This window comes from Aegilops tauschii, chromosome 5 (assembly GCF_002575655.3).
Source record: "Aegilops tauschii subsp. strangulata cultivar AL8/78 chromosome 5, Aet v6.0, whole genome shotgun sequence".
Lineage (NCBI taxonomy): Eukaryota > Viridiplantae > Streptophyta > Magnoliopsida > Poales > Poaceae > Aegilops > Aegilops tauschii.
Window position 1 is genome coordinate 528,452,913 of NC_053039.3, and position 71,606 is coordinate 528,524,518.

At 46.7% G+C, this 71,606-nt stretch overlaps 4 protein-coding genes and 1 long non-coding RNA gene across 5 annotated transcripts; 4 read left to right on the top strand and 1 right to left on the bottom strand.

Annotated features, from left to right (window-relative positions):
- Positions 1 to 15,904: 15,904 nt before the first annotated feature.
- On the bottom strand, positions 15,905 to 17,832 carry LOC109782625 (uncharacterized). Its single transcript, XM_020341248.4, has 5 exons — positions 17,677 to 17,832; positions 17,413 to 17,544; positions 17,185 to 17,319; positions 16,629 to 16,890; positions 15,905 to 16,522 (listed from the first exon to the last, which is right to left on the bottom strand). The coding sequence occupies exons 1-5, from the start codon at positions 17,751 to 17,753 to the stop codon at positions 16,370 to 16,372; spliced, it is 759 nt and encodes a 252-aa protein (XP_020196837.1). The 5' UTR covers positions 17,754 to 17,832; the 3' UTR covers positions 15,905 to 16,369.
- Positions 17,833 to 29,677: 11,845 nt separating this feature from the next.
- Positions 29,678 to 31,191, top strand: LOC120965384 (uncharacterized). Its single transcript, XR_005758250.3, has 2 exons — positions 29,678 to 30,375; positions 30,462 to 31,191. It is a non-coding gene; the product is annotated as an uncharacterized lncRNA (long non-coding RNA).
- A 2,815-nt stretch (positions 31,192 to 34,006) lies between these two features.
- Positions 34,007 to 34,660, top strand: LOC109782623 (uncharacterized). Its single transcript, XM_020341246.1, has one exon. The coding sequence runs from the start codon at positions 34,007 to 34,009 to the stop codon at positions 34,658 to 34,660; it is 654 nt and encodes a 217-aa protein (XP_020196835.1).
- Positions 34,661 to 34,774: 114 nt separating this feature from the next.
- LOC109782622 (uncharacterized) lies at positions 34,775 to 35,347 on the top strand. The gene is made up of 2 exons (XM_020341245.1): positions 34,775 to 35,155; positions 35,246 to 35,347. Exons 1-2 carry the CDS (start codon positions 34,775 to 34,777, stop codon positions 35,345 to 35,347), a joined length of 483 nt encoding a protein of 160 aa, XP_020196834.1.
- Positions 35,348 to 36,108: 761 nt separating this feature from the next.
- On the top strand, positions 36,109 to 38,562 carry LOC109782626 (blue copper protein). Its single transcript, XM_020341250.4, has 2 exons — positions 36,109 to 36,397; positions 37,775 to 38,562. Exons 1-2 carry the CDS (start codon positions 36,223 to 36,225, stop codon positions 38,230 to 38,232), a joined length of 633 nt encoding a protein of 210 aa, XP_020196839.1. The 5' UTR covers positions 36,109 to 36,222; the 3' UTR covers positions 38,233 to 38,562.
- Positions 38,563 to 71,606: the final 33,044 nt, after the last annotated feature.

Below are 71,606 nucleotides of genomic sequence, written 5' to 3' on the forward strand. Positions count from 1 at the left end.
GTACGTACAGCGGCCAGGGTGCAAGAAAGAAAATACGGCCACGTATGTGTACATACGGGCGGGGTCTCGAACGCCTACTCGCGCATACGTACGGCCAGGGCTCGTGTACATGGCTGGGTCGGAACGGAGAAACAGCGTCGTCGTCGTGTTCATGGGGAGGCAATGGAATGCGTCGTGTTCATGGGGAGGCAACGGAATGCGTCGTGTTCATGGGGAGGGGTGTGGCGTACCGCAAAACGGAGGAAACGGACCTCCTACGGTCGAAACGGGGGTCCTGTTGATCGGGAGGAGTGTGGCGTACCGCAAAACGGAGGAAACGGACCTCCTACGGTCGAAACGGGGGTCCTGTTGATCGGGAGGGGTTTGGCGTACCACAAAACGGAGGAAACGGAGCTCCTACGGTCGAAACGGGGGTCCTGTTGATCGGGAGGGGTGTGGCGTACCGCAAAACGGACGAAACGGACCTCCTACGGTCGAAACGGGGGTCCTGTTCATCGGGAGGGGTGTGGCGTACCGCAAAACGGGACTCCACGGGATACTATTCATCTCCACCGTCGACCTCCTCCAGCCTCCACGGGCCCCTGTTCATCCAGCCTCCACCGCGCGCTACTCCACCGGCTACTGTTCAACCACCCCTCCACGGGCACCCTTCCACCGTCTACTGTTCATCCAGCCCTCCACACCACGGGGTCATGTTCAACCACCCCTCCACGGGCACCCCTCCACCGTCTACTGTTCATCCAACCCTCCACCACACCACGGGGTTCTGTTCATCCAGAGGCAACGCCACCACTCACTGTTCATCCAAACGCCCCCCCCCCCCCCCCCGCAACGCACACTGTTCATCCCAGAGGCAGCATCGATCGGCTTCAGTTAGCAGCAGTAGCGAAGGAATCGCTCGATCGGGTTCAGTTAACAGCCATCGATCGATCGCTCGGGTTCAGTAACACGTACCATGCAGTGCAATCGCTCGGGTTCAGTTAGAGCCCAACGCCTCGCTCGGGTTCAGTTAGAGCCAACGCCTCGAACACACGCGCGTACGTGTATGAGAGAAACGCGCATCGCTCGGCCCCCGACCTCCCACCGTAACCGGGAACTCCCCGAAATTTTCCTCGCCCTCGCTTCTACCATGGTTTTTTCCGTCATGGACGGCCCAAAGAATGTCATGCAGCTGCGTCTCCGGCCCGCCCAGGATGAAAAGCCCATTTTCTGTCATGATTTTTTGTCATAGAAGTAGGAGCCCACCACATCTATGATGATACCGGGTTTTGTCACAATTATCGTCATAGAAGTGTCATATATGACAGAAAAAAATTCGTTCGGCCCAAAATGTCACGGATGTGTCTTTTTTTTGTAGTGGGATGAGGCAGTTTGCTCGCTCGACTTGGCCGTTTGACTGCGGGTGGGCTACGGACGCTAAGTCCAGTCGGATGCTCTGTGTCGCACAGAAACGTGCCAGTGCTCCTTTGGCAAAATTCGTGACATTGTCGGTGATGATGCTGTGTGGTACGCCATACCGGGTGGTGATATCTGCGATGAATGTCACGGCAGTCGGCCCGTTCAGCTTCTTGATTGGCTTCGCTTCAATCCACTTGGTGAATTTGTCCATGGCGACAAGCAGATGTGTCAAGCCGCCGCGCGCCGTCTTGAATGGGCCCACCATGTCCAGTCCCCAGACGGCAAAGGGCCAGGTGAGGGGGATGGTCTTGAGTGCAGAAGCCGGCACGTGTTGCTTGGAGCTGAAGACTTGGCACCCTTTGCAGTATTTGACTAATTCCTTGGTGTCTTCCAAAGCAGTCGGCCAGAAGAACCCATGGCGGAAAGCTTTGGCGACAAGTGATCTTGAGGCCGCGTGGTGGCCGCATTCGCCTTGGTGGATGTCCTTGAGGATTGCTATGCCCTTCTCTGGCTCGACGCAGTGCTGGAAGACTCCAGTGACGCTGCGCCTAACGAGTTCTCTGTTTACTATTGTGTATGCTCCGGCTCGGCGTTGAACTTGTCTTGCCGAGATCTCGTCAGTCGGCAGCTCTCTGTTTACCAGGAAGTTGAGGATGGGTTGGGCCCATGATGGAGCTGTGACTTCTTCTATTGCCAATACGGCTACTGCGACCAGGGTGGGTGGGTTGGGTGGTGAAGAGTTGGAGTCGGCCACCGCCTGTTGTGTCGTTGCAGTCCCCGGGCCGACTGCCGTAGTCCCCGGGCCGGGTTCTGAAGTCCCCGAGCCGGGTGCGACTACGGCAGTCCCCGAGCCGCCTGTCGAAGTCCCTGAGCCGCCTGCTGGGTTCCCCAAGTCGGATCCGACTGCATCAGGGTCAGGCGGTACGAAGATGGAGTCTGATTCTGGAGACGGCTTGACAGACGGTTTGAGGAGGCGTTGGAGAGAGACGCCGGTTGGGATAGCTTATCGGGTGGAACCGATTCGTGCCAGGGCATCTGCTTGCTCGTTGTCGGCCCGTGGCACGTGGAGGAACTCGCATCCTTCAAAGTATCCGCTGATTTGCTGAACGAGGAATCGGTAGCTCGCCATGTTTGCGTCCTTGGCGTCCCAGTCGCCAGATGATTGTTGGACTACCAAATCCGAGTCCCCATAGCACAGGATCCGGCGGATGCCGAGCTCTTTGGCTAGCCGGAGCCCATGTATGAGCGCCTCATACTCGGCCACGTTGTTGGAGGCGGCAAAATGAATTTGCAATGTGTATCTGAGTTTGTCGCCCTTGGGAGAGGTGAGGACGATGCCGGCTCCCAAGCCGGTGCGCATCTTGGATCCATCAAAGTGCATCCGCCAATGAGTGGAGTCGGGAGCCGGCGGTAGGTACTGGGTCTCGGCCCAGTCGACAAGGAAGTCGGCCAATGCTTGGGACTTGATGGCGGTGCGAGGCTGGTAGAAGATCGTGTAAGGAGCCAGCGCAATGGCCCACTTGGCCACCCGGCCAGATGCATCCCGGCTGCCTATGATCTCGGCAAGCGGGGCAGTACATACGACCGTGATGGGGTGCTCTTGAAAGTAGGGCTTCAGCTTCTTGGAGGCGAAGTATACTCCATAGCACATCTTCTGGTAGTGCGGGTAGTTTTGCTTCGAGGTGGACAGTACTTCGCTCAAATAATACACCGGCCTTTGGACTAACTGAGCCCGGCCTTCTTCTGGGCGTTGGACCACAATAACTGTGCTGACCACTCGGCTAGTCGCGGCAGTGTAAAGGAGCATGGGCTCTTTCTCAGTTGGCGCCGCCAAGACAGGTGCCGTGGTCAGCATCTTCTTCAGCTCGTGAAAATCTTGGTCTGCTTGGTCGTTCCACTCGAAGTGGGTGGACTTTTTCATGAGTCGGTACAGGGGGAGAGCCTTCTCTCCTAGCCGGCTGATGAAGCGGTTCAGGGAGGCCAGGCACCCGGTAAACTTTTGGACGTCTCGCAGCTTGGTAGGAATCTCTATTCTCTCTATGGCCTTGATCTTCACTGGGTTGCACTCGATGCCGCGTTCGGAGACCAAGAAGCCTAGAAGCTAGCCGGCTGGTACTCCGAACACGCATTTCGCAGGGTTGAGCTTGATCTGAAACCGGTGCAAGTTGTCGAATGTTTCTCTGAGGTCTTCCAGTAGGGTGCCGCGCTTCTCCGTCTTCACCACAATATCGTCTACATAGACGTGGGCGTTTCTGCCGAGTTGCTTGAGGAGGCATTTCTGCATGCAACGCTGAAAAGTGGCACCGGCATTTCTCAAGCCGAATGTCATAGTCAGGTAGCAGAAAGCTCCGAATGGTGTGATGAAGGCGGTCTTCAGGCGGTCGGCTGGATCCAACTTGATCTGATGGTAGCCTGAGTAAGCATCCAAGAAACTCAACAGCTCGCATCCAGCTGTGGAGTCTATCACTTGATCGATTCGAGGTAAGGCAAACGGATCTTTGGGGCGGGCTTTGTTGAGGCTGGTATAATCTATACACATGCGCCATTTATTGTTTTTCTTCAATACAAGGACCGGGTTGGCAAGCCATTCTGGAAAAAACACCTCCATAATGAAGCCGGCTGCCAGAAGCCGGGCTATCTCTTCTCCTACAATCCTTCTCTTTTCCTCCGACAGTCGGCGGAGAGGTTGTTTGACTGGTTTTGCATCTGCTCAGACATGTATCTTGTGCTCGGCGAAATCCTTCGGAACACCCGGCATGTCCTTTGGGGACCATGCAAAGATGTCCCGATTCTCACGGAGGAAATCGACGAGCTCGCCTTCCTATTTGCTGTCCAGGTTTCCTCCAATGACGGCAAACCTCTCCGGGTTCTCTGGGTCCAGAGGTATCTTCTTTGCTTCCTTGGCCGGCTGGAAGGAGCCTTGAGCATCATATTCCTTGGGGTCAGGGGACAGGGCCGGCTGCTTGCCGGACATGGCCACGACTCGGTCCAGCATCTTTTTTTCTTCGGCAATCACGAGGGACTCGGCCAGCCGGCTGCTGGCTGCAGCACACTCAGAGGATTTCTTGTAGTCTCCGGCTATGGTGATGATCCCCTTTGAACTAGGCATCTTCATCTTGAGGTAGGCGTAGTGGGGCACAACCATGAACTTGGCCAGGGCAGGTCGGCCAAGCAACGCATGGTAAGGGCTCTCTAGATCCACCACTTCAAACCAGACTGCTTCTCGGCGGAAGTGATCCTTGTCTCCGAAGAGAACATCTATCTTGATCTTGCCGATTGGTGAGCAGGACAGGCCGGGTATGATTCCATGGAACACAGTCCGGCTTGGCATGAGTTGCTTCGTCTTGATGTTCAGCTTCTCCATGGTGTCACGGTACAGTATGTTGATGCTGCTCCCACCGTCAATCAGTACTCGGGAGAAACAGGCAGCTCGCCTTTCTGTCGCGAGGGTGGCGTCCAACACCAATGCATAAGAGCCGGGAGACGGCATCACCTCTGGGTGATCGGCCCGGCTCCAGCTGATAGGCTTCTCAGACCAATGCATAAACTCTGGGTTGTTAGAGGCGACCGCGTTGACTTCTTGGTGTTGTCGGCGCCGACTGCGTCTGTCTTCAGTTTGGCTTGTAAAGACGACGTAGGCGGCATGCTCGTCCGGGAACTCGTCTTGAATGGCTCCGACTACTGGTCGAGCAGCCGGCTGCTGAGGGGCTGGAGGTGGCTGGCCAGCAGGTGGAGGCGGCACCAGCCCTTCGCCTTTGGAGATTCGCGTGAGCCAATGACACTTCCGAGTCGTGTGGTTGGACGGCTTCGCGCCGCTGTGGAACTTGCAGGGGGCATCAAGGGTTTGCTCGTAGGAGAAAGTCGGCTGCCAAGCCGGCCTGCCACCCTTCTGCTTCTTGGGCATGGGCCGCCCTTCAGGTTGTTCGTCTTCGACTGTGGCTACATGCCGACTGGTGGAAGGCGGCATAGGGGCCTTGCGCTTGTTGTCGTTTGGGTACGGGCGTCGATTGGAGTCACCGGCCGGTGTCTTGGGAGCCGGAGCGAGCACCTTTCCAGAGGCATCCACTCGAAGCTCAGTCTTCATTGAAGAGTCTGCCGTGGCGTACTTGTCTGCTATGATCAGGAGCTCGTCGAGGGTAGTCGGCTCGTCGCAGAGGAGCCGGTGCTTGAGGAGGGTGCCCTCTCGGCACCCGGCGGTGAAGTATTCTATGGCTTGAACCTCGTGCACCCCTTCGCAGGAGTTGCGGAGCTCGGCCCAATGCATGAGGTAGTCGCGAGTTGATTCACTGGGCCCTTGGACACACAATGAAAGCTGGCGGGGCTTGGGAGGCCGCTTGTATGTGCTGGTGAAATTGCGGATGAAGACTTCTGTGAAGTCTAGCCAGCTGTTGACGCTGTAGGGCTTGAGGCTATTCAACCAGGTGCGTGCCGTGCCTTGAAGCATGAGCGGGACGTACTTCATGGCAACGCGCCTGTTGTCGTTTGCTATGCGGACTGCGGTGGAGTAATCGATCAACCAGTCTTCCGGCTTCACGGAGCCGTTGTATTTTGGCGTGTCTCTTGGGAGTGAGAACCCTTTGGGGAAGGGCTCGTCGCGGATGCGGGGGCCAAAGCAAGGCGGGCCGACATCATCTTCTTCTTCTAGCGCCAGGGATCGCGCTAGGCGGTCGATCCGGTGGCGGGCGTCATTCTCGCCGACTCCTTCGCAGTGGCCTAGTCGGTTGCCGAGAGTCGGATGCGTAATAGGCGGCGGGGTGGGATATCTCTCCCCACGAGGCGGGGGAGGAGGCGGATTGCCTCGTCGTTCCACAGCTCGGGGGCGGCCTTCTGCGTCGCGCTCGATGGTGAGCCGAGTCCGACTGCGGCTAGCAGCCGGCTCCTTGTCTTTTCTCACGCGGGCGCCGCTTGCAGGGGATGTCGCGCTGTGCTCTCGGCGTGGGGGAGGACTTTCAGCGCGGGCGCTGGCTTCATGCCGCTCTGCGGCCACGTCGATCAGCTGCTGGATGCGTCTAGTCATGTAGGGGAGCTCGTCGGCCTCCAGCCCGTTCAGCTCGTCTACGGCCGCCTTAGCGGCACGCAGGTTCTCGAGTGGCGTGGCGTAGACTGGGCGGTTTGCTCCCAGCATGCTGGCGATGGCCGTGCCGCGCTTCTTGACGATGCCGGCTCGGCTCGGCCCGCCAGGAGGCGGCGTACCAAAGGCGGCGCGGTCGACTTCGCGCTGGTGAGCCTCAGTGAGGCGTCTCATGGATGCTATCTTCTGGCCCTCCGCGATGAGGGCGAGGCGGCGTGCCTCCAGTGTCTCGGCGTCGGCGTCGGCCGGGATGGGGGCGGACAGGTCGTGTAGCGCCGCTTGTAGGGCGTCGTGGGCGTTCTCACCTGAGGCGGCGCCATGGCTGATGACCAGCACCTCAGTGACAGTGCTGCCGCCACTGTCGGCTCGAGGAAGAGGGTCGTCGATGATCACCACGTTGGTGGGGAAGGCTTCAAGAGATGCCGTGTCGGAGTCGACAAACATCGGGTCGGTGGAGCCGACCGACTCCAAATCCACAGCAGGCTCGCTGGAGACGTGAAGCTGATCGAGGAGGCTGACGAGGCGGCTCTTGGGGCAGTCTGTGCCCGCGTCGGACGCAGGCTCGTCGGAGATGCGAGCCTCGCCAAGAAGATCGGCGAGACAGCTCGCCGCGCAGGCGTCTTCGATGCCTTGCAGCGCGTCGGGGCAAGCGCCATCGGGCGTGCCGGGCTGGCTACGCTCGCTGGGAAGGAAATGGGTTCCCGTCCAGAACAGGTCTCCGGACGACGGTGCACCTGGCCCCACGGTGGGCGCCAAATGTCGGGTGGTAGGTGCGACATATGCCAACGGGTGGCTTATCATTGTGGGAGCCAGTAAGACATCGCCGGTGCCTGGAAACAGGATAAGGCGAAGACATGCACGCCGACGAATCTTACCCAGGTTCGGGGCTCTCCGTGGAGATAACACCCCTAGTCCTGCTCTGCGGGGTCTCCGCATGATCACTAGATCAACACAAGTGGCTACAAGTGGCTCCTTGAGTTGTTCTGCTAGAGGAAGAAGAAGGGCAAGGCTAGCTCTCCTCTTCTCTCTATGTGGTGTCTAAAACTCTAAGAGATCAACCCTTTGCATGGGTGCCCTGGGGGGTTTATATAGGCCTACCCCCCCAGGGGTACAATGGTAATCCGGCTGGATGCGGGTCCCGGCCGTCAGTGCCTGTATCCGCCGGCTTCTCCGCTGGCCGCTGGGGCCCACCGACTGGTGGGTCCCGCCGGCTGCCGGCCTCTTGGCCGACAGGCCGGCCCTACCGCCTGGGGGTCTTGCCGGCGGCTGGTTACTGTAGCCTCGCCCCTGATGACGAGGGCTTTGCCGAGGTAAGCATGGCTACAGTGTCGCCGTCTGGCGGGCTCTCAATGTAGTCTTACCTCGTCTTGTCTCCTTAATGATGCACATACTTCGAGGGAGTGAGGTAGCCGGCTATTGGGAGCCGGCTACACCCCAGGCCGACTAGGGGGCCTTGGCTGCCTTCGAGCGTCTCTCTGGCTGAAGGGGCCCGCCGCCCGCGGGCCGTACTGACAGCCTGTCGTGGGTGGCGTCATGGTCAACATGGCAACAGTGCCGCGCCGAACGGGGGATGGCCGACCCGTACGGCGCACTGTGGCCATGCGTGCTCCGGGATTCGGGGGTGGCAGGCTTTACTGTAGCCACGCCCCGTCTCATCACCGTTATGTGGGTGCAGTCCTTGAGGGTGCAATCTTGGCCGCTTGCCGGGAGCCGGCCCTCTTGTGGCCGGCATCGTGGAGTCGGTCTTCTTGTGGCCGGCTTCTTGGAGTCGGCCTTCTTGTGGCCGGCTTCTTTGAGTCGGCCTTCTTGTGGCTTTCTTCGGGAGGGTTTTAGCGCCAGGCCGCCTTCCAGTAGTCGGCCTGTGAGATAGCCGGCCAGGGGAAGGCGGCCCTGTGCTTTGGGTGCTTGAAGGCTCGATCGGCCCGATAATTTTTGAAGAGCCAGGGGGAGCCGGTTAGGCTACCCGTGGTCATTTACTCCGACAGTCGGCATTTTGATTGTTTCATTCTCAACTTCCTTTCTTCTTGGCTCTCTGCCCCGTAGTAGAACATCCCCTCATCCCTCACTACCTAGCGATTGATTATATTTGTGAGCACCCTCTGAAGGCACCCATGCTCTGTCCAATAGTGAGCTAGCTTAACTTTCTTCTCATTCTCTTTAGACCATTCCTGCAACATGAATGACTTCTCAATAGTGGTTCTGCATGCACATAGTTATCCATGAGGACCATGGCATAGTAGCCAGACTTATGCATGATTTTGTCTTTCGGTTTTTGCTGGCAAAAGAAACTGGTGTAAAATTTATAGTGTGGATACAACATGTTCTTACGGTCAGACTTATGACACATCAAAAGAGCAACATTGAGGACTCTCTTCAGATCAGTCCACAGCTTGTTAGGGTCTCTCCTGGAATCAAAGAAATAAGCTCAGCCATCCCGGGGAATTAGTGCAATGACGATCTAGTGTTCATTGTTGCACAAAACAAATGAACAATGTGCAACATGAATGAGATTGACATCGAAGTAGTCAGGTATATGACGATCTAGGGTCCCTCTGTCTACCTTGCCAGTTGCCATAGTGCGGCCGGCCTACCGCTCCTCGCTTCGCTAGCGGAATCAAGCCGTTGCAGCAAGGACAGAGCAAAACATCATTAGCACAAAAGGGGATGATGCGCAAAAATGAAGCAAAGCATATGCAGACTCACCCAAATGACAAGGAGAGTCGGCCGCCGCCACGAGGCATGCAAGCGCCCATAGGAAGGCGGCCGCTGCGGAGGAGGACACGCAGGCCATCGCATCGGCGTGGAAGGGAAGGGGAGGGGGACGCGACGAAGATCGGGATCGGAGGGGGGGAAGGGGGCGACACAGCGATCGAAACCCTAGTAGCCACGTGAGGGGACGTGTGTGAGCAGTAGAAGCCGCGAGATGTGGATCTTCTTGGCGGAAAGGGAGCAGCGGAGGCAGGGGAGCTCGGATCGGGCGGTGAGGGATGGTGGAACTCGCCGGAATCGAGGCGGGAGAGAGCTGGAGGGGCGGCTGGGGGTAGGAGGGGATAGGGCGGCGGGGTCGATCTGAATCGGGGGGAAGATGAGAGAGGATCGATGGGAGATAGGGTTTGGGGTAGGTGGGCTGCGGGTGGGGTATTCTTTTTCTTTTTTCTCCTTTTTTTCTTTAGATAAATCGAATGGATTGATGCATGAGTGCCATGTCATCGATCCATGGCACAAACATTTAAACTAATGAGAACAAAGCTTATGTACTTGTGTTTTTTCTTTTTCCTTCGCTTGTATTTTTTGCATAGGGGTGCATATTGGAATGGCATATTTTGTTCAAGTGATATCAATTTTTGTGCATCTTGGAATGGCAAACAATGTTGGCTAAGAAAGTTTTTCATTTTCTTTGCATGGAAATTTTATTTTCCATTTTTTGAGTGACCAAAATGAGTTTTTTTGTGAAGAACCTACCAAATAATTGTTGCAAAATTGGACCAAATCAATTTTCTAAAATACTAGGCCATATTTAATGTACAATGGACCAAATGGTTGGGCGCCGAAAGTTTTGATCCACCTCTCGTGAAAAAGACAAATTTTTGTCGATTCAGTTGGAAGCGGGTAAAATTTGAACTACAACTGCCCTATAGTTTGCTCTTTATTTTTTTCCAAACATCCTTTTTATGTACCAAAGTATCTCTTTAATCAGAGATACATCAAAAGTTTCAATGATTCAACCACTAGCTAGGAACGGTCATGCCAGCCGTTTTGACCACATTTTGAAACAGGCATAAAAAATAAAAAAATAAAAAAGTTGGAAAACCTTCGCATTGTGTCATTATATGTGACCGAGTTACCAGGAAAAATAAAAAAGTGTAATACAGTAATTATTTAAAAAAATTGTTCTCAGAAACGAGCTATCATGTATGAAGATCAATGGCTTTCAAGCTAAATGATCAATCTTATGGCCACATTCATGGCATAGTCTGTTTAAATGATCTCATATTCTACATAAGGGTGCATCTTGAAATGAAAAACTATGTTGCCTAAGGAAGTTTTCATTTTCTTTGAACGAACTTTTTCCATTTTTCGACTGCCCAAAATAAGTCTTTTTGTGAATGACCTACCATATATTTGTTGCAAAATTGGACCAAATCAATTTTATAAAATACTAGGCCATATTTAATGCACAATTGACCAAATGGTTAGATGTCAAGAGCTTTGATCCACCTCTCATGAAAAAGACAAATTTCCACCGATTCAGTAGGAAGCGCGTCAAATTTGAACTGCAACTGCCTCATAGTTTGCTCATGATTTTTTCCAAAAATTATTTGTAGGTACAAACATATCTATTTAATCAGAGATACACCAAAAAAATTCCAAGATTCAACCACTAGCTAGGAACGGTCATGCCCGCCATTTTGACCGCATTTTGAAACGGGCATAAAAAATTAAAAAAATTAAAAAATTGGAAAACCTTCGCATTGTGTCATTATATGTGACCAATACAGAAATTTAAAAAAAATGACTTCTTAGAAATGAGCTATCATGTGTGAAGATTTATGGCTTTCAAGCCAAATGATCAATCTTATGGCCACATTCATGGCATAGTTTGTTCAAATGATCTAATAATGTGCACAAGGGTGCATCTTGGAATGGCAAACAATGTTGTCTAAGGAAGTTTTCATTTTCTTTGGACGGAAATTTCATTTTCCATTTTTCGAGTGCCCAAAATGAGTTTTTTTATGAAGGTCCTACCATATATTTGTTGCAAAATTGTACCAAATCAATTTTCTAAAATACTAGGACATTAATGCACAATTGACCAAATGGTTGGGTGTCCAAAGTTTTGGTCCACCTCTCATGAAAAAGACAAATTTTCGTCGATTCAGTAGGAAGCGGGTCAAATTTGAACTGCACCTGCCTTATAGTTTGCTCTTTATTTTTTCAAAAATCATTTCTAGGTACATAAGTATCTATTTAATCAGAAATACATGGTTTGGTGGCGATACGTCAAGGTTTGGATGGTGGTCGAGGGCCCCAACTCCAGAGCGCGTAAACTCGCATGCCCGTCGCGTGGTCACCGCATGACCGTGGCGTTCCCATGCGTTCTGGGCCGCCTAGGCATGTCTAGTGGGTTGGGCACTCCCCCGTTAGGTGTTAGGAAGAATAAGCCAATAGAAGAATCTCAGGAGGAGACTGAACTAAGATCATACATGAATTAGCAGCCAAGTGTTTGATTAGTGGTGGGGAAAATGCACATTGCCAATGGGCCTGAGTTTTGGCCGAGGATGATCATCTACTACGGACACTGTCTTGGAAAAATTGCATCTCAAATAGAGGAGCCTAGGTGTCACTTGCTTTGCAAAGTACCACACTGGATAGAAATATGAATTTTGAAGCTGGACTCAAATGAAAGAATGGGTTGATCTGCAATTTGGAGGAGGATGATAATTTGGGCATATGAAGGCACTGTAAAAATTGCATACAGTTTGGATAAATGAAAATGGTACTTCCTTCACAGTGCTCTCCACTGAATAGAAAATTGGGAAAGATGTTGAGGGAAATTGGCTAGCTAGATTAAATGAGCTAAAATTTGGTGGAGGGAGGTTCTATGGGCAGGGTCATGTCGTGGTAAATTTTCAGCAATTATAAATTAACATAAAATATAGTTGCTTCACAAGCTGAAAATATTATCAGAAACAAAGATTGGATGGTGAGCTCACATGGATCGTTAGATGGGGCTCAAATTTTATCGAGATTTATGATTTGGGAATATAGAAGATGTGTCAAAAATTTAGCTCATTAGAATATGCCTAGCTAGTACTTCTTTCACAACGGTTCTAGTTGAACAGAAACTTTGGAAATTTGCCGAGGAAGATTTACTAGGCAAATGGAACTGAATTTTGTCATGAGGCAATGGTTTGGATAGTAAAGAATGCCCAATTTTTGTTGGGGAATTTTGGGAATGACAGAAATATAGGCTGCTTCACAACCTAGGACAAAAATTGACACATGGACATGACACATAGGCAAAACTGATGAGGTAGCGCCTAGTCATAGCAATGCACCACAATTTACAAGGCTATGACCATCTATATTGGTCGTGATCAGGTAGAACTAAGGCAGCAGACCAGTGCTGTTTGCTTTACCACCATTTCGTGTAATGAAATTACGACCTTTTTGACAAAAATGGTCATTATGGTTTAGGGTTTGGAGCCCCCGAATAGCTTATGACCAATTGGTCTCAAATGGTCGTAGATTTACGACCAATTCTTCCAGTGTCACTGACAGAAGGTCACAAGTTGACTCATTTCTTGTAGTGATAGTTTATGTTGATGTAGGGATGTAGTTATGTAGCTGGTGATGTCGACTCAGAGTAGAACTTGTGATTCTTTTGGGTATATGAATCATTAATGCTTATGTTCCATGTGTTCTTCTCAGCTTGTGTTGGTTGTTGAAATCATGTACATATTTCTTTGTAGATGAAGTGTTATGTGGTGAGATATACAGAGTCTATGATTCATGGCTGACATGCCATGAACAAGTGTTTGGTTAGTAGAGAGGAGACAGAGGATGATTACTCCAAGTATGCGATCAAATAGAAAGGGATCATGAAGTAGGTAAGAGTGCATGTCAGATCGGGTTAAGTGGGCTGAAGAACTTGATAATCTTTGTCCACTTTGTCCTAACTGTGGTGTGACTTTTATCATATGATCTTACGTAAAATGAATTGGCCACATTGGGGTTAAGTGACTAGCGGTGACTTGTTATAATGCTTATGTGGACCATATATGATGCTTTGTGATATTGATGGAATGTATGTGATTTTAGCCATAATGTGGTAGTGCTTGTGATATGTGGACAATGATATAATTGCTATATACTCCCTCTGTTCCTAAATATAAGTCTTTTTAGGGATTCCAATATGGGCTACATATGAAGAAAAATGAGTGAATCTACACTCTAAATTATGTCTATATACATCCATATGTAGTTCATGTTGAAATATCTAAAAAGACTTGTATTTAGAAACGGAGGAGTATTTTTATTGCAGGGCCTACTGAGTAATTATAAAAAACTAATAACAGATGCTTTGCCGAGTGCAGAATTTAGCAAAATACATTGCCAAGAGCCGATATCATAATGATGTCATGTGTTGCTTTCTAGTCACTCACGAGATGCTTTGCTGAGTATCTAGAAACAACTGTCGGCAAATGAGAGCCGGGGGCACGGCAGTCGACTCTACACCGCGTACCAGCTCTTGGCAAACGTACACAACAGACTTTGTTAGCCGAGAACCATACGCAAGAGCTCGATGAAGATGGGAGGTCACGTCGAGCCCTCGTGTGCATTGGACTTTGCTGAGTAGCAAGTTGATGGAGGTCGGTCAATCCATGTGGCCCTCGGCAATGTGTTTGTCGAGTCCCCGACAGACGAAATTTGGTAACGGAAGAGTATCAGGTGATACCACCTTCTAAATGCTCCCATGATATCATTTGAAAAAGTTTAATTTTAAATGTTTCAAAAAATTCTGAAAATAATTATAGATGTTCACATCACATGAATGTACGGCCCATAAAAGTTACAGGTCCAAATTCTAAATACACATTGAGAAATAAAAAAGATAAATATGGATGTGAATAGTGGCGTTTTAATTTTTGTCTTTTTTGACACTATTGATGCTGGATTTGTCCTTTTTGTTTCTCAATGTATATTTTGAATTTGGATCTGAAATTTTTAGAGATTGTACATCCATGTGACATGAACATTCATAATTTTTTCAGAATTTTTTGAAACATTTAAAATTGAATTTTTTGAAATGGTATCATGGTATCACCTAAGAGGTGGTATCATGTGATATTTTTTCCATTTGGTAACTGGCCTTTTCCTAAAGAGTGTAAGCCGAGTACCCTATGCCAAGAGCTAAACTCGACAAAGTGTTTGCCAAGTATTAATTGCCCTTTGCCGAGTTTTCTGACCACTCAGCAAAGACGATAATTCCAATAGCGATATGAAGAGGAGAGTAGGAGCGCCTCATGAAAACACCACATCTCCATGGAGTTGTGTGGCGCCAATGAGGGACGCTATCAAATTTCTAGAAAGGGATTTTACCCAGCGATGGCCCCTTCCACCTCCACTTCGGAACAAGCCGATCACACCACCGATGCAGCTGCACAAGAAACAACTATGTGGATGGGCCACCATGAACGTAACTGGTGCGATGCAGCGAGGCCTATGTCTGGTGCAGCGCTACGGTAGTGAGGAAGGAGAGAGAAGTGCAGCCCTACGGTTCAGGCTGCTCGCCAGCCGTACCATGGGCTAGCTCGAGATATTTTAAGCATGCTATTAACCTAATAACATAGAAGGAGTGAACTGAGTGTAGCTCAGATGGCTAGGTTCTTTATGGTGAAACCAACCTATCAAGATTCAAGTTATATACTTGGTACTCGTGCTTGCAATTTTCTAGATTTATTTCAAGCTTCCGGATGTTTGTTCACTAGGAGGAGACATTTCCGTCAACTACATGGCGTCTGTGATGACTTCGACAATCTCAAGATATGATGCCGGCTCAGTATCTCGGAGTTGCTCGTAGGGATAGGGTGAATGAACGTATATGAACATATGTGATTGTACTGTATTAAAAAATTATAAAAGTATTTTTCATCGGTAAAAGATATTTTCGGCATGTAGACTATTTGTGCAGAATAAAAAAAGTGACGATTAGATTGCAAAAAATGTGTCCAAAAACAAAAATTGTAATTAGCTTGCTAGATTAATTCATCAAACAAATCATCAAAAATGCTTTTATATTATGGGATGGATGGAGTAGGAAACCGATAAAAAAAAGGCCGGCATAATCAATCAATCAATCTCGTTGAGTACCGCTAGTCGCCAACGGAACGGAACACAATCGTACCGGATAATATCCCGTTCCATTTTAATAGCGTTTGTCATGCATGTCAGCAAAACCGTCTATACATAGGCCCGATCATCAGTCGATCTCCTACTCCATTCTCCCAGCCGCCGCAGGCCGCACCCATCTGGAAAGAATGAGTGGCGGCGGCGGCGACCTGTTCGGTGCGCTGCCGGACGAGCTCCTGCGCCACGTGCTCTCCTTCCTGCCCTCGCGCGATGCCGTGCATACATCCCTCCTCTCCCGCCGCTGGCGCCACCTCTGCAGATCAGCCCCCGCCATCCACGTCCGCGGCGAGGGAGACGCCTTCTGCGTCTTCGTCAACAGCCTCCTAATGGGCCGAGACGCTGCCTCCGCGCCGCCGCTGCGGTCGTTCGAGATCGACGCCAACCTGAAGAAACTACGCGATTGCAACTACTGCGAGTACAAGCCCGACTACTGCAGGTGCGAGTTCTTCTACCCCTACTCGGACCGCCGAAAATATAAAATAGAACAGCTGCACCCCGGCCCTCTTATCCGGGTCGTCCATATACATCGAAATATGCGTCAGCCTTTACCGTAAGATGGCCAGGCCACGGTTACATCGGGTGGGTTAGTAGTACCCGTCGCCCGTGATATGCCTACTTCATAGCATAGGGTACTGTTCAGCTAGAGAAAAGTTCAGACACTATCGGACACGGGGGGAGGCGGCCCGTGACAAAGGTCTTTCTGCGCCCCCACTCGTACCTCCAGGAGCATGCTAGGCGTCGGGGGAGGGGGATCCAAGGAAGGCAGAGCATGAACTGAAGCCAAATCCTTGCGGGAGGCAGGAATGGCTGGTGAAAGAGGAGTCGCCGGGACGGGCGGGCCGCCGGGGAAATCCAGCGCCGGGCAGCCGGGGAAATCCATTCTGCTCCACACAAAATGTTATAAACCTTGCCAACACTGACATTATTGCTTCGAAGATTCTTGATGAAGTCAAATGAAACGGGGTCTATGAAATCGTGTGAATTCCACTAGAGTTTTGCATCGTATCCAACCGACAAACGATGGTTGTGCTCCTTGACAAACATACTGACGTACCATCCATGATCCTTGGTACGCAGCAATCTCACCATGGCCTTGCAATCGATCTTGCATGATGACGGGTTTTCTTTGTCATTCTTGCCCTGTATAATTATTCCACGACACGTGAAAGCGGGTCAGACACACATGGAAATATAGTAGAGAACAGAATCTTAATGGGAAAAGAATTACCACGGAGTTATTACATACCGCGCATTGACAAACAAGTTCGTGCATCAACTTGTATTTGTTTGTGTTAACTCTGCTTCTGCCACACCGAATGCCGAATCCGTGCTCCCACGAATACAAATTGTAGAAATCATATGCTTCTTGACATGAGTCGAAGTCGGTTCCGACCACTGGTTCGAAGATTTCACTGCCTCTACGATCATTCATTTCGAGCAGACGTCGCTCGATGGCCGTCTTTGTGGACGGAGGTGTCCTCGTGTCAGGGCCATTAGCCCCAACATTCCTGATTATAATGTAAGCAATCTGTTATCATTACGACAAAATCATAATATCCCAGCTAAAAATACATATTTAAATTGTTTAATGTTGTGGAATGGTAGTATTATCGCGACTACGACCAGGCAACATCCGAACATTATTATTTGATTTTGAAAGACTATCATTAACAGACTACCTGATATGAAAATAAGCTCGATTATCGGAAATATCGATGACAACTTATGTTTTTTCAACGCTGTGACATGCGAATCACCCAGACCTGAATAAATGGTGTATCTGTGTAGGCGGATGTGTTTACCGTTTCTTCCATCCAGGCACAACTATAACGTTTCCAGAATCATCATCACGTACATCTGGATTAAAATATGAGCTGTAGGTGCATGCATTCGCGCCCTTCAGTGTGGCCGGAGGCGTTACTAGCCCTATGTGCGCACTGAAAATTTGAGATCAAAAGTTTAGGAGGACATACACGAGCTCAAATACTGCGATTTTATGGATCGGGCGCACTAAAGATGGATAAACTTACTTGGAGAATGACGTTTCGTCTGGGACTCGCGCGATATCCTGGATGGCTGGACGCCACGATAGATCCGACCCCGACAACCCTCCATCGATCGGCCTGACTGCGGAGGACGGGTCGCCGGCGGCTTGGTTGGATCTGTGCTCCGGCTCAGCAACAAAGAAGGAGAGGGGATTCAGAAACTCGCTTGGGGAATCTTAAGAAATCGACTATAACGCATCCCGGACGAGCGTTGCAATTAGTACACCAGTATCCAGTCTTGATACATACCTGCAGTCGGCCGCCGGGGAGATTCCCGGTGCGGCGAGCGCCGGCGCCATTGACTCGCCTCCTTGCACCCAATCCATTACAGCGAAGACTTAGGAGACCGAGCAGTGCGCTGTATAGGGGAGAAAAATCAGCCGTGCTCACGGGCCGCGTCGGTATGCAAGGGGTCGGGTAGAGATAAAAAAATACAGAGAATGCGGTGGAGCTGTTACCCTACGACGATAGGAACCGTGACAGAAGTCTGACACGGTAGTACGTGCACTAAATCGCTATCCTGCGGTGGGCATCTCGAGAGAAAGCGTGTCGCTTCGACCGCTACGATAGCGCAGCCCCGGTGCAGCTGTTCGAAAAATCCGCGTCCCTCGGACCGCTGGGAGGTCAACCCCGAGGTCGACCTGTGGGTCACGCACGCACTCTCGGTTGGCCGCGCCCGCTCCCTCACGGCTCGCTTCCGTCAGCAGCAAGACGTGCTCTGGAAGCGGCGGCGCCCCCTCCCATTCGCCTCGCCGCACCTGACGACGATCCACCTCGACACCGTCCGCCTCGTCGACGGCCAACTCGACTTCTCCTGCTGCCCGGCGCTACTGCGCCTCAATCTCCAGCGTTGCGACCTCTATGGAGACGCGTTCGTATCGCCCTCGCTGGAGCGCCTCACCATCGACGACTGCCGCACCGATATCGATGATGACTGGGATGCAGGACCAGGCGAGAAAATGCACACGAGCGTGTCCACGCCGAGACTCCGCTTTCTGAAGATATCTAATAACTACGATAAGAAACAGTTCCTTGAGATGATGCCTTGGTTGACAAAGGAGAGTGTCCGGTATACAAATGAATGGTTATATGATGGTGATTCAGAATCAGATTCGGAGGGATAGAGATGTTTTACGCTCGTTGATGTTTGCAACACAACGCATTGTACGCTGCGATTTGAAGTTTATTATCACGCCCGTTAGTCTCTTATTTTGTAATCAACACTTGTTCTAGTTCTGGTGGACGAGATCAAGCCGTTTTATCTATGGGCAGTGATCTGCGCCGGCCCAACTGTTGGGCCGGTCCAGCCCCAGCCGCCCGATGCAGCGAGATTCAACCATCCGATCCTGCATGTGTTGACTTTCTCATCTTCTTCTTCCTCGCCGCGCGTAGCGTGAGTGCTGCCCCCTTCTGCCTGGACGTCCTCCCGGCCGGCGGCGACTACCCCCTCATCTAGGCCTCCTATCCTCCGCCATCCCATGCTGCTGGATGCCGTGGTCGCCGCCGGTCGCTACCGTCGTCTCTCATGTTTCTCGTCAGATCCATGTACTCCCTCTGTTCTAAATTACTTGTCATGGTTTTAGTTCAAATTTGAACTAAAACCACGACGAGTAATTTGGAACGGAGGGAGTATACAGCAAGCTTTCACCCATGGGTTGCAGCTCCTTGTAGCGACGGTCGCAGCTCCGGGGAAGGCGGCCGCAGCTTCTAGTAGCGACGGTCACCGGTCGGAGCACCTCCGTCGATGCCCTCACAAAAAAAAGTACTCTCCCTCGGGGTGCCGATAGTAGCAAAAAAATCGGCCGCTTGTAGCAAAAAAATGTATCAGTCCCAACAAAAAAAGCTTGCAGCTGCCGCTCGCCGTCGCCGTTGTAGTAGTACTGTTTACCGGATGTAGCTTCCTTGGTTGCCGGTTCCAACAAACAATTGATATGGTTGTAGCAAAATCAAAAACAAATGTCGGCCGGCCGCTGCGCATGGTGGTAACAAACCTTGTTGCCGGTTGTAGCAAAAATCTTCATGGTTTGCAGCAAAAAAAATGTTGACGCCCATCGTTGAGGTTGCATGATCTTCACGAACCTGTGTAGCAGAAAAATGTCGTCGCCGGTTTTGTAGCAAATGAAGGTGCCGGTAGTAGCAAAACAAAACACTGGTTCCAGCAAATGAAAAATAGCGACAAATCTAGTATTTGGTTCCAGCAAAAATAATTATCAGTTCTAACATCCCTCGCCACGGGATGTAGCATCTCCCACGGCCGGTTGCAGCACTTCATAACAGAAAAACGAAGCTCTGTATGGGCATATCCATGGCGACTACTGCGTCATCATGAGGCAGTGTGTGCACAGGCAGCAAAAAACAAAGGGGAAACTGGAGGCAGCAAAAACGCCGTCTCCGTTTGGTTGCAACTCGCCGTCAGAAGTAGACGTCCCCGCCGTCGACGCTTTCTCACACGCAAGCACGTCGTCGCCGGTGAGAGAGCTTGTGAGGTCTCGAGCTACGTGGGGAAGACTGGGAAGGAGCAGAGCCATGGCGCTAGAGGTAGAAGAAACAGACTGAGTAGAACGAAGGAGGAAGAAGATAAGGCACCAGATTTAATTCACGTGTGAGTCCGCTGTACTTACGTGTCGTCATCTGAATCGTGGGATGCTGCGCCTGTGGACGCGACCGGCCGAAGTTTTGGCCGGCGCGCCATATACAAGTGTTTCCCTTTATCTATTGCATGTAACTAAGCTACCCCTAAGAAAAAAGCATGTAGCTTTTTTTTCGAGAGTACGCCAATGGCGTACCTTAGCTTTATAGAAGGGAGAAATATATGTACAAGAGATTATACATGTGCTAGTTAGGTGTCACAAGCCGACCCTAACCAACCCTCCACACCACTCCCTAGGTCTACTCGACTACTCTATGACTGGTTGTCCTCCAAACGCTCCTGCTTTTGCCCAGGTCCTGAGATCATCGAAGATCATGTCCACCGTATCCAATTCGTTCTTGACCATTCCGTTGCCGAACACCCTCGCATTCCTTTGCTTCCATAACGTCCAGCAAATTAGCATTAAGAAAGTGTCAAAACCTTTCTGGGATTGCTTATCTATCCATTTTCTACCTTCCGTCCACCATTGCACCAGACTAGAGTTGTTAGTAGGGCATAGATCTACCGTCAAACCCATCATGTCGATGCAACGGAACCACACTTGCCGCGAGAAGACGCATTGCAGCAATATATGATCAACCGTGTCCTCCTCTTGGTCACACATGTAGCATTTTGAGGTTTGGTCTTGCAATCCGTGCGTGGTTCTCCTGTCTGATGTCCACAGTCGGTATTGCACAGCGAACCACATGAAAATCTTGTATGCAAGAGGTGCCCAACACTTCCATATGGCCCCAAAGGAGTGGAATCTAGTTCCTCCCTCACACAACATCTTATACACCGAAGATGCAGTGTATACGCCCGATGCATTCCAAGCCCAGATAGGACGGTCCTCAATCTGATCATCCAGCTGGACCTCCATGAGGATCTGCCAAAGCCCAATGAACTGGGTGAGGCCCTCATTGCAAAGACTTCCTACAAGGTTGTCCATCCATGTATGCATGTACATCGCATCCCGCACGAGTCTCCTGTTAGCTACTTGTGTCCGCACCTTTGCCACCACCAATGGGGCAATCTCTCTGATTGTTGCACCATGTATCCATCGATCTTTCCAAAACAAGGTCTTGTCTCCCGAGCCAACTTTCCATTTAACTAGGCTCCCAAAGGCTTGATCCACATTTTTGTCCGCGGTCAAATTGAGGCCTTGCCAAGGCCTAGACTCATTCGTGCGTCGGAGCCATTCCCATCTCATTCTTAATGCGATGCCGTGTTTAGACAGGTCAATGACTCCAAGACCTCCCATGTGCTTTGGCCTGCACACCTTAGTCCATGAGACAACACATTTGCACCCATTCACCGCCTCAGTCCCGGCCCAGAAAAAAAGCCCTACAACCTTTGTCCACTCTTTTCAGAGCCCATTTTGGTGCCTCCGCGATCATGAGGTGATGTGTAGCACGCTCCCTCATAACTTGGTTAACAAGTATGAGCCTCCCAGGCCTTGTCACCAGGCCTCTTTGCCATCCTCGCAATATGTGAAGTGCGGTATCAACAATGGGCCGCCACTCGAATCTTTTGAGCTGTTTTATGCTTAGCTGGAGCCCTAGATATTTGCACGGGAAGGTGTCGATCTTCCATGGCAGTGCAGACTTGACAAGCTCCTCATCCTCACTTTTAGCTCTGATCATGATCGCCGCTGATTTGGCATAGTTTACTTTGAGCCCTGATGCCACTCCGAATATGGTGAGAATTTCCTTAACGAACATGAGATCTGGCCAAGTGGGCTTTATGAAGAGCACCACATCATCCGCGTACAGGGACAGGCGCTGCATAGGGCTACATCCATTGATGGTACTCAGCACTCTGGCCTCATGCGCCTTGCTTATGATAGCCGTTAGTACGTCCATGGCAATAACAAATAGCAAGGGGGAGATCGAGTCCCCTTGCCTAAGCCCTTTGGCATGCATGAATTTGTCGCCCGCGCAGCCATTCACCAAAACTCTCGAGTTGCGAGTAGTAAGAAAAATCGCAATCCAAGAGATCCAACGCTCCAAAAAACCTTTAGCCCTTAACACCTCAAACAGGAACGGCCACGCCAGAGAGTCGAAGGCTTTAGATATGTCAAGCTTGAGCAACACTCCCTTGGCTTTCCTCCTATACATCGAACGCGCCATTTGCCGAACCAAGAGGAAATTGTCGTGTAAGCATCTGCCCTTTGAAAGCGGACTGTTTTGTTTGAACGAGCTCTCCCATGCGTGGCCTTAGCTTGGCTGTCAGCAATTTGGATGCTATCTTGGGCATACTGTGCACAAGGCATATAGGTCAGAAATAAAACATAGCACACGCCTCCGGGGACTTCGGTATAAGTGTGATCAACGCTTGGTTAAGCCTTCCAAACCCCCTCCCGTTACCAAGGAAAAGTTTATGGACCGCCACAACATATATCCTCCTTGATTATTTCCCAAGCCTTTTGATAGAATAGGCCAATGAACCCGTCCGGCCCAGGTGCCTTGTCCGAAGGTAGGTCCTTGATTGCCTCCCAAATCTCTTCTTCAGAGAACACGCGATCTTGCTCTGAAAGATCAATACGCATGACACCCAGGTCCTCCAGATCGAGCGTGAAGTCTCGGGCACTGTCCTTGCCGAGCAACTCTTTGTACGCCTTGTACAAAGCTTCCTCCTTGCCTTTCTGATCTGTGATGATGTGCCCGTCCATGATCAAGGAGGGTATGTAGTTTTTCATCCGTCTCCCATTTGCAACCAAGTGAAACAGCTGCGTGTTCGCGTCTCCTTCTCTCAGCCAAGTGATTCTCGATCTCTGTCTCGCAATGGTCCTCTCTAGGGATGACAGCCCTAGTACAAGCTGCTTAAGAGTCCTTCTAAGCCATCTCTCCTCCTCCGTTAGCGCTCGACTCTCCTGAGCACAGTCAAACCGCAAGATGACTATGTTGGCAATTGCGATTTGCAGTTTTATGTTTCCTATCTCCTTTTGTCCCCATGCTGCAAGCGCTCGGGCTGTGTTGCGGAGCATGATGTCAAGTCGCATGAAAGGATCAGTGATATTCGGGGCACATACCCAAGCCTCCTTGACAACATCCAAAAACCCGTCCATCTTGACCCAAAACTTCTCAAACCGAAACCTCCTCCTGACATGCATGTGCTCATGAAGCGCAAGGTGAAGCGGGCAGTGATCGGAGTACTCAGTAGATAGCGCTTGCAGCAAGCACTCCGGATGTTCAAGCTCCCAATCGACGAAAACAAAGGCTCGGTCTATCTTTGTGAGCGTGGGTGGTTCCCTTTCGTTGCTCCACGTCTACTTGCGTCCATGCAAAAAGAGCTCCTTGAGCGCGTTATCATCTACGAAACGCATGAACTTCCCCATCATTCTCCTGTCCAAGTTGGAGTTACTTTTGTCTGACGCGTATAGGATAAAGTTAAAGTCTCCCAAAACTAGCCAAGGCCCTGGGCTTAGCGATCTACGCTCTGAAAGCTCATTCAAGAAATTGATCTTTTGCTCATCCTCCTTTTGGTTTGGGTGTTTAGGTGCGGTTCGATGATCTTAGTCTGTGTGATGGCTCTAGATGTTTCGATCGTGTTCATGGCCGAGTGTTGCACTGCATAAATAGATGGATTATGAAGTAAAAGACATGTCGCAAAAGCCTGCCTTGTGGTAACGGTGTGTTTATTCTTCTGATTCGTAGTGTGTGCTGCCTTGTTTGCGTCCGCAAATTCACGTGTGCAAGATCAAGGTCAAAATCTAACACTTAAATCAGATTTCGATAGTTATTGGAGATAATGATTGTGTGAACCGTGCTAGCGCCGCGACCGACGCGGATCCGGGGCCGTCTGTGGTCGCCTGCGCCTCCTCTTTGGCAACCCCAGCGTTGATCTCCTTGAATAGGGTGTTCCTCTTCACCCGCGTGACATGCAGCCACCATCGCTCGCGTCGAATCTCGCGAGCACTGCCTATGGACTGGTACAACGTCCGCTTCTCATTCAGGAAGCTCGGATCCTCGGCGACCATGGCCACGACGACATTATCGTCCGCCTGCTCCACTGGTGATTCACCCCCCCCTCCCCCGCCCCCTCCCCGCAAGCCAGTGCTCATCAATTTGCCAGAGGTTGCAGCTTTCATCCTCCTACGCCTGCCGGAGCGCAGACACCAGTGGCGCCTGCAGCTCTTTCGCCATTACGGCGTCAAAGTGCGCATGCGCCTGCTCCAATGTTATGACAGTATGGAGCGGCGAGGGAAGAGGCATGTGCTCGTCGTTGTACACCTTGTCCATCGTCTCTACGTGGCGCTGCCTTCCGTCAATCTCGTCGAAAAGCTTGCCGCTGTCTGGTTGCCACGATAGGCATGTCAGCCGACCGTAATAACAGCCAGCTCCCGCTTTTTCTGCTTGGTGGAGAGGTTGTCCCATGACGCTTTGGAGCTTGAGGAGATCAGGAGCAGAGGTGGTGCGGTGCGGATTGTTTCGGCCAAGCGGTATGTTCTGTGAATCTGGGCTGGTGGAGTAGTTTTCTCGGCAGCCACACTTATTTAGTGTCGGAAGGCGGACGAACGACAACCAGTTTGAATGCAGAGAGAACCGTCCGGTCACGTTGCTTCTGCAGCGCGCCACTTCAATGCAGGCTCCAGTGAGAGGTTGCATTCGCAACATTAATGCGGTGCTGGTAGTGACCGGCACGCATGCACGGAAATCGCTTCCCGCGAGAGAGTGCGCGAGCACGAGAGAGTTTTTGGGGTGTCTCCGGCTATCAGAATCGTACAAGACAGCAGTCCGAACGACCGCAAAGCCACCCTGGTTTTTCCTCCGGTTTGTAGGAAAACAGACGTCCAGACCCGTCGATGGACCGATGAGGTAGTGCGTTGGATGCATCTGGGCCGCTTGATCGGGATGAATGCGGATTTTCTGACGGTTCACGTTGGAGATGTCGTCACCAGATGGTCACGAAAGAGCATCGTTGGGCGTCGACAACATTGCCCTGCTATCTTGCTCCAAGGGCTGGTGAGAAGGCATAAGGCAAAGTCATCTAAAGCAGATCAAGCTCTTAAAAATGATGCCTGGAAAGAAGTCAAACGGCAATGAGCTGCCGCCATGGTCAGATTGGAAGAAACTCATACATCAGATTCCTACTCTTTCCGGCTTTAATGATCACTTTTCCTTTTGGGGGGTTTTCTTGGCCATTGGTCTGTTTTAAGAAAATGTGTGCAAACATTTTTTTTTATAGAAGTATGAGAATATTTTCTAAAATTTGCATAATTTTTTAAAAAAGAAATGGATATATTTGAAAATTCTGAGCATTTTGTAAAACTTATGAACATTTATAAAAACATAAAAAATATTTAAGATTTTTTCATTTCTAAAACTTTAGATATAAAAATGAAATTCATTATAATTTATTTGAAATTGGCAATATATTTTATATTTCATAAATGTTTTCTACAAACAACTTAGTACTTTTAAAAGAAAACCCAAAAAAAAGAAAATAAAACAACGTAGAAATCAAATGAAAGAAGCAGAAAGAAAAAACATCCTAGTCAAAATTGGAAGGTAACCGAGAACTGCTATCATTTTTTTTTGGTAACATAAAACTGCTACCCAAAACCATGACAAGTTCGCTCACTCTCTCTATATAAGAATTTACGAGACGACATTTTGGTGCACATGCAAGAGGGAGCTCTTAAGGGGAAGCAACAAACCAACGGTTAATCTTGGGCCTCCGTTAAGGGTCACTTTCTTGGCCCTGGAAGTGTGCCAAGTGATGCGTTCAGACGTTGCCACGTGTCGCATATTGGGCTTTTTCTCTGAATTTTCCTTTTTTATTATATTTTCTATCTGTATTTTATTTTTTACTTTTTTTATTTTCGCTTTTTGCCAGATTTTTCTTGGTTTTGGAGAGGAAGCAATGATCTTTTCTTTGTGAACCACAACTTGCTTCTAGAAAAGAAAATGTATTTTTCGTGAAGGCACATATTTACTTTTTATGAAAGCACTAGCTGAGCTTTGGTAAGAAGCACGTCTTATGCTTCTCTGTGAAGTACAACTTGTTCTTTCACGACAAGCATAGTTGAACTTCTCAAAAGGGAATAGCACAACATGCGCTTCTGTGAGAAGAACAACCTATGCTTCCCCCCAAAAAGGAAAACCATAGTCTATGCTTTCTAAAAAAAAATTAAAAACCGCAATGTTGCTTCTGGGCTCTGTTTTTTTCTTCCTTTTTTTTGTACTTTTTATTGCCGGTATTTTCGGTTTCCTTTCTTTTGGAATTTTTGTACCGGTTTCAAGGTTTTCCGTTGAAAAAAGTTTGTCAAAACATATTGACATGAGATCTAATTTTGAATATCATGGCACGAGAAATCCAACGGTGAAAATGATTCAGTATTTGGACGCACGATTCAAGAGATAAAACATTTTAAATCAACGAATCTATGAAAAAGGTAAAAAAAAAATCCAGATTGCAACAAGTGTCACACATGCAGTGTGCCTCTTGTTGCCGCTTGGGAAAGTGACGACTTACCTTTGATCCGCACACGACTCTCTCTGCATCAAATTGGCGATTGGGAAAGTGACGACTTACCATTAACTAGTGATTTCGTCCTAATGGACTCTCTCTGCATCAAATTGGCCTTTGATCCGCACACGACGCCCCACGACTCGGTCCGCCCATGTAGCGAGTATGTGCCTACTGTAGTGAGCATGTCCTATAGCGAGCATATATTGTTGCGGTCCGACACTATAGTGGCTCGCTTAGTCTAGTGCCTTTTATTTTCCTTTTTTGGCATTCAAAATTACTTTTAAGTGAATATATTTCCTAAAAAATTAACAAGTTTTTGACATGTGAAATTTTTAGCACTTTTTTAAAAACGAACACTTTTTAATATTTTCGAATAATTTTTTTAAGATCGAACATTTTTATAATTTTAAAAATCATTTAGAAATGTAAATATGTTTTCAAATTTGCGAACAGTTTTTAAAACACAAACATTTTGGATAAAATGAGTAGTTTTTCCATATTTTTGAGAATTTTTTAAACACAATTTTTTAAATGCATTTCTTAGAATTCCATAAAAATAGTTTTTTTTCTGAAAAATAGAAAATGAAACCCAAATTTGAACATGCAAAGAAAAAAATAGTCAGGAACCTTCTGGAAGTTTGCTAAAACCAGAAAAACCGGAGTATGAAACTTTCGATAGCTGCAATGATTGTACACCTTAAAAAGGTAAATGGGTCTGCCCAGATTAAATCGCGCGGTTGCCCGGCAATGTGCGTCATATAGGATTTACGTATGGTTGAGAAGGAAACAACATCGACAGACGGATGGACTGACGGATAGGAATCGTGATAGGGCGGCCCATGAGGGATGAAGCATGACAGGCCAGCCTGCTATGTTCCAACACAAACAAATGCAGTATCCACCTATGAACGTCCGCGTACCCCTCAAAAAAAAAAAAACCTATGAACGTCCGCGTCACAAACATCGAGAGGTAATCTTCAGATATGAAACTGGGAGTAATAATGGGCAGGCGGATTACGTCGGTAAACTAGCTCCTTCTCTGCTGACTGCCTGGCATGTTTGGACTTCATGGAATCACCGAACCCAACTTTTGTACATTTAAACCTTGTTATTGATTAAATAAAGTTGGCAGTCCTTATCTAAACAAAAAACCGTCGTTGCAAATCGCATGTTGCTTCTTTGGGCCGACATAGATGAACGCCTCCCCTCCACACCTCTGGCGCTTTGTATTGTTCACAGGCATGCATAAAGGAGTAAGTTGACACCCCATCCCCATCAATATTTGTCATTATTTTGAGAACTTTTTTGAAAACACAATCATTTAAAAAACGAATATTTTTTGAAAATTCAAAACATGTTGAGAAATTTTTGCAAAAATAAAAGAAACATGTAAAGAGAAAGAAAAAAAATAGTTAGGAACCTTATAGAAGTTTCCTAAAACCAGGAAAACCGGAGTAGGAAACTTTCCAAAAGTGGAATCCCTGTACACGTTAAACAACTACACGCGCGGGCTGAGATTCAGTTGTTTGGTTGCTCTGTATGTGCGAAACATTGACAACTTGATGCAATGTGCGTCATATAGACTAGCAAAAAATGCCCGTGCATTGCACCGGGTATAAAATAAATCTCAGAGTTCATATGGTATTCAAGTGTTTACCTATCATGATGAATAATAAGATTTTCCAATTAAATTGCTTGTTAAACTCATAAATATCCACTTTATGAAGATCTCATTGTATTTCAAAAGCTCGTAATCTTTTTTTCTACTAATAAAACCTACTTCTTCAACTCGCTCTAAAAAAGTTGAATTGTGTGTAATTAGTTGTTGTTATTTAACAACCCTATGTAAAAATAATTACAATCTAACCATTTATCGATCAACGGCCACTGCTTTGATGTGAAAGTAATTGTGCATCATTGGCATACCTGTAACAGTTTCAAACAGATCATATCTTCATCCCTATATCTCACAATCCCTATTAACATTAATTCATATTTATGCTTTCTCATTTCAAAAATATGATGACCAGAAAGTAAAGAATTTACAATACTTGTGACACTTTTGTTGTGCCGTCAACAGTAGGAGCACACTCTCCACGCCAACATGACCACTTCCCTAGACATTATCATTGGGCCTCGATGAGTATCAGGATTAGGGGATGCAGAGCCGTGGGACACATGGTACAACATAGGGTAGTGCTCCCCCTCCCAGCTGTAGTGCGGGGCGAAACATGGTGCGAGCAAGATGCACTGTTGTCGCACTCTCTCTATTCTTCATCCCACGCTCTCATTCTTATCTTACTGATGACATCGGTGACATACAGAGTTGAGGAATATCTTGATCAAGTACCGACGAGCTTCAAATATATTCTTCATTAAGAAATATTTATTTTCAATATTTCATTCACTTTTAATCATTATACTCCATCTGTCTCAAAATAAGTGTCTCGACCTTGTACTAACTAACAATACTCCCTATACTTAGCGGGGAAGATCGGATGCAATAAGATCCTAATTGAATCAGACAACAACTTTGTGGTTGAATCAGTATAAAATCTGGATGCTCATGCTGGACTTGATGCGGTTATGGTGACAGAGTGTAAGCAGCTAGCTCTGGATTTTGCTAGTGTTGAATACTCACATTGCTTCCGCGAGGCGAATGAGGTGACACATAGATTAGCGCAAAAATCCTTTAGTGATAAATCTTCTATTTTCTGAGAATCATTTATCCCCGACTTTATTTCTCACTCCATTGTAAATGACTTGGCTATTATTTGAGAAATAAAGTCTTATTGGTTCAAAAAAAAACTAACAATACTCCCTCTGTTCCTAAATATAAGTCTTTTTAAAGATTCAATATGGACTACATACATAGCAAAATGAGTGAAAGTACACTCTAAAATATGTCTATATACATCCGTATGTAGTCCGTATTAAAATTTCTAAAAAGACTTAAATTTAGAAAAGGGGGAATACAAAATTGTGTATAAAATTGTATTAAGAGTTATGTTAGGACAGAGGGAGTATGTACTAACAACAAATATCATCAAGTATTAATCGGTGCTCTTCCGGAAAATGAAAATTCGGTGCTAGCACGCGTGCATCCAGTAGCTTCTGGCCGGTACAAGACCAATCTCATTCCATTTCATTAAAGAAAAGCACTGACCGCCCACTGCGTGCCTTATCTCATCGCCGACGCCACTCCTCTCCTTCTTTTATCCAGATCGCCAATTCCTCCGCTCATCCTAATCCAGCGCTGGTCCTCTTCTTCTTCTCTCACCATCCAATCTAGCCAAGAGCCGCACGTGCGCAGGGCCGTGGTGGCTGGCCAGTGCAGCACCCCCTAATCGGCGATGAACCCAGAGGCCGCCATGGCTGGCGCCTTGGAGCTCCTCTGCCTCGTCCTGATCTGGCCGTCCGCCCCAGTCATCGGCCCCGTGCTCCGGATCAGGCCAGAAGCCTCGCCTACGACCTGATTCAGACTGCCTAGCCTTCGCCACCTGCGCCGTGCCCCAGAGGTTCGGCCGATCCCGCGTCGCTCATTCTCGCTTCTTCCACTGCTCGCGGCTCGCGTTGACTGCGAGAGGCCACATGCCTCGTCCAACCACATCCTCTCACTGCCTTGCTCCTCCACCACCACTCCTCTCCCTTCTTCCTCCCCTCCCTGCCAGCCAGGGCACTCTCCCTCTCCCGCCTCCGTTCGCCGCAGGTGAGTGCATGGCTACGGGTGTCTGGCCAGCAGCAACAGCTGCGGCAGTTCCGCGCCCGGAGAAGCCGCGCGCTGGGCGATGTGGAGGAGGACGACATGCTGCTTCCTCATTCGGGCGTCCTCCTCTGCGCCGTCGGTGAGCCCTCCCCTTCTTCCTCCATCTCTCTTCTCTCCCCCGTGCTTCTTCTCTAAGAGCTCTCTCTGCCTTCTATTTTTCTACAGAGAGACGGCCATGGCCGCCCGATGCCCGAGCGCCGCCGGCCAAGGATCCGCCGGCGTCCAGACCCCCTCCACGCCATCCCCATCTCGCCGGAGACCTACACCAAGTCACATCCAGCGCTCGCGCCACCCTTCGGGCCCTGCCCCGCAGCTCTGCAGCCCGAGCGCTTCGGCCGCCTCGCACCCGAAGCAGAGGAGAGGAGCTCCCTACCACGAGCCTCTCCAGCCCCGGCAAACCAGCAGGCCGACCCCGCCTCCTTCTCACTTCCCTCCTCCTTCCTTTTTTTCCGCCGGGACGCATCACCCCTTCCTTGGCTTCTGCGGAGTGGAAGCCGGCGGCAAGCTGCGGCCCGTGCCCGGCGGTGGAGAAGGCAAACGGGGTAGAATTGTAACTAATGCAGGGGCGTTTATGTAAATACGAAGTGTTTTCTCACGTACCACTTAAAATAGGACTGCGGATTGAATTCTAAAAAAGGAAGGGGCTTTTCTGCAAAAGTGCAGACGACGTACAACCAGAAGCAATCGCTGGTTTATTAGTAGGTAGAGATAGAGATTTGCCCAGGCAAGACAAGGATTCCAAGGACGGTCAAAAATTGTAAGGCAGTCCATGAGGGAGGAAGCTTGACGGGCCGTCCTGCTATGTTGCTCACTTCTAATTTTCAGTAAAAACAAATGCAGCGCCCTGACGGACAAATGACTGATGTAAAGATGAGATGGAAGCTTTGACAACCTCTTTCTACAAAGAGCTATATACCTCTCAAGGAGTGCAGGACATGGAGCATGTGCTCAATACTGTTCCAGAGGAAGTCAAGCTAGCTTTGTTCCAGATGTTTCCAATTAAGGCGCCGGGCCCCGATGGATTTCCAGCACATTTTTTCCAGCGACACTGGGAGGCTTATTACTGATAACGTCATTACAGCTTATGAATGATTGCATTTCATGAAGCGCAACAAGGCAAAGAAGCATCAATCATGTGCCTTGAAACTTGATATGATGAAAGCGTACGACAGAGTTGAATGGCCCTACTTACGGGCAATTATGCTTAAGCTGGGTTTCACTGCTAGATGGGTGGATATTGTCATGAATCTGGTGAGCTCAGTTAATTTTTCCGTTTTGTCAATGGGAACAAACTAGAAGAGTTTAAACCATCTCGTGGAATCCGACAAGGGGACCCGTTGTCTCCATACTTGTCCTTCTTAGCAGCAGAGGGCCTTTCGTGCCTCCTAAAATCAAGAAGTGAGTCATCAAACTTGAGTGGGCTTCAAGTGGCTGCCTCGGCGCCACCGGTAAACCATTTATTATTTGCAGATGACAGCCTGCTATTTTTCAAGGCGAATGGTATGGGAGCGATGGAGGTGAACCAAGTTTTGGATACATATTGTCAAGCTTCTGGCCAGCGAATTAATTATGCAAAATCATCCATCTTCTTCAGCAAAGGGGTTCCAGAAAATATCCGCAATGACATAAAGGGCATCTTGCATGTACCAAATGAGACTTTGAATGAAAAATATTTGGGTATGCCTTCTGACATCGGTTCCTCAAAGAATGGTGCTTTCAAATATTTGAAGGACAGATTGTGGAGTAGGATTCAAGGATGGATAGAGAAGTCTCTGTCCACGGCTGGAAAAGAGGTTCTTGTTAAGGCGGTTGCTCAGGCGGTGCCAATATACTCTATGTCTTGCTTCAAATTACCAAGAGGGTTGTGTGAACATTTGAATATGCTCATAAGGAAATTTTGGTGGGGGAGCAAAGAAGGTCAACGGAAGCCGCATTGGGTTTTTTGGAAGGACATGACCCAACCAAAAAGCATGGGGGGTTTGGGTTTCAAAGATTTTGAGCTCTTTAATCTGGCTATGCTGGCTAGACAAGCGTGGCGTTTGCTTCAAAAGCCAGACTCACTGAGTGCTCGCATCCTCAGGAGTGTTTGCTATCCAGGTTCAACAATTCTTGAAGCCAGCCTCGGATCCCACCCGAGTCAGATTTGGCGAGCCATAGTAGAAGGGAGAGATATTCTTTAGCAAGGGCTAATAAAGAGAATTTGGAACGAACATAATACAAGTATTTGGACTGAAAACTGGTTACCTAGGGACGAGATGCTCCGACCATATGGTTGTAGGACAGCGAACCCGCCTCAGTTTGTTTCAGAAATCATAGATCCAACTACAGCAACATGGAACATACAGAGGGTCCGAGAGGTTTTCCTTCACATGGACGTGAAAGTCATCACTAGTATTCCACTTTGCACTCGTAATATAACTAATTTCTGGCATTGGCATTTTGAGAAAAATGGACAATTCTCCGTCAGATCAGCGTACAACATGCTTGTACTAACAAGGCATCGCCGTGAGGCTTGGCTGAGCGGTAATGCTAGCTCGTCAAGCAATATAGCCGAGCAAAACGAGTGGAAAACTCTGTGGAAAACGCAAGTGCCCGGAAAAATTAGAATGTTCTTATGGAGACTTTCAAAACATTCCTTGCCAACCGAAGATGTTCGTTCTCATCGACATATGTCAAACTCTGTGGCATGCGGGCTGTGTGGGGCACCGGACTCATGGCGCCATTCTCTCCTGGAGTGTACTACTTCCAGATGCACATGGGCTATGGCAGAGGAGGAGATTGGGCAGTCGCTGGTGCACAACAGAGAGCCGAAAGCCAAACAGTGGCTGTTCACACAAATGGAGGCATTATCACATGCTCATTTCGTCAAGCCAACCATCACTTTGTGGGCTATTTGGTCGGCAAGGAGGAAGTCCATCCACGAGGGTATTTTTCAGAGTCCCCAGTCACTTTTCTCATTCACCACCAGATTCATTGGAGAGCTGGAGAGTATTAAAGAACGCAAACCGGTTGGGATATCAAGGACAGGAGGGGATATGCAACGTAGAACTCGTCTGAGAGCTCCTCCGGCGAACCATGCAAAGCTTCATGTGGATGCGGCCGTGAGACCAGGGCAAGGTGGTTCGGCAGCAGTTGTGTGCAGGGATGCCGAGGGGAACTACCTGGGTAGCACAGCCCTGGTGGTGCAAGGAGTGGATGACCCAATGATTTTGGAGTCGATAGCCTGCAGGGAGGCACTTTGTGTAGCTGAGGATCTTCTGTTGCAGAGTTTTGTGGTCGCGTCACATGCAAAACAGGTGGTCAGAGACATTGCTGGAGGTTCCCACGGCAAACATGGCGCAATTATCAGCGAGATCAAAGCCCGTTCTACTGCTTTTTCCTGTAGTTTTATCTTTGAAAGTCGAGACAGTAACGTAGAAGCTCACCGCTTAGCTAGATACACTCTTAATCTAGCACTTGGGCGTCATGTGTGGTTTGGCCAACCACATGATGTAAGCATTATCCCACTTTCTGTGGAATTCGATCAATAAAGAACTGGCTTTCCCCTAAAAAAAGCAAAAACAAATGCACCACCCCCATGAACATCGGGTCACTACCATACAGAGTTAGCCTTCAGATATTACGTCCGGCAACTCTCCAGCTTTGCCTTGCACTTGATGTGTTCGACACATTGACCGACCAGAATTATTGTGATTTTGTTAGGGAAAACGATGGATTCCGATGCATCGTCGGACGAGGAGTATGGCCCGACGGAGCTTGACCAAATGATTCAAGATAAGTTCTTCGATTCGTCGGATTCGAACAAAGAAGTGAACATGATCATGCTCATGAGCATGCAAGAGGAAATAGACTGGCAAGTCGAGCATATTCTCAACTTCAAGGGCTCAATCAAAGGGAGAAGAGTGATCAACCAGGACAGAGTGTCCGGAGCAAAGCTACTGCACAATGACTACTTTGCTCCCACACCTGCTTTTCCGAATGATCCATGGTTTCGTCGCTGTTTTCGCATGCGGAAATCATTATTTCTGTGCATTATGGAGGGAGTGGAGGCACACGACGACTACTTCAAGCTGAGACGGGATTGCTATGGCCAACTCTCTTTCTCGGGCAAGCAGAAGCGCACGTCTGCTCTAAGGATGCTTGCACTTGGTACTGCTGCAGACACCGTTGGTGAGATGGTCAGGATGGGAGAGAGCACGTGCCTCAAGACTACTATCAAATTTTATCTTGCCCTGGTTGAGGTGTTTGGACCGGAGTATCTCAGAGAACCAAATGCGCGGGACACGGAAAAGTTGTTGGCTATTGGAGAGGCAAGCGGTTTTCCAGGAATGTTCGGATCAATTGATTGCATGGATTGGCAATGAAAAAACTGCCCCAAAGGTCTGCGGAGAATGTATCAAGGTCACACCAGTGAGGCCACCATCATACTAGAAGCAGTGGCATCACATGACTTATGGATTTGGCATGCTTTCTTTGGAATGTCCGGTTCTCACAACGACATCAACGTGCTTCAACGGTCGCCGGTGTTCAGGAGGCTTTGCAATGGGGAATCACCGTCGTGCAACTACACCATCAACGGCCGGGACTACAACATGGGGTACTATCTTGCCGATGGTATCTATCCTCAGTGGGCGGGATTTGTGAAGACCATAGCCGAGCCGCGTGGCAATAAACAGAGCCACTTTGCAACAATGCAGGAAGCGGCTAGGAAGGACGTGGAGAGGGCATTTGGTGTGCTTCAGGCTCGTTGGGAAATTGTGCGGAGCGCTGCAATGATGTGGGAATCAGAAACTTTGTGGCAGCTGATGACATGTTGTGTTATTCTGCACAATATGATTGCCGAGGATGAGGGTGATGGTGTAGCCCAAACCCATGATCTCGAAGCACCCGGAGAATAAGTTGAAATCCCATAAGATTAAGATGCGGCTCAGCTTATAAACTTTCTGCAGATGCATCAGAATCTTCGAAATCAGCAGGTGCACGCACAACTACTCGATGATCTTGTGGAGCATATGTCGATCCATAATGGCAACCAAGGAGCCAATGCTTGAGTTTAACACTTCAAATAATATGTATGCTTGATACGAACATTTGTTATTTACGTGCGACATTGTCTACTTTGTTCAGGGTAAACAAAGAAGCTTATAAACAAAGAAGCCTCTCCTCCACATCTCTGGCGCCTGGCTTTGGATCGTTCACATGCATGCATGCATAAAAGAAAGCTGAGCCGACCCCTCTTTTCCTACTGAATATGCATGGCCATCGCATTCGCATCGCAACGAAGGAAGGAAGATGTGCCTACACCAGCAGCGCGCGCTTTGCATCTATGCATGCTCGCAGTTGCTTCCATAAGAAGAAAAAGATCTCGAGTCGAGAGGACTTGACAGCACGTACCAGCATGCACTCACAAGCCGATCGAGCTAACCATCGATCGAACAGCCTCATGATCAAGACTTGGATTGACAGCCAGCTTTTGAGTTTGCTTTACTCAAGGAACATGGAGAATAACCAAAGACCAGCCAAAGCTCGGGCACGCAGGACCAACCCATGCATGCATGCATGCATCTCGAGCAAAAAATCCAATCAAGTTTGCTTTAAACATGACCAAATCAGACCAAACAGGGTTTTGATTAGCTGGTAAAAAGCGCAATTTTTACTCGAGTACTAGTACTAAACAGTACTGCTGACGAAGATATTAGATAATGTAGTATGAAAATGGAAGAAAGGAACACGATGCTAGGGGCAAATTCGTCAATAAAGGGAAATGCGAGGCACTATAAATTGCGTTCCCTGGCGCCACATTTGTGCAAGGGCAAGGCAGAGCGCGAGAGAGTACTGCTCTGCTCAACATTCGTTCCGTGTGCTCTGCTCTTGGCATCTCTATCTACCCTTCCTTCCACAGAAGCAGAGGGTGTGTGAGAGAGAGATGAAGGGCGTGAGGGGCATGGCCGTGGTGATGGCTCTGGCGTTGGCCGGCATGGTGGCGAGCTCGTCGGCGGCGGTCTACCAGGTCGGCGGCTCCTCCGGGTGGACCATCCTCGGCAACGTCAACTACGCCGACTGGGCTGGGAAGCAGACCTTCAAAGTGGGGGACGTCATCGGTAAGTTCCTCAGTTCAGAGTAGTTTTCAGACTAGCTACACATCTTGTTCCTCTCTTCTGTGGTAGCTTCCTTCTTGCTGAACTTTGATACATGCATCCTTGGAGTCATAAACTCTACGCGAAAGAATTGTGAAGTTCTCTGTTTGTCGATGCATTTTAAACAGTAAAATCATACTACCTCCATATCAAAATATAAGACTTTTTTTCAGGCTAAACTAACCTAGAAAAACGTTATACATTTTGATCCGGAGGTAATACTAGTGTGATTTAAAGAAATAGTGGGGTAGTTAAGCGGCACAGGTGTGATTATTGAGCAGGCAGCATCTCTTCTCCCATCTCCATGATTACTGATGCAAAGACGGAGTGCTAATGACTTGTCGCCGTCAGATGAATACTTTAGGGATGCACCGTCCATCTATTTTTGCGTCTTGCGTTCAGATGAAGAATCCTGCTTTTGACGGTGCCATAAAAAAAAATGAAATTTGAGGGAAAAATATAGCACTTTACCTACCTGCACTTTCTTCGATTTTACTGCACGCTGCAGTACACACCTGCAAGTTTTGCGTGGTCGGTGGGTCTTAAAGGCGTTCACAGAGGTTTCATGCTGCCTGTGCACAGTATTTACATGACCTATAAATTTAGCTCACCCTCTCTGCATTACTATTCTGTGTCTGAAGAAATGCAGAGTTCAGGTGGGCAGATCGCCCTCCGTTACTTCTTCGTTTTCAAATGAAAAGAAAAATCTACATGGACACCTAGTGAACTCTGAATTCACGAAACTGCACATGCCATAAATCGTGGCAGTTGTGCTGCCCCATTTATTGTTCTCACTGTTTGCTAGATCTGCCAGTGCACCTCCTGCCTGAGCTTTTAGCTCGGAAGAGTAAGAAATGGCTTCAGAACTGCATTGCGGTCATGTGGTGTGCCTGATGCTCCAGCACGCCAGTTGCATTTCAGTAGATAAGCACATAGCAGGTCTAACACCCCTAGGAAATCATTTGCATATTGTCAACACTATTGTGAAATGAGTAATAGTTGCATCTTCCAGGCTAGTAGTTGGAGTCCTCATTGGTTGTAAAGTGAAGCACTTTGACACTTTCAATCATGAGTAAATCAGAAGCATGTGTGTACCAGCTTGCTAGCTATAGCTTTGGCGCGGAAAGCCAGTGTACTCATTTCCTTCTCTCGATCGACCGATCTACCTACCTTGTGATGCACGTTTTGGTTCCATTCCCGACACTTTGCGTGATCATTTCATCCATTTGGTGTGAATGTGATTCAAAAGATGATCTAAAAGTAATCAGTTTTTAATTAATTTCCTGCGGTGATCATGGGTTCATGGCGCCAATCTGATTTGCGTGTCTGCACTGCACGCAGAGTTCAAGTACCCGCAGGGCATCCACAACGTGCTGGAGGTGAACAAGGCGGACTACAGCAGCTGCACCAACTCGACGCCCATCGCCACGCACACCTCCGGCGACGACAAGGTCACCATCAAGAGCCCCGGCCACCGCTTCTTCATCTGCGGCGTGCCGGGCCACTGCGCCGCCGGCCAGAAGCTCAACGTCCGCGTGCTCAAGACACAGAAGGCCCGCTCCTCGGCCCCGTCCCCGTCCCCGTCGCCCTCCGCCACCGCGCCGGCGCCGGCCGCGGCGTCCCCGCGCGCCGGAGACACCAGCGAGAGCAGCGCCTCGACCCCGCCCGCCGCGGCGACTTCGTCTGACGGAGGGGCAACGACGACCGCGCCCGCGCCGAATTCCAACGGCGCCGGCGTCGTCCGCGCGGGCTATGCCGTGGCATTGGCCATGGCCGCGTCCATGGCGATGCTACAGTAGATTGCCATCCTCCATTCCGTCGGCCTTGCGTGGATCTCTCGGTGTCCGATTCTTTTTCCAGTTATGCGTGGAGTGTTAATTCTTGGTACTTGATTTCCGATGGTTTGAGGGGATGTTCGGTTTGGCAAGGATTGCCGTGGATTAAGAGTGATTGATTGGCAGGACTTTGAGCTATATTCCCTGCTAATCCCTGCCAAACCTCCTCAAACCGAACAGGGCAAGTGTTTTGCACCTTATCTCTGTTTTTACCCGTTTTTGACTCTGGTGTGTATCCATGGATATTTTGTACCTGTGTTTCGTATATCAACGCTGTAAAAGTTACATGTTGCATATGCATTTTTTAATTTTATTTTGAATCTCCATATGCATTATTTCTTGGGAAGGTAGTTGTGATTTTTCTACTGTTGTTGGACATTTTTTTTAATTTTTTTTTGCGAGAATACTGTTGGTGGACTTAGGGTGTGTTTGACTCCAGTATTGAGCAACTCTAGGAGAATCTCTAGAAGTCTGCATTGTCCCTAAAAACTGCAAATACAGGTTTAAACCCAACTCTATCAGAATTGCTAAAGTGTAGAATATCCATATATTTTCAGGGTATAAGCTAAAAAATCACCTGCCTCCTAGGACCTTCCCCCAAAAATCCCATCGTTGGCGGGAGGGAAGTTTCACCCCAACCAACCTCCAATCTCTTCTTCCTTCCATGTCGCCTAAGTGACTTTGCCATCGACACCATGGACACTGCCTACCACTCCGTGTCCTCTCCCCTCCTCTGCGCGACCTCACGTCGCTGCCCATGCACGCCTCCCGAGCAAGTTGCGTCGTCGCACTATCAGCATGGAAGTGTGGTGCCATCGTTTAGTTCAGCACCATCTCCCCCTCCCCACACACACCGTTGATGTCCAACATCGCCTCCTCGAGGACCCGGTGCCTCCTGGCACAAGCATCCCGCATCGATGCATCCTCCGATCGCAGCCAAAGTGCCTCGAAAGACTAAGGCACACTATTAGGGAAAACGTTATACACAAAACTTTAGTAGTAGTGCTTGTTAAAAAAGCACGCTACTACTAGACAGCAGTAGCGCGTGCAAAATAAGCGCGCTGCAGATGCATATATATCAGTAGCGCGTTTCATAGAAAACTCGCTACTACTAAAATTCTAACCACTTAGCCGATGGGCTACACATAGTAGTAGCGATCTTCCAAAAACCGCGCTACCGCTAATATACTTATAGCAACGCGTTTATGCGTAAAGCGCTACTGCTAACGAAAATAAAATGAAATGAAAAATGAATAGAAAAGTAAATGAAAATAAAAGAAAATAGAAAAAGGAGAAAGAAAAAAATATAAAATGTAAAGAAAAAATAAATGAAAAAGGAAAAAAGGAGGAAGACGTAGTAGTAGCGCGTTCGCTGAAACGCGCTATAGCTAACTTAGCTATAGCGCGTTTTCTGTAACGCGCTACCGGTATTTTTGACTTAACCCAAAAACGGTTTCCCCCGGCCACCACTTCTCCCCCAAATCCCTCGCCCCAGTTCGCCGTCGCCCCCACTTCGCCGCTATCTCCTGCCGGCGTCGACGCCGCGCTCATCCTCACCGCCGCCGCCTCTCGGGCCGCCCTCGACCTCACCGCCGCCGCCCTCGACCTCACCGCCCCCGAGCCCGCCCAGGACCACCGCCTCCCGATCCCGAGCCCGCCCTCGCCGCCCCTACCTCCGTCGCCGAGCACCTCCCCACCACCGTCTCTCCCCTCTCTGTAAGCCCCCCCACCCATCCTTCTTAGTTAATAGATGTTAATGTTAAGTAGTAGATAATGTTGATGTTTTTTAGTTAGGGTAATAATAGATGTTAAGTAGTAGATAATGTTGATGTTAATTAGTTCAGTAGGGTTTAGTTTTTGAATTGAGTTTGTTTAACTAGATGTTAATTAGGGCACTAGGGTTTAGTTTAGAGTAAAGTTTAGTTCAGTAGTTAACTAAATATAATCTATATTAGGTTTTTGAATTGAGTTTGAGAGAGCATGAGATTTGTGTAGATTTTCTTGTAGTGTCAAACGCTAGGACATGCAAATTTGAAGTGGTCAGGATATATGCAAATTCCTCAATTGTGTTTGCACATGTTTCGATTGTGCCCAAGTGGCCTTTTGTTGTTTCCAGGGAATGAAGCCGAGTGGCCTATGTTTTGCCGGAATGTTGATTCATTTCCGTTCCGGCAAATTTGAGGTTCTCGATTTGTCCACTTTTTAGCAAAGGTCATGCCGAAATTTTCCGTGAATTTCGGCATGACTTGTGCTACAAACTAGGACATATCGAGTGCCCGGGATTTGCCGCACCGGGAAGGAGTCAACGTTCCTGCAAAACAATAGGCCTTTTTTATGTCATTATTCATTTATTAGGTCTAGAATTAATTGACTAGATTTAATCGTAGGAAACATGGCTAGCAACGATGAAGGACAAGGTTCTGGTGATTGCGACGACGTCTACCGGGCGGCAGACTAATTTTTGAGCCTTGCCGACGATCAACCGATGTTGTTGTTGGGCCCACCGGTGGCATTGGGGACTGAGACCGACACGCAGACCGGTGCTGAGACTGAGACCGGCGCTGAGACTGAGACTGGCATCGAGACCGGCGCTCAGACTGAGACCGGCGCCGAGACTAGCGGAGCCGGTGTAGAACCGAAAGCAAAGAGGCAACGGCTTCCTAACAAGCTCGGGACTACTAGACTGGTGGTCACGGAGGTGGACGACGGCAATTTTGAGCCAAAAGCGCCCCAGGAAGCGCGCGCGTGCTACGGCAATCAAATAGGCTGCATCGTACGGACAACCGCCACCATCAACGATGAGAAACTACAGAAGATAGATAATATGAGGCCCTCCCTCCTAAAGAAGCTGCACCAGATATTCTTGTTCCCGGGCCGGAATGAAAAGGATTATAAAGATCCAGATAAGGACCCGACAATGAAGAAGATAAACAAACACGCCATGACCAGGTTTAGCGACGCGTTGGCCGCCTGGAAAACAAGGGTGAAAGCAAGGATCATCGACAAAAAGGAACCCTACTCCGAGAATGTAAAGGATAATTTGACAATCACGGCAGAGCACTTTGAAATATTCAAGGCGGCTTGCGAGGCCGAAGCTGCCAAAAAAAGTCTAAGTACATGAAGGGGCTTCAAGAGAGGAACATTGGGAGCCACCACCTCGGAAGCCGTGGTTACAGCGGGAAGAGGTCCAAATGGGCCAAGGAGGACGCGGAAGCCGCGAGTCTGGGCATCCCAGACCCCTTGGCAGAGTTCACCGTCCCGCAGGAGCGTGACGTCCTCAGGGCCCGGCACCGTTGGGACCCAATGAAGAAGGTTTTCGAGACGAACGCGGTCACGATGGAGTTCATGAGACTGCTGGTAATTTTAGTTTCTGATCAGTTCGACTGCACGTTAGTCATATTTGTAAACGATCCTTGTGCCTTTTGCAGAGAGAGCAACACAGGATTGCGGCCGAAAGCAACTCGCCATCTGAGGCGTTGGAGAGGCCCAAGTGGGACACTCCATTCAACCGGGCGTTGAACATATTGAAACGACTCCCGGTGGAGACTCGACCGTCGTATGGACGCGTGCACGGTGTCAGAGACAGCGCCACGTGGAAGAAGTACTGCCGTGAGACCACGGAGGAGAGAAAGGAAAGACGGAGGTTAACTGAAGAAAACATCGACAAGAAGGTTGAGATTGCGGTTGAGAAGTAATCATCTCAGACAGTCGCAACAGCGGTAGCTGCCGCAAAACAGGTGGTTGTAGATATGTCTACTTCCTTGGTTCCGGCCGTTTTCAATTGGACCAGGCAAAATCCAAAAAAAAATGCAGCGGACTTTCCCGTTGCTGACTTCTTGGGGAGCAGCTCGACTAGCGTTGCACCAGCACCTGCTCCCGCACCTGCTCCCGCATCGGACGTGCTCGGCGGTGCTTCATCTTTGGCTGAGCTCGACGCCCTCACGGTGTCTGTCACACCGGCCCCCCTTCAATAAATGTATAATCTCCCGTTTTCGTTGCCTTTTGGATGTCTCACGTCGCAGAATTTTCTTTGCAGGCCGACAAAACCCCGTGCACCATATTGTACACCATCGGCGACCAGAAGGTGGATGTGGGGAAGGCGACGATAATGAAGCCGAAGGAACCATTGTTCCACAGCCGGCCGATCCCCCCGAATGTCTTCAAGATTTCCGTGGCCAGTGTCAAACCGGGCCACGAGAATTTGCCTCCTCTGGTACTAGTGGGGGACGACGACGAGACCCCGCGGCGGCTTGGTGATTGTTGCAATGGGTGGGTACTGTTGTGGCCAAAGAGTCTGCTTCGTCTGGAGGCGGCCGGGAGCACACCCACGAGCACGCAGCCTCAGCAAGGTATGAACATCAACACCCCACCTACCCAATTAGCGTCGGGTGTCGGGTTGGGTGATAGCGGACGGGGTAAGGAAGAGGCTCCATTAGTCGCCGATGACGTCGCCATGGATGAGGATGAGGATGATGATGGCACTCAACAGTATGTCTATACTGGCACCTACTTAACTAGGGTTTGAGCGTCATGAGTCGGTGCCTGAATTGCCGTCTCCGGAGGCTGAACGTATTATGGACGACCTTCCCGTAGTAAAGAAGTCTAGGAAGAGATCGAGGAAAGGCAAAAAAGCTGATTCTATGATCCAGCCGCCTCAGCAGCCTCGGGTTCAAGACCGTATAGATATCCCCGGTGCGGATAAATGGCATATCCCCGGTCAACCAATCCAGCAGCAGCAGCACTAGGGGCCAGATTCGGCGATCTAAGGAGACTTCATGACGATGTGCTGCGGATAGAGAAAAGCCTCATCGCCTCGAAAGATCCAGGATACCCACTCTACGTGGTTAACGTTCCGCGGCAATTGTCGTACGTCGACTTCTTCCCCGCGGATAAGTTCTTCCTTCGATTTGATTACATATTCGACATGTTTCATGTGAAGAAGCTGGATTTTACGTTTGTCCGCCTTTATGCCTGGCACATGAACTACATCATCGGGGTTGAGCAGATGCCTCATATTTGTGTCGCTGACCCGTACTTCATGCATGAGGGCTTCTTGGGAGTCTGCGCAAAGCACCGTGAATACGCGAGGGAATACATCGTCAATTTCATGCTCGCCAATAAGGACAAGGAGGCATTTCTCGTGCCTTTTCATCCCCTGTAAGTCATCCGCGCGGATATCCTTCCTTCGATTTCAATCATTCATTTGCACGGTGGAGGCTAATTAATTTGAGGTGCACTTATTTTGCGCAGCGGCCGGCGCGCCGTCCTCATCATCCTCTACCCCCGATACTCCCACACTCTTTACTTGGACTCGTCGAAGAACATTAAGAAAAAAGATTACACCCACATCAAGGATGTTCTCGACAGTGCTATGTTTTACTACGACGCACAGGGTGGAGAGGTCAAGGACAAGAAGAGAAGGGGCGGCAGGCTCGCCTTCGGCCATAAGACCGACTTCTGCTGCATCCAGCAACCGAGTGATTCTCCTAATGATGGATTCTATGTCCTACACCACATGCTGGAGTACAGACGGGATTACCAGAACCTTCGCATGTCACCTACATCCGGCGATGCCCATATTCTGCAATGGGCAAAGAACGTAGGAGATATCGAGGATCATCGACTTCGAGCTGAGTTCTATCACATCCAGCGCGAACTTGCCCAAATCATCATGAAGGAGGTCGTCGGAAAAACAGGGATGTTCTACGAAGAAGGACAAATGTCGCGGGAAGACGCCCGAACACGGGTAGCCTCTCAGCGTCTCGACCTGAAGCCTTTCACTAGGCTCGGGGACTATCTCCCTGACTTGGATGGATGGCACGACATGTTGGAGTGATTGTCGATATATGACAATGTGTCCGTTTAGCCCATACTTTCTGTATGACGAAACTTTGAGTTATGAACGACAAAACTTTATTTGTGATGTAATTAAACCGTCCTCCTCGACTAGCGACGATCACTCTAGTTAGGGAATTTTGGGTACGATCAACTTTGTTATTTATGCTTATGATATGTTGCTTCTATTTTTGCCAAGTCTGTCTCTTTCTGTTGCTCAACTATATATGTTGCATATCATCGACTCATGTGACGATGCAGGTGCATAGATCATCAATGGCGAAGAAGTGCTACGCCAGGAGTATATATACGACGAGTGGCCGGAGTGTCAGGCCCAGGTGTACCGGTTTCCGGTTTCCGAGCGACAGGCAGTAGTTAGTTTAGGTTCACGCTAATGCGAGAGAGGGATACGAACTCATGTACTATATAGTTCCGCTCTCACTCAAAGTGATAGCTCTTCTCGTGTATATCATTGTTTAGATGGATGACGATGTAGTTGCAAGTAATCGAGACTTGTATCGCTATTTTCGAGATGATGACGAGAGACCACTATGTGTTGGATGATGATTATGATGATGACATGATTTGATGAGACTAGTTGTATGTATATGCTATGATTACATTTGTATGTGTATGATATGCTAAAGATTATTTCATAAAGCCTATTTAGATATAAAACAAATATGCAAAAAAAACTAATAAAACTAGCAGTAGCGAGGGGAACAAAGTTAGCAGTAGTGCTGCCTTACCAGTAGCGCTTCCCTGTAAAAAGCACTGCAGATATTAGCAGCAGCGCTCTTCCCTAAAGTGCGCTACTGCTATCCATGTATAGCAGTAGCGTGGGACGACAGGCGCTACTGCTACACGTTAGCTGTAGCGCCTTATCAGTAGCGCGACGTCCCACGCTACTGATAGGCAAAATACCCGCGCTACTGCTAGGGTTTTCCCTAGTAGTGGCAGTGCCAAAGTGCGGTCGGGTCCTACCATCCCCATGACACCCTCCCTTCGAAGCTCTTCCATCGGCTGCCATGGGCGGCGACGACGTTGGCATCGTAAACACTACTCAGGTGTTTGGTATAATGCCAACAAGGTGAGGGAATCTTGTTTTTTTGGGTCCAATTGTGGTTGTAGCTTTGGTAGTGAAATGTTCTCATTGAATGCTAGTGATCAAGCCATAGCTGGTGTCGGTTCTTTCATGAGCATGATAAGCAATCTCGTGGGCCATGGACAACATTTATTTCTCAATGTCAAATGCTCATGTAGAAGGAAAAAAATATGGCATGCAGGTTGGCACGTTGGCACTCTGAGTGATCGAAACAAAGAAAAATCATTAGTCAATTATAGGATAGATGAGGATGTGGCCTTGGTGGTGGCATGGGAGACTATGAAAATTGATGCGGGAAGATGAATGATCAATCTAACATCAACTATTGGAGGTGCACTACCATCACAATGTGAAGATACCTTCCAACCGAACACTCAGTCACTCGCACATCATTGAAGCCCGATTCAAGAGTGTTGCAACCGGTGGGTGGGACTTCCTCCAAGTGGTGTGCCATTTTAGGATCATGTGAGTACTATGATCATATCGTCAACTCTCCTGTGTACTTGATATCTTGAAAGTTGAAACCATATTTTTCTTATGAATTGTTCAATGGAATGGGTGACCTACATCCAAGAGAAATACAAGACAATACCTAGTTAAAAGGAAAGCCCTTTATCTTCTACCACATTTGGACATTGCTCAAGAATAATGTTAAAGAGTGGCATACAAGAAATGATGAGGCGCCATCAAATAGACTGACATGAAGCTACTCCTCCTCTTTAGAGGATGAAGGGAGATGGCGAGGGTGAAGCAGTGGAGATGAGGAGGGGAGATCAAGATAACTGTGGGGTTGTGGCGCCCCCATCCAACCCTCACGCATCCCTCTAAAAAAACTTGGGAGATGTTTTTTACTATGTGTTTTGTGTCTCAATACTACAAATGTGACATACACACTTTTGCTTTGGAATCCATTTCTAGAAAGGAATTGTCAATTGGAAATTATCACTCTTGGTGGGCTTAGGGTGCTTTTCCCCCTCCGTAGAGGTATCAACCATCATGGGTGGGCCCCATGTGCCTTTTCTTGTACTCAAGGGATTTCTCAGGTGAGTTCTATATCTGGTTAAGTGATATTCATGGTGGCTACTTAATTCCTAGAGAAATCGCTTTGGTGATCTTGAAAAGCGATAGAGGCTACTTTTGGTCGACGGTGGCAATGCCAGCGGTTAAGAGAATGTAGTTGAGAGTTTAGTCGATGAATGGATTGACATATTTAGTTTGTTTCTCTATCACCATCTTTGTATTGAGATTTCTAAATCCGCGTACCTGGATCATACATGATGGGGTGGAGAAAGTGGCAGGTCTAGGATTTTAAGCTAGGGTGGGGCAATTTCACTTCTTCAATTGCGTCGAATCATTTTTTTGTGTTCATCACTAATGAATCAACGATGTAATTCTACAATGCAAAAAGATATAGAAAATTATGAATATTGAAGAGAGGATGAGTCAAAGATCTAGGACATGTTCCGAAGAGAGGAACCACCCATGATTAGTTTATTTTGTCAAAGTAGAGCCATAAACCTATATAGTTTCTAGTAGATACTACAATGCGTGGTGCCACCCTATGTTGTGCATTTGCATCCTAGCCCCTGCTGGCTACTGTCATATTCTCCCTTGCGCTAGGGCTAGTACTAGTATTCCCTTTGGCAAATTGTAGTGCATACAAAATTTGTTTAAGGTCAAACTTATTAAGTTTGACCAACTATTTATTGATAGTGCAAAGAAGAAAGTACTAATGGGGTTGGGATTCCTGCTGCAAGTCCCTGCGTTCTGCCTAACGGTGCGCTCATGTCCTGTTGCAAATAGCAATCGATCGAGATCCCTTGGCCTCAACGCAAATTGAGAGATGCAACTGGGATTGATTCGGCTCTTCACTTCACTACTTGGCCTAGGCCAAAATCCCTTTTTCTCCATTCCTAATATATACATATGGCATTGCACTAGTGGCCACACCCTACACCCTATTGGACCCCCCTTGGCAGAGATGGTGTACTTCATTTGCTATGTATCGCTTATTGCTATACAAAAATGCGCCGTCACCTACACTAATCAGAGGTTTCCTAGTTCTGTTACCGACTTGGTACTGAGAAACGTGGATACCCAGCAGTAACCAAATTTATTGTTGGATAACCAAAATTATGTTCCAGAGGACAAAGATGTCGAGTTGTTCATGACACCTTCTGTCTTCCTTTCGCGTTAGTGCTTGAGACGGATTGGTACTTCACCCTAATCTACCTTATACAACAGGGCACAATTAGATTATATATTCTATTCTAGAATAACTAAAAGCGTGAATGTTCCAACTTAACTTTAGCGAAATGTGCAGCTTCCACTTTTTCACCAAGTAGTCAACTTGGTTGTAAGGAAAATAATTTATGTCAAGAACATGTATTTGGGGATGTGGATGTCATCTGAAAACTCTAGGAAGAGAGAGAGAGAGAGAGAGAGAGAGAGAGAGAGAGAGGATTTTAACCAAATGTGATAGATGTAGTATCACATATTGGTGACATATTTAACGGCGGCTAGACACATCACACACAATTCCCTTTCCAAACCATGTGTGATGGTCAGCTGTCAAACATTGTTGATTCCTGGGATTCATTTCACAATGCTTCCTTTGCATGATACCTTCCTCAACATTGCACTCAGAATAAATTCACAATTAATGGTTCCTTTGCATGATACCTTCCTCAACATCGCACTCGAAATCTATACATATGATAAGGAACAAACTTGGATAAAGTTTTGTATTATAGCGTACATTCCCAAGGTTTTATATTTCATTACAAAATTTCATTTTCTGCATTTTTTATGTTTCATCCCCAAGATCTGAGAAGGACTATCCACGCAAATGTTGCCAATACCAGAAAAGAATACCATGCAGGATACCTCATTGCTCTCACGGTGGCAAAATTTCGTGTTTTGACCCTTTGTGCAAACAAAATCAGGATCTGACCCCCGTTCGAAAATATTTCATGATCTGACCCTTTTGCCTACCGCCAGGGGGCCTGGCGGTAGGATCATATAGCCTACCGCCGAGACCAGCAGCGGTAGCAAACTTGTCCACGTCAGCAACGATAACGGCCTCCGTGCCCCCTCCGTCACACCCTACCGCCGCTCCACCCGGCGGTAGGTTGTCTGAACCTACCGCCGGAGTCTCTGGCGGTAGGGTGTGGGCATATATAAACCGCGGGCCGGCCGCCCCCACCCCTTCTCCCCCACCCAGCCGCCCCCACCACGAAGAACAGAGCAGTTGCTCCAACTCGCCCTCTCTCATCCCCTCCACTCCCCCTTCGATCTTCTTCGTTTCTTGACGGATTTTGCGGATCGAGATGGCCCCGAAGAAAGAAAAGTAAGATCTTTCAATCCCTCCAATAAGTTTTAATCAAACACTTTTCGATTCGTCACATTATTCGATTCAAATAACTCCTATTTGAAAAAAAATTAACCCTAGGATTGATTTAGGTTGATTCTAGATGTTATATTGTGTTAGATATGAACTATATTGAAATATGGTATGGTTGTGTTAAGATGAACCCTAGTTCATAATTGATTTGAATGGTTTTTTTATATGATGGATGATGCATGTTCCTATGCTATGATGCAAGTATTGGATGTAGTGTATGATGAATATTGGAGATGAATATTTGATATATTTGTTATATGTAGTGTATGAATCCTCAAGATGAACCCTAGTTCATTTTTTTGTTTTTTAACAAAAAATGAGATTATGCATGTTGGATGTTGTTGGAGAAATATGTGTTATGATGCATTGGAACCATGGTGATTGCACCTTCATAGAAGTATTTTATTTAGTTCTTGATATATGTATTGTATTTAGTTCATGTTCATAATAATCATGATATATGATTATTCAAAGATTGAACTCATAGGTTCTGTTGGATGTGATTAATTTTTGTTATGCATCGATATGTTTCGTAGTTAATGTTGAACCCTAGTTCATGTTGAAAAATCTTTTGATATGCTTATGCAATTCTTTTAGGAGGCCACCTCTTGCGGACGACATCGGCACGAAGTACACAATGCTTGACCCTAGGTTCGACAAGCGTCACCGTGCCCGTTTCATTGAGAATGGAGTGGTAATTACCATTTTAAACCAAATCTTTCGAATTGATGAAAATAATTTTCTAACTATTATGTCCATGCTAATTATGCTTTGGTTATTGATTTTCACAGATGCTGCCGCCACTGTGGATGAGGGCTCACAAGACGATGGTTAAGATGGAGTACGACGATCGGTACGCATCGTTCTTCAGGAGAGCCCGACTATTGGGTTTCCTCCTGCAGTTCAAGCGTAAGCCGCCGACGCTCGTTCACTCAGCTCTCACGGCTTTGATCGACCGGTGGCGGCCAGAGATGCACAACTTTCATCTTCCATGCGGGGAGATGACCGTGACCCTCGAGGATTGGGCGATGATTACGGCACTACCGCTCAAGGGTCGTGCTCTCACAGGAAGAGTGGAGAGGGCGAACTAGCACGAGAGGGTTGTCAGCCTCATCGGCGACTGCCCCCCCCCCCCCCCCCCCCCGCTAAGAGCAACCGGACTTCCGGCATACCGCTGCCATGGCTCCTCGAGCACCGGAGCAAGTGCCCGGAAGATGCCGAGCCCCGGGTGGTGGAGCAGTACGCCAGGGCCTACCTGTGGTACATTCTCACGGAGGTAGTGTTTCTGTACTGCTCCGCGAACTCTGCCCTATGGATGTATCTCGACTTCCTAAAGGACTGGGATGCGGGGTACAACTGGGGGGCCGCCGGACTCGCCTACCTATACCATTTGGTAAGTGAATATCACTTTCTTTCAAATATCAGACATGTGCTGCTTTACATTTTGACATCTTATCATCTATACTTGGTTTGTAGCTTGACGACGCGACCCAGAGAGCGGAAGTCACGTCCGGTATGTGTGGATGTGTATGGGGCCTCTCCATTTGGATGTGGGAGCGAATCCTGGTGGGCCGTCCGGAGAAGATGCGCTCGCGTGCATGGACGGACTATGGCAGAGATGACGAAGATGATCGGAACCCGACCGTCGCATACGCTTGGGACGTGGTGCGTGTCTACACGGGCGAATCAAAGGCCTTATACAAGGTCTTCAGCAACGAGCTTGATGCTCTCACGCCTTTCCAGGTATAAGCTACATTTTCACTTGAGCTTACTATTGTTTCGATAACACTTTCACTTGAGCCTAACATTGTTTGGTTATAGGTTACTTGGCGGCCGTATAGTGATGATCGAGAGTGGGGGTTCGAGCTGAACAGCATGTGCAAGCAGGACCGGCTTCTCTTCCGGTGCATCGTGCCCATGATTTGTGTCTATGCCGTGGAGTACCACTTGCCACAGCGCGTTGCCGCACAATTTGGTAAGGCGCAACACACACCACCAGCTGGCCACGATACCGGTGGCTACGACCTACACCAGTGAGTACCACAAGCCGTCCTCATCGATTCTAAGTTCTTGTTTTGATGCTTTACATTCATAAAAGAAGGGTGTTTTACATTCTTTCTTATGCATTGCAGGATGAGCAGGCAGAAGAATCAATCAATCACGGATTGGGAAGCCGAACATGCGAGATACGTGAAGGAATGGAACGAGCGGAAAGGACGCAAAGACACGGAGAGGAGAGTGATTGACTGGAACGAGTACGAGGATCACATGCTGTGGTACGATGATGGCATCAAGCATCGTCTGCGTCTGAGGCCCCAGTGGACGACAACAGATGCCGAAGACCTGTTCGATGACGCCTCAGAGAATGAAGCCTACAACGAGAGCATCAGACAGCTTCAAGGCGGGTTTAGGGAGTACGGACCCCTCATGAACAGAGTGGTATGTTGTTTTTACCTCTTTTGAACCGACGGTTGGATGAAATCGGCTTTTCGTGCTATTGACTCATTTTATTACTTTGTAGTCTTCGGAGCTGAACAAAAGCATTTTTCATGCCTCTGATGCGCTTAGTGCTGTCCCTGGGACTCGAGCTAGTGAGAACAAGTTGAGGGAAACGGTGAAGGTAATACGGAGTTCATTTTCGTTATCATTGGACATTCGAGAAGTTAACATATTGTTTCGTTATCATTGCAGAAATACGTCAACAAAGCATGCCGGCTTGTGGGCCTGCTTGGGTGCGCTACAAACACCGAGGATGTTTTTCCTCCTGCACCGATGTAGCCTCGCTTCATCGATCCATGCAGCCTCGTCGTCTAGGGCGGTTCAAGATGACGAGGAGGAGAGCGACGACGATGATGATGCAGAGGAAGATGAAGAAGAGGGCGCAGAAGAAGAACATGCTGAGGAAGAGGAAGAGGACGATGAGGAGGAGGAGGAGGAGTACGATGACGACGATGGACCTCCACCAACTCAGCCAACCCAGCGTGAGAAGAGGAATGTGCCGAACAAGGATTGGAAGAGTCCATCCCCGTTTCAGAAAGCACGTCCCGCGGCCCGCAAGAAGACGGCGGCCGAGAAGCGATCCAAGGATAACGAGGACCGAAAGTCGAAGAGGGGAAGGAAGGACTGAAGTTGCTGCCGTGTCGTTGAACTAAAAACTTGCATATTTGCTTTGTGAACCATATGAATTTGCTCGTGAAACTGTTTCGTTAATTTGCTATGTATCGAACCTACCTTATTTATAGATTTGCTATGTATCGAACCTACCTTATTTATAGATTTGTGGTGTGTGCATCATATATCATACATTGTGTGCTTCATATCTCATACATATGCTGTTTAAATGTTGTCTGCCAAAAATTGAAGACAAAAGAAGTTAGAAGGTGCAAAAATTGCACACTGGGCCACCCTACCGCCACACACGAAGGCGGTAGGGTCCTACCGCCAAGCGCCCTGGCGGTAGGGTGTGCAACCCTACCGCTGCTCTGCTCGAGTTTTTGGTCACAGAAGGGGGCGTGGGGGGGAGGCATCCTACCGCCGGGTCTAATGGCGGTAGGGTGTGGTCTCCTACCGTCGCGCCCGACGACGGTAGGGTTTGGGCATTTATAAACCTAGCCGCCCGCCCACCCCACCCCAACCCTAGCCCCACCCCCACCCACCCAGCCGCCTTCTTCTTCCTCTCGTCCATTTTCTCATCTCCTCCACTTCCCCACTCCGATCTTCTTCGTTGATTCACGGATTTTGCGGATCGAGATGGCTACGGAAAGAGGAAGGTAAGCTCCTCCAATCCCCCAATTAGTTTGAGTCAAATCAATCTGTTTTCTTATAGCCATATGAGGAACCCTCTCTAGTTGATATGATGAACCCTAGAACCTAGATGATTGCAATGTGATAACCTAGTTGATGAACCCTAGGTTTAGTCTTTCTTATAGCCATTTGAGGAACCCTCCCTAGTTGATATGATGAACCCTAGAACCTAGATGAACCCTAGAACCTAGATAAACCCTAGAACCTAGATGAACCCTAGGTTTAGTCTTTCTTATAGCCATTTGAGGAACCCTCTCTAGGTTATATGATGAACCCTAGAACCTAGATGAACCCTAGAACCTAGATGAACCCTAGAACCTAGATGAACCCTAGGTTTACTCTTTCTTATAGCCATATGTGATGATTTATTGTGTGAATATTATAGATATTTGTTTTGCTATATATCTCCATTGATTTAGGTGGAATCTACCTATATCTGATGAATGCTTGCATTAGAAAAAATATTGATGTTTAATTAACTTTATCCATCAATGCTTATATAAGGAAAATGGCACCACCACCACCACTTGATGAGGATGATGACTATGAAGACCCACTTGAGGAAACCATCTGTGCTCAAAGAGTGAGGCTGAGCGATCAGGAGGTGTGCAACCTATGGGACAACTTTCTGCCACGTGCTGACTTGGTCGGGGTGCCATTCGTGACCCGTCTGACAAGTACCATGATCGATCGACATGTCATGGTATGTTATTAGTGTAGAATTCAAGGAACTGTTAATAATTTAGATAATCCATATTTATTAATTGATATGTTTTTCTTATTCAGAAATTGCCAAAGAGCCTATCTGAGAGTTGTGGCATCGAGGCTGATGAAGAAGGCTATGCTGGAATACGCCTTACCGCAAGGGGCCCCGTCACTACTTGTGCGTACGGCGTGGACACGGACGGTCGCACACATTTAAGCTCGGTTGGGTGGAAGAGCTTCCTCGTTGACAAGAATCTTCATGTTGGACAGGCCATCCTAATTACTATCAGGAACACCAACCGTCAAGGCTTGAAGATGATGATTGTCATCGATATCATCTAAACTATATATGCGTGTGGCTGCTGATCATCGTCATGTTTGATTGCTACCTATGGATGAAACATTTTATGTGGTCGATGACCGTTGAACTTGTTAAACTTCTTATGTTGGCTTCATGAAACTATTTGGATGTGATCAAACTATGTTATTTGGTACTTGTTTCTTAGTCCGTAATGGCAAAACTAATTGGATGTGAAACTACGTTATGTGATCAAACTATTTGGATGTGATCAAACTTCTTATGTCTATGAAATTGTGCTTATTGTTTCTTATGTCTATGGCAAAAAAAATTGAAGACAAAATCAAAGCAGTTAACTTCATGCCACTATGATAACCTACCGCCAGGGCTCTCGGCGGTAGGTTTGTGCTGACTACCACCGTGGACGATGGCGGTAGGTCCATAAGCAGCCGTTAACGGCTTAACGGTCGTCAGCCACACCTACCGCCAGAACCTGCGGTGGTAGACTGTGCAACCCTACCGCCCGAAGTTCTGGTGGTAGCAAAAGGGTCAGATCTCGAAAAACTTTCAAACTGGGGCCAGATCTCGATTTTGTTTGCACAAAGGGTCAAAACACGAAATTTTGCCTCTCACGGTAGAGACATCTCACTAGTACCCACATGTCCGCACCTGCCACTAGGCTACCGCTGCACTCACCATCTGGAGCCGCTGCTTCAGAGCCAAGGAACCAACCATAATTACCAGCCTCTTGTAGGGAGACGAGACACATGTGCGTAACCAACCACCACCCTATGACAATTTTGGCACAGCTCAGATCTGTGTGGATTGGCGATGGACCGATGCACAAGGCCCAATGTGGAAGCGGCCGGTCATTGTCACTGACCAACACACTGTTTCAATTTGGTAGTGTACTACGCTGTCAAAGCCATGTCTGAGCGGCCCTCGACCACTGCCCAAGGCACCTGACCCGCGCCAATGGAGACACCATCCTCGGGGAATAGGTAGCAAAAGAGAAAGAATAGTCAAGGAGGAGGGAGGAAGGTCCAACTGCCGCCATGAGCTAGAAGATGGAGGATACTTTGGGCAGGACACGGAGAAAGGTTTGGCCATAACAATAGATCCTCATTCCACCAAGTCAGTCAAAGTAGGGATGACACTGTTCCCACACGAACATGTCACCGTGTACCCTCGACGCTGGGGGTGATGCACCGCAGCTCACGTCGAAGGAGACCCGTCCGGAAGCGCGGTACGCAAGCAATCCGGCTGGCGCTTTTGAAGACCCGAAACCCCACACGCCCGGGAGGGACCCCGTCAGGGCGTGTGGCGGCTATGGGCTGCCCTAGGTCAACCTGATCGCCCCTAGGGCCTTGAGGTTCGCCGCCCTGCAAACGAAGAACGAAGGAAGAACGAGGAAGGAGAAGAAGAACAAGGGAGAGGATAAAAGTAAAGGTAAAAAGTGGTAGATGATTTGATCGATTGTGTGTTGTTCAATCGGCCGTCACCCCTTAGGTATATAAGAGGCGGCTGGACTTCCCGTGCAAGGAAAAGGCTTGGATTCACGTCCAAAACCCTAGTCAAATTCGGATTGGTTTTGTCCGAACTTTCCAAAACTGTTCGGTTTAAACTGGCTGCACCTCACAGGTCTTTTTTGTGGTGGTAAACGACCTCGGATGAAAACAAGTCCAAAAGCAATCTTGACAGTTTCGACGAGGCGAACAACTTTCATGTTGAATGTTTTTATATCAGAGGTTATCTTGGGGGTCAAATCGCTCACGCAAAACAGGCTATTATTCGGGCTACCCATCAGACAGGGTGTCTGGTGGGGCGCACCATTTTTTGCCTCCTTACAGAGCTGTATTCCGATGGCTCTAACTTTTGCATACGAAATTGATTGGAACGATTTTTATGTCAAAATCGATCATTTCAATGAGACGAAGACAATCCGTGTAGGTCATTTTTCCATACGAGGCCGTCTTAGTGGCGTAATCAGCCAAATAGTGTTCTGAATACAAAATATGAGTACTTCAAACACAACTTTGGCCTTAGAGATGAGATCGGATGGCTATGGCCCAAATATCAAAGTTTCTCCTTTTGACGATACAGAAATATCTCACTTTGAGCACTTTTTCATTTGATGCCATCTAATTGTGTTTCTGACCATGCCAAAATCTGGTGTCAACACATGCCCACCTGTTTTTCGACAAAACTTTTGTGCCGAAAAATAACTTGCATGGATTTTGTTCTAAGCACGATGTCAACACTCCATCGGCCGTTTGTATGTGCTTAGGATGATAAGTATATATCGACCATTGCTTGTTTGAACCTCTTGATGCAACTTGGGCGAAAACTTTTCAACTTATATAACAATCCGATGATAAGGTTCCATAGATATGTATCTCAAAGCCATCCTCACCATATTATTCACCCTTTCGCAAGGATTTTGCAGATAATCAAGAATGAACTTCCTCCAATCCTTGCTTTGCCTTATCTCGCTCTCCAATCGAACAAAGGACGATGTTAGAGTACTACACTGGCCATGCATTGACATAATCTTAGGACGATAGATAAATATCGGCCATTACCATGTAAACTTCATTCAAAGCACATATAGCCGAAATAAACAAATGAAATGACAAATCAAGTATTTCGGCCCTTTAGATCAACAACAAACTTGTAGCTAATCAAATGTATAGTGACTTGGTAATACCCTTTCATGATGTAAGAAATTATATGACATCCATGGACTAAAATAAGCCCATTGAGGGTTACCAATCATACCTGATGACGAATTCCATGGCATAGGCGTTAATGACATAGTTCAAGAATATGGATAATGTGTAGACCGAAGATGCTGAAACCTTCGGCTTGGTCCTTCATAGTTTTCACTTTTTTTCCTTCTTCACCTTTGCCGCACTTCTTGTAATGGAAGCTTGCACATACTTCTTATTTTGAGCACTTCCTTTGGGAACCCATGCCATGTTCCTTTCTTCAAGTTCTTGTGCACTAAGTTTTTGTAATTTCTTCTTTTGCCAATATGATAAGCCGAGTGGGCACTCCGGCTCCGATTTTGTCTGAAGCAATGGCAATTTTTGTTTTACCTTGTGCACTTTCAACTTCTTTTCTTCAGATTTGGCACTTTGACTATCAATAATTGGTTGCTTCGTCTCATTGCCTTTAGTAGCCAATGTCAACACTTTAATTGGCTCTTTTTCATTTGAGATCAAATCTGAAGTTGCACTCTTACGACCATTGCTAACTCTTGAGCACTACGTTGGGTTTCCCTTGAAGAGGAAAGGGTGATGCAGCAAAGTAGCGTAAGTATTTCCCTCGGTTTTTCAGAACCAAGGTATCAATCCAGTAGGAGGCCACGCACGAGTCCCTCGCACCTACACAAACAAATAAATCCTCGCAACCAACGCGATAAGGGGTTGTCAATCCCTACACGGTCACTTACGAGAGTGAGATCTGATAGATATGATATGATAATATTTTTGGTATTTTTATGATAAAGATGCAAAGTAAAATAGAAAGCAACAAAAATAACTAAGTGTTGGAAGATAAATATGATGGAAAATAGACCCGGGGGCCATAGGTTTCACTAGTGGCTTCTCTCAAGAGCATAAGTATTTACGGTGGGTGAACAAATTACTGTTGAGCAATTGACAGAATTGAGCATAGTTATGAGAATATCTAGGTATGATCATGTATATAGGCATCACGTCTGAGACAAGTAGACCGACTCCTGCCTGCATCTACTACTATTACTCCACACATCGACCGCTATCCAGCATGCATCTAGAGTATTAAGTTCATAAGAACAGAGTAACGTTTAAGCAAGATGACATGATGTAGAGGGATAAACTCATGCAATATGATATAAACCCCATCTTGTTATCCTCGATGGCGACAATACAATACGTGCCTTGCTGCCCCTACTGTCATTGGGAAAGGACACCGCAAGATTGAACCCAAAGCTAAGCACTTCTCCCATTGCAAGAAAGATCAATCTAGTAGGCCAAACCAAACTGATAATTCGAAGAGACTTGCAAAGATAACCAATCATACATAAAAGAATTCAGAGAAGATTCAAATATTGTTCATAGATAAACTTGATCATAAACCCACAATTCATCGGTCTCAACAAACACACCGCAAAAGAAGATTACATCAAATAGATCTCCACGAGAGAGGGGGAGAACATTGTATTAAGGTCCAAAAAGAGAGAAGAAGCCATCTAGCTAATAACTATGGACCCGAAGGTCTGAGGTAAACTACTCACACTTCATCGGAGAGGCTATGGTGTTGGTGTAGAAGCCCTCCGTGATTGATGCCCCCTCCGGCGGAGCTCCGAAACAGGCCCCAAGATGGGATCTCACGGGTACAGAAGGTTGCGGCGGTGGAATTAGGTTTTTGGCTCAGTCTCTGGTAGTTTGGGGGTACGTAGGTATATATAGGAGGAAGAAGTACGTCGGTGGAGCAACATGGGGCCCACGAGGGTGGAGGGCGCGCCTGGGGGGGGGGGGTAGGCGCGCCCCTACCTCGTGGCTTCCTGGTTGATGTCTTGACGTAGGGTCCAAGTCCTCTGGATCACGTTCGTTCCGAAAATCACGTTCCCGAAGGTTTCATTCCGTTTGGACTCCGTTTGATATTCTTTTTCTGCAAAACTCTGAAATAGACAAAAAATAGCAATTCTGGGCTGGGCCCCCGGTTAATAGGTTAGTCCCAAAAATAATATAAAAGTGTATAATAAAGCCCAATAATGTCCAAAACAGAAGATAATATAGCATGGAGCAATCAAAAATTATAGATACGTTGGAGACGTATCAAGCATCCCCAAGCTTAATTCCTGCTCGTCCTCGAGTAGGTAAATGATAAAAACAGAATTTTTGATGTGGAATGCTACTTGGCATAATTTCAATGTAATTCTTCTTAATTGTGGTATGAATATTCAGATCCGAAAGATTCAAGATAAAAGTTCAATATTGACATAAAAATAATAATACTTCAAGCATACTAACTAAGCAATTATGTCCTCTCAAAATAACATGGCCAAAGAAAAGTTCATCCCTACAAAATCATATAGTTTAGTCATGCTCCATTTCTGTGACACAAGAATGCTCTCATCATGCACAACCCCGATGACAAGCCAAGCAATTGTTTCATACTTTAGTAATCTCAAACTTTTTCAACCTTCACGCAATACATGAGCGTGAGCCATGGATATAGCACTATGGGTGGAATAGAATATAATGATGGGGGTTATGTGGAGAAGACAAAAAAGGAGAAAGTCTCACATCAACGAGGCTAATCAATGAGCTATGGAGATGCCCATAGATTGATGTTAATGCAAGGAGTAGGGATTGCCATGCAACGGATGCACTAGAGCTATAAATATATGAAAGCTCAACAAAAGAAACTAAGTGGGTGTGCATCCAACTTGCTTGCTCACGAAGACCTAGGGCATTTGAGGAAGCCCATTGTTGGAATATACAAGCCAAGTTCTATAATGAAAAATTCCCACTAGTATATGAAAGTGACAAAACAAGAGACTCTCTATCATGAAGATTATGGTGCTACTTTGAAGCACAAGTGTGGTAAAAAGGATAGTAACATTGTCCCTTCTCTCTTTCTCTCTCTCTCTCTCTCTCTCTCTCTCTCTTTTTTGGGCCTTCTCTTTTTTTATGGCCTTTCTTTTTTTACCTCACTTGGGACAATGCTCTAGAAAATGATGATCATCGCACTTCTATTTATTTACAACTCAATGATTACAACTCGATACGAGAACAAAGTATGACTCTAGGCGGTGTACCGGGATATGCAATGAACCAAGAGTGACATGTATGAAAGAATTATGAATGGTGGCTTTGCCACAAATACTATGTCAACTACATGATCATGCAAAGCAATATGACAATGATGAATGTGTCATGATAAACGAAACAGTGGAAAGTTGCATGGCAATATATCTCGGAATGGCTATGGAAATGCCATAATAGGTAGGTATGGTGGCTGTTTTGAGGAAGGTATAAGGAGGTTTATGTGTGATAGAGCGTATCATATCACGGGGTTTGGATGCACCGGCGAAGTTTGCACCAACTCTCAAGGTGAGAAAGGGCAATGCACGGTACCGAAGAGGCTAGCAATGATGGAAAGGTGAGGGTGCGTATAATCCATGGACTCAACATTAGTCATAAAGAACTCACATACTTATTGCAAAAATCTAGAAGTCATCAAAAACCAAGCACTACGCGCATGCTCCTAGGGGGATAGATTTGTAGGAAAAGACCATCGCTCGTCCCCGACCGCCACTCATAAGGAGGACAATCAAATAACACCTCATGTTTCAAATTTGTTACATAACGTTCACCATACGTGCATGCTACGGGACTCGCAAACTTCAACACAAGTATTTCTCAAATTCACAACTACTCAACTAGCACAACTTTAATATCACTATCTCCATATCTCAAAACAATCATCAAGCATCAAACTTCTCTTAGTATTCAACACACTCATAAGAAAGTTTTTACTAGACTTGAATACCTAGCATATTAGGATCATTTAAGAAAATTACCATGCTATTTAAGACTCTCAAAATAATCTAAGTGAAGCATGAGAGAATAATAGTTTCTATAAAACAAAACTTACCACCGTGCTCTAAAAGATATAAGTGAAGTACTAGAGCAAAAACTATATAGCTCAAAAGATATAAGTGAAGCACATAGAGTATTCTAATAATTTCCGAATCATGTGTGTCTCTCTCAAAAGGTGTGTACAGCAAGGATGATTGTGGTAAACTAAAAAGCAAAGACTCAAATCATACAAGACGCTCCAAGCAAAACACATATCATGTGGTGAATAAAAATATAGCCGCAGGTAAAGTTACCGATGGAAGTAGACGAAAGAGGGGATGCCTTCCGGGGCATCCCCAAGCTTTGGCTTTTAGGTATCCTTAGATTATCTTGGGGTGCCATGGGCATCCCCAAGCTTAGGCTCTTGCCACTCCTTGTTCCATAATCCATCAAATCTTTCACCCAAAACTTGAAAACTTCACAACACAACTTAACAGAAAATCTCGTGAGCTCCGTTAGCGAAAGAAAACAAAACACCACTTCAAGGTACTGTAATGAATTCATTCTTTATTTATATTGGTGTTAAACCTACTGTATTCCAACTTCTCTATGGTTTATAAACTATTTTACTAGCCATAGATTCATCAAAATAAGCAAACAACACACGAAAAACAGAATCTGTCAAAAACAGAACAGTCTGTAGTACTCTGGAACTAACGCAAACTTCTGGAACTCCAAAAATTCAGGAAAAATAGGACGACCTAGAAAATTTGTTTATTGATCAGCAGCAATTGGAACCAATATTTTATCACGTTCTGGTGATTTTTAACAATTATTTTCGTGAACAGAAAGTTTCTGGAATTTTCTGCAAGATCAAATAACTATCATCCAAGAAGATCCTATAGGTTTAACTTGGCACAAACACTAATTAAAACATAAAAACAAGTCTAACCAGAGGCTAGATCTAATATTTATTCTTAAACAGAAGCAAAAAGCAAAAAAAAAACTAAAAATAAAATTGGGTTGCCTCGCAACAAGCGCTATCGTTTAACGCCCCTAGCTAGGCATTGAGATTTCGATGATGCTCACATAAAAGATAGTAATTGAAACACAAAGAGAGCATCATAAAACATGTGGAAATCACATCTAAGTCTAACATACTTCCTATGCATAGGCATCTTGTAGGCAAACAAATTATTAAGGCAAGCAAAAACTAGCATATGCAAGGAAGCGGAAAGAAACAATAGCAATCTCAACATAACGAGAGGTAATTTAGTAACATGAAAATTTCTACAACCATATTTTCCTCTCTCATAATAATTACATGTAGGATCATAAGCAAATTCAACAATATAGCTATCACAAAACATATTCTTAACACGATCCACATGCATGCAAAGTTGACACTCTTCCAAAATAGTGGGGTTAACATTAACTAAAGTCATGACCTCTCCAAACCCACTTTTATCAAAAATACCATAAGATTGAACATTCTCCAAATATGTGGGATCTAAAGTTGACACTCTTCCAAACCCACTTTCTATAATATTGTAAACACTATTATCAATCTCATATTCATCATGGGGCTTAAATAAATTTTCAAGATTATAAGAGGAATCACCCCAATCATGATCATTGCAACAAGTAGTAGACATAGAAACTAGCATCCCCAAGCTTAGGGTTTTGCATATTATTAGCACAATTGACATCAAGAGAATTTATAATAACATCATTGCAATCATGCTTTTCATCGAAGGAACTATCAAGTATGGGTGCAATAGCAACGATCTCATGTTTAACATAAGGAACTATAGCAAATTCATCTTTATAAAGATTGGCATCATGGCCACAAGAATAGAAAGCATCATGTTCATCAAGGGATATTTCAACCAAATCATCGGAATCATCATTATCTATAGATTCATGGATATCATTATTTTCTTCCAAAGCAACGGTCATTGTCTCAATAAATTCTTTGACATAGACATTATGAGCATAGTTTTCATAGCAATATTTAAGTATGTCAAAAATTTCAGATTCGTAGAGAGTAATATCATACTTTTCAATCAAAGAAGCAACTTCATAAGCACCCTTAAAAGCAACAAATTCTTCAATTTGTTCGATATCGTAGTAACTATAAACACCCTTTGCATAAGAAGATAAGATTTCATTATCATTAAACTCACATTGGTAGGGAAGGTGTTTCTTAATGTTTTCAGAGCAACAAGTAAAATCATAAATTTCACAGAGATTCCAAGCATAACACATCAATTTGTTTATTTGATTCCATAAGAGTCTCCCTTTTTCAGACAAACGGTGACGCACAAAATGAGCATGCTCATCTAAAGATTTCCCATCAACTAGGCTAGTTGGGGTTTCAGCACGAGCGCATAAGGATCGAAGATGATCCAAGTAGAACACTTTAAGTGGATCCATATCAATAGATTTTCAGCAAGCGAAGATGCAAGCATATAGAAGGCACATGGCAACACGAGCAAACAAAAGGACGAATGGAAGAAGGGCAAATAAAACGGCAAGGGTGAAGTGGGGGAGAGGAAAACGAGAGGCAAATGGAAAATAATGTAATGCGGGAGATAAGGGTTTGTGATGGGTACTTGGTATGTTGACTTTTGCGTAGACCTCCCTGGCAACAGCGCCAGAAATCCTTCTTGCTACCTCTTGAGCACTGCGTTGGTTTTCCCTTGAAGAGGAAAGGGTGATGCAGCAAAGTAGCGTAAGTATTTCCCTCATTTTTTGAGAACCAAGGTATCAATCCAGTAGGAGGCCACGCACGAGTCCCTCGCACCTACACAAACAAATAAATCCTCGCAACCAACGCGATAAGGGGTTGTCAATCCCTACACGGTCACTTACGAGAGTGAGATCTGATAGATATGATAGGATAATATTTTTGGTATTTTTATGATAAAGATGCAAAGTAAAATAGAAAGCAACAAAAATAACTAAGTGTTGGAAGATTAATATGATGGAAAATAGACCCGGGGGCCATAGGTTTCACTAGTGGCTTCTCTCAAGAGCATAAGTATTTACGGTGGGTGAACATATTACTATTGAGCAATTGACAGAATTGAGCATAGTTATGAGAATATCTATGTATGATCATGTATATAGGCATCACGTCCGAGACAAGTAGACTGACTCCTGCCTGCATCTACTACTATTACTCCACACATCGACCGCTATCCAGCATGCATCTAGAGTATTAAGTTCATAAGAACAGAGTAACGCTTTAAGCAAGATGACATGATGTAGAGGGATAAACTCATGCAATATGATATAAACCCCATCTTGTTATCCTCGATGGCAACAATACAATATGTGCCTTGCTGCCCCTACTGTCACCGGGAAAGGACACCGCAAGAATGAACCCAAAGCTAAGCACTTCTTCCATTGCAAGAAAGATCAATCTAGTAGGCCAAACCCAACTGATAATTCGACGAGACTTGCAAAGATAACCAATCATACATAAAAGAATTCAGAGAAGATTCAAATATTGTTCATAGATAAACTTGATCATAAACCCACAATTCATCGGTCTCAACAAACACACCGCAAAAGAAGATTACATCAAATAGATCTCCACGAGAGAGGGGAGAACATTGTATTGAGATCCAAAAGGAGAGAAGAAGCCATCTAGCTAATAACTATGGACCCGAAGGTCTGAGGTAAACGACTCACACTTCATCGGAGAGGCTATGGTGTTGATGTAGAAGCCCTCCGTGATCGATGCCCCCTCCGGCGGAGCTCCGGAATAGGCCCCAAGATGGGTTCTCACGGGTACAGAAGGTTGCGGCTGTGGAATTAGGTTTTTTGCTCCGTCTCTGGTAGTTTGGGGGTACGTAGATATATATAGGAGGAAGAAGTACATCGGTGGAGCAACGTGGGGCCCACGAGGGTGGAGGGCGCGCCCCCCTACCTCGTGGCTTCCTGGTTGATGTCTTGACGTAGGGTAAAAGTCCTCTGGATCACGTTCGTTCCGAAAATCACGTTCCCGAAGGTTTCATTCCGTTTGGACTCCGTTTGATATTCTTTTTCTGCGAAACTCTGAAATAGGCAAAAAAAGCAATTCTGGGCTGGGCCTCCGGTTAATAGGTTAGTCCCAAAAATAATATAAAAGTGTATAATAAAGCCCAATAATGTCCAAAACAGAATATAATATAGCATGGAGCAATCAAAAATTATAGATAAGTTGGAGACGTATCAACCATCTCTTTTAACACGGTAAACTTGCTTGACCACCTCTTTCTTCTTCCTTGAGCTCTGAACCGATTCCTTATGATTGAAACGATCTTTAACATGTGATTGTTCAAATGTTGATATTCTCGGAGCTGCATAATATTGGTGAGATGGTCTAAAATAAGATGGAGAATGTGCCCTTGTATCATACCTGTCCCATGATGGATATGGATCTATATGAGCATAGGGAGGCATCCACGACGACATTGGCATTGGCGGCCCAAAATAAGGATATGAATATGTTGCATTAAAATTCTCACTTTGCCAATACCAATCCTCATATTTGCGCCTTGGATGTGATCTTGGTTTCTTTGCATGATTTGGCCGGTAAGTATTCTTCTCTTCACGCTTCTTTTGATATTTATCCAATAGTTCAGCGAAGGTGATTTTTGATCTCTTACACTTGCCCTTATTTCGGCCTTTGTTTTCTTTTGGTTTGCTTTCGTCGATCATTGTATTTGCTTGTTGCCCCCCAGTCCTTGGCGTCTTTATTGTAGCTTCGATGGAATTCCCGCCCTCAAGATTATGTTCATTATGCTCTTCTGGAACTTTTTTACTTGAAAGCTTGATCTCATCACCTGCAGTTTTTACCTTCTCTTTAAGTGGATCGGCTTGAAGCAGCCGATGCAAAAACTTTTTGCCATCGGGACCAATCGGAATAGACTGGTCATCTTTTGGTATCTCAACAAATTTCAATCGTCCTTTATCAGTGGCCGATTTAATTTTTTGACGAAACATGTTGCAATCCTCAAAATTATGCTTGGACGAATCATGCAACTTAAAATACATTCGTCCCTGGACAGATGGCTCAACATGGTGATCAAGAATTCTAATATAATTATTTCTCAACAACAAATCAAAGATTTGATCACACATGTTTGAATCAAAGGTATACTTTTTACTTTCCAGACGATCTTGTTGTGAGAACGGCTTTGGAGTTAAGCAAACGAATGGTTCGGATTTCGCATCACCCCATTCGGCTATGCATTGTGTTTTGCACTCTATCTCCGATGTCTTTGGGTAAGATATGATACTAGCATCGGTTTTCTCAAAAGAATTTAACCTTGGCTTTAGGTTTCTGAAACAAAAATAGTTAGAACATACATGCCTCAATTGAGACCAAGTGTAAGCCAAGTATGAAACAAGCAAAGCTACCCAATTAGATATGAACTTTAAATAAAGCAATGGGAAAAGCTTTGGCTACAGTAATAAGTCACTATCGGTCTCTTTGAATGGTACAATATATTGACCGATATGCTTAGTAACAATTTTATTGCTAACAAGTAAATTGCCCTTCTTCATTGGTCTTTGAAAATTACTTATGAGAATTTTCCTAATAGATGCATCAACAATAAAGTTGTGACCAAGTCTGAAAATAGGTAAATTACTTGCTAGACATACCTCTTCAAATATGTTGGGAGAGCATGATGATTGCATATGATGAATAATATTGTGCTTTGCTTCTGGATGGCTTCCCAACACCATGTCACAATTTTCTTCTTGATTTCGTGCATCATAAATTTGAAGATCTTTGTCGACCGAACTTTGTTCGGCTACTTGCTCTTGTCCTTGAAGCTTTTCAATTTCTATGGCACGAAACTCATTGTGCAGGAAGTATGTTCCATTAACTTCAGAAAAAATCTGACTGTCTTGCTATGCTTTCCATGCCCTTTCTCAGTAATGCTTGCTTCTTTGAATTTGATGGACTCAGAATATATACTACTCGATTCGGCTTTTTCAATAACTGAATTTTCTTTGTTACCTGAATCAATACCTTTATCTTTTTGAATTTGCAAGGCTTCTCGCTCTTGTCTAATTTTAGCCCACATCTCAGCTTGGCGAGCTTTGAACCTTTTCATCTCAATTTCCATCCACTCCTCATGAGATTGCCCCCCAATACTTTGAGACTCTTTCGACAATGAGGTGCCGAAACTCTGCAATTGTTTAGGTGGTACACTGGATGGTACACCACTGGGCGACTGCATCATTTGCATAACTCTAGCTTTTACAGCAGCAAAATCATGAGCCTTCCCACCTTCCATTAGTTCCTAGCAAATAGAGTTGCACAAATCCTAAGAGAATGTAAGGTTATTCTCAACTACCCAGTCTGGATATGGTTGCCCCCTGATGCTTTTAGAATCTTTCGGTAATGAGATGTTGCCAAAATTCTGTAATTGTGCAGGGGGGGACATGATATACCACGGTAGTAGGTGAAGGCATTTGTGCTCCTGCAGAAGTTTCACTTATTCGGCCATGACCGTGAAGGTGCGGAGCCAAATTATGGATATCAACAGTTGCGTATGGTGCCAAAAAGTTAGTAGCATGAGGTGTAGCATATGATGTTTGAGGGTAATTGGACGAATAACTAGTAGTAGCATGGCCACAGCGGAGTCGTCAAAAAGTGTGTTCGCACACGAACACATCACCGTGTACCCTCGACGCTGGGGGTGATGCACCGCAGCTCACGTCGAAGGAGACCCGTCCGGAAGCGCGGTACGCAAGCAATCTGGCGGGCGCTTTTGAAGACCCGAAACCCCACACGCCCGGGAGGGACCCCGTCAGGGCACGTGGCGGCTATGGGCTGCCCTAGGTCAACCTGATCACCCCTAGGGCCTCGAGGTTCGCCGCCCTGCAAACGAAGAACGAATGAAGAACGAGGAAGAAGAAGAACAAGGGAAAGGATAAAAGTAAAGGTAAAAAGTGGTAGATGATTTGATCGATTGTGTGTTGTTCAATAGGCCGTCACCCATTAGGTATATAAGAGGCGGCTGGACTCCCATGCAAGGAAAAGGCTTGGATTCACGTCTAAAACTCTAGTCAAATTCGGATTGGTTTTGTCCGAACTTTCCAAAACTGTTCGGTTTAAACTGGCTGCACCTTGCGGGTCTTTTTTGTGATGGTAAACGACCTCGGATGGAAACGAGTCCAAAAGCCATCTTGATCGTTTCAACAAGGCGAACAACTTTCATGTTGAACATTTTTTGATCAGAGGTTATCTTAAGGATCAAATCGCTCGCGCAAAACAGGCTATTATTCGCGCTACCCATCAGACAGGGTGTCTGGTGGGGCGCGCCATTTTTTGCCTCCTGACAGAGGTGTATTCCGATGGCTCTAACTTTTGTACACGAACTCGGATTGGAACGATTTTTATATCATAATCGATCGTTTCAACGAGACGAAGACAATCCGTGTACATTATTTTTCCATACGAGGCTGTCTTGGGGGCGTAATCAGGCAAATAGTGTTCTGAATACAAAATCTGAGTACTTCAAACACAACTTTGGCCTTAGAGATGATATCGGATGGCTATGGCCCAAATATCAAATTTTCTCCTTTTGACGATACAGAACTTTCTCGCTTTGAGCACTTTTTCATTTGAGGCCATCTTAATTGTGTTTTTGACCATGCCAAAATCTGGTGTCAACAGACACATGGTCGAGTAACACATTGCTTTCTTTTTTCGATAAAGGGCATATTTTATTAACTTAAAATGAAGCATCAAGAGGATACAAACACAATGGGCACACATCCGCCTTTTGTATAGCTAGGATGTTCACAGACAACACCAAACGCTCTCACACAAAAACACGCCGGTAAAATAGAAAATTCATATGAAACCAAAACTATGTATAGGCGAGAAAAAACGTAATCAGATCTGCTATTGGCAAGCTACACCAAAGGCTATATCCGCACCAATCATCTCATAACACCACATAGACGGCACGACACACATCGCTTCCTGAACTATAGTACTCCTCAAAAACTTGAAGTGGTAGAGCTTAAAAAAAATCATTTTTTAGATATTTGTACTTATTTTGTTGAAAAGTTTCAAGTCTTAGTTTGGAGAAACAGGAGGGGAGATTTTTCTCGCGGATCTACTCACGAAACGAAACGCAAAATCGAACAGAGGTTGTAACTACCACATGTCGCAGTGCTATTCCTACGTACAGTGTGTTTCTTTCGTGTACGTACAGTTTTTACGAAATCTTTTACGTAGTAGTTCAATGTAACGACATTTTGCAAGGTTTGCAATTTGAGTATTTGTAAGATATGCATGTAGGAAGAGGATTTCCAATTTTCCCAAGCAGATAAAGCTGCCAAGCTGTTTGTGGCACACGAGAGCCTCAGCCTGCGCCGTCTCCATTCGTTCATACACCCCTGCGTTTCTTTCGTGTTTCGTTTTGCCCTGGGTGAGATCTCAGTTATCTCCTTCTCCTCCATCTTCCTAGCTAGTCTCAAGCCTTATCCCTAGGCAACCGCCGACAAGGAGAACGAGCGTCTCAACACCGGCGCCCATCCTACCCTACGGACGCAACCACCCAAAGCACCTTCCAGACGACCTGCTCCACAACATCTTGCACTGCCTCCTGCCGGAGACCAGTGCCATCGCCTTTGTCTCCTTGTCCTACAAAGCATGGCGGCGCATCATCCACACAGAGAACTTCCTCCACTCGTTCCACAAGGCCGACCAAAAAATCCCACCACTACTCAGTCTCTACTCCAACGACATCCACCGCTTGCTCAACTTCATTCCCACCACGGCAGGTGCGATGAATCTTCCTGCCCCGCCGTTGGTCTATGCCATCGCTGACAGCTCCGGTTTACACCGCTACAACTGCACCCACGGCCTCGTGCTCCTCGACACCGCCAGGGAGGATGTCAGCCACGGCGAGCTCCTTGTGTGTGATCCATTAACCGGCAAACAGAACCTCGTTCCGTCGGCGCCCGGTTCCTCTGGCCTCTGGGGACAGAGCTGCGGCTGGTCTGCGATCACCCCGACTGTCAATCATTGTCATTCCGCGTCGTCATCGCGTACATCGAGGTCATGCCTCCTGGCCGCTGGCACCCGCCCATGGCGCCCATTCGCACGTACCTAGTGAGCCATGTACTGGATACCGGAGAGGGTATCAACGTTCTAGAACATAGCTAGAATTTCACCTGGAGACATAGAGTCTTATTGACGGAGACACAAGATGTTACAAAGGGCGATGACTTTCTTCTCGCGTTCGCTAAGGACATGCTGGGTTTGGCCGGTGTGATCAGAAATTTTGTTTTGTTGTTCTCGTAGGATGATTGCGCCTCGGTTCACTGTACCGTGAATTTCCAACCACGCCCAACTCGGTGGCTGCGGCACGGAGCGGAGTAGCTCACGTGCAAGCGGCTAGCGGAGAGGAAACGCCTTGAAAAGCAAAAAGGCTTGGCCGCAAGGTGGAATAACGCCTATGGAGAATCACGGAGCATGACGTGCTGTCCGAGATCCACGAGACACCATGGCAGGAAACCACTATTGGGGCCGCGGGTCTAGGGATCGCCACCCTGTCCCATGAAGCCATGACGCGACTTCCCAGTTACCGCATGAAGAATAGAGGATCATGGAGAAGGTGGTCTTGGAAGACAAGGATTTTCTTTTCAAGAAGAGAAAATGGGTTGCCCTCACTTCGCTAACGACAACTAAATTGTCCCATTGCAGCCGATCTCAATCAGTGCTTCTCCAACTCCAAGGATTTCCGACAAATATGGTCCATATCCTCAGCCTGCATCGGATGGATTCGTCGCGGAGGAGATTCTGTTCAAGAAGATTCGATCGAAGTATTCGGTGTTAGCTATGATGATAGTGCCGTCCCAATCCCACCGACTCAGATCTTGGGAACAATCCTCAAGAGGAAAGTGGCCACGTGAGGCAGCGGCGATCGTGGTCATGGCCTTGTCCATGGACGCGGACGCGGACGCCGACCAAGCTCTGCGGGTAAGTCGGCACCGGCTTCTTCGTCCTCGGTCCGTGATTAAACTCAACGATGTCTTTCCGTTCCATGCTGATGCTCCATTGCGCAGTTGATGAATAGTTGTGATGGGCTCTTCCAATTTGATCGTATGGTAATCTGATGACAAGGATGGTCTTTCAGATGACGACGTCGTAACAGAACCAAAGGCATGGTCTGTCAGACTTTGATCAATCAAAATACACTTAAATAATTTAAACTCGTTATGAAATATTTTGAATCTGGTCCAAACTTCTGAGTATACAAATATTTCGGAAATTTTGGACAAATTCGTTAAAACTTTGAACCTTGATTGCAGGTCATCGCCTTGGATTCCAGTTTCTTGCAGTTGGCAGCAGAACCGGGTGTCTTCAAGATTAGCATAGAGTCCGGACAGCATCAGCGACTGCTTGAAACGGACCAGCTCTTGTCCCATGTTTACCGCTACTCCACCTTCTATACAACAGATATGTAATGTACCCCTACTTTACAGTAGACATATGTAGATAACACATATATAGCTATTATATATAGTGGTTTAGATTGGGCAGTTTATGTTGATCAAGGATTTTCTTGTCCATGCAGTGACCAGCATGTCTTCGATTTTATGCACATCATGGCTAGAACGTTATGGAGAGACCTACACACTTAGTTTTCTAGGATAAGGCATAGACCTGGCATTCGATTAGATATTTCTAATTAAATAGGAAAAGTTATGTAAGCTAGGCCAAGAGGCAGGGAAAACATAGGACCTGGACTACCAGTTCAAGGGAAATAATCAGCCATTTGTTTGTAGATTTCCATTGCGCCATTGTGTTTAATATGATTTTGAACAAATTGCTTCTGTACTTGGTATTGTGTTATTTTTCTGTTGTATTATTAAATTAACTATTATTTATTTATCTGAGTTTTTAGAGGAACCTTGCTATATATATTGATGGATCACTATCAGGGCATGGTTAACGTTATGTGGCTTGAGAACCTTATTACATAATCTATATCTGTTAAATAGTATCTTATATCTACTATTGAATTATATATTATGTCGTCCTGGTATATTGTGTACTTTTTCATAAGCAACTGAGGTTCTTCATTTGTGACATGGTTGTGTAGCTAGAGCATAGAAAAATTCTGGGGTGACCTAATTGTAAAAAATGGATACAAATTGCATGCATTACATAGAAGTCTAGTTGGGAACTTGAGATGCGAAACACATAAAATGTTCTTTGACATGGGTAATTGAAGTATAGGTGATACGGGTCTTAGAGGAAGTGGATACCGTTTTCTTCCAGACGGAACTAACCGGGTGTGTCCATGAGCAACTAAGAGTCTAGACAACTTGAGTTAATGCTTGAGACGGATCGGTACTTCTCCCAAATCAACCTTCCATACAATAGGTACAATTATATTAGATATTGATATTTCTATCCTAGAATAACTAAAAATGTGAATGTTCGAACTTCAGTTTCGCGAGAAGTGCAACTTACACATCTTGACGAAGCAAGCAACTAGGTAGTAGAAAAACTAGTTAATGTTAGGAACATGTATTCAAGGACATGGATATAACCCGAAATAGAGAGAGATGGCGGCGTGGGGGGAG

What these genes read in the sequence shown, in the direction of transcription:
- LOC109782625 (XM_020341248.4), bottom strand. Translation starts at nt 17,753, where the DNA reads ATGGATTGGGTGCAAGGAGGCGAGTCAATGGCGCCGGCGCTCGCCGCA. An exon ending in GTGCCTGGATGGAAGAAACG is followed by an intron (nt 16,891 to 17,184) that starts GTAAACACATCC and finishes CATTATAATCAG; the next exon opens with GAATGTTGGGGCTAATGGCC. An exon ending in AACTTGTTTGTCAATGCGCG is followed by an intron (nt 16,523 to 16,628) that starts GTATGTAATAAC and finishes ATAATTATACAG; the next exon opens with GGCAAGAATGACAAAGAAAA.
- LOC109782623 (XM_020341246.1), top strand. Translation starts at nt 34,007, where the DNA reads ATGGATTCCGATGCATCGTCGGACGAGGAGTATGGCCCGACGGAGCTT.
- LOC109782622 (XM_020341245.1), top strand. Translation starts at nt 34,775, where the DNA reads ATGTCCGGTTCTCACAACGACATCAACGTGCTTCAACGGTCGCCGGTG. An exon ending in CCGAGGATGAGGGTGATGGT is followed by an intron (nt 35,156 to 35,245) that starts GTAGCCCAAACC and finishes AACTTTCTGCAG; the next exon opens with ATGCATCAGAATCTTCGAAA.
- LOC109782626 (XM_020341250.4), top strand. Translation starts at nt 36,223, where the DNA reads ATGAAGGGCGTGAGGGGCATGGCCGTGGTGATGGCTCTGGCGTTGGCC. An exon ending in CAAAGTGGGGGACGTCATCG is followed by an intron (nt 36,398 to 37,774) that starts GTAAGTTCCTCA and finishes CACTGCACGCAG; the next exon opens with AGTTCAAGTACCCGCAGGGC.